Source organism: Vicia villosa, linkage group LG5, assembly GCF_029867415.1.
Source record: "Vicia villosa cultivar HV-30 ecotype Madison, WI linkage group LG5, Vvil1.0, whole genome shotgun sequence".
In the NCBI taxonomy this organism is placed as follows: Eukaryota; Viridiplantae; Streptophyta; class Magnoliopsida; order Fabales; family Fabaceae; genus Vicia; species Vicia villosa.
In genome coordinates, this window is record NC_081184.1 from 139,236,326 (window position 1) to 139,308,414 (window position 72,089).

Consider the following 72,089-nt stretch of genomic DNA (forward strand, 5'->3'; position numbering starts at 1 on the left):
AGCATAATTGTTTCATGAATATAATAATTTCCAATCTTTTTTAATTTGTTGTACATACGTACATGAAATATAATTTAATTTGACAACAAGCTATATTTTTCAATTTCTAAACTTGAAATTCAATATGATGTCAGTGGGTTTACATGGTAACCCCAAATATTTTGGTCCAAATGACCGACTACGAGACTAATCTCTGCTATGGTGTCAATATGATGTCAGTGGGTCTAATCTTAAAATGATTCATTGCTCTCAGAGAGTTTGTTTTGTAGAGATCATTCCTTACAAACTCAGCCCTACTTAACAAACGTAGCCGCACTCGTTGCTTATAAATAATTTCATTTCATCCATTATAAAAGTATATAAACATAATTGTTCATGAACATAATTATGTCCATTATTTTAAATTTGTTTATCATACATGAAATATAATTTAATTTGTAATAAACTTATACGTAACTAGTTGAGTTGACAACAAGCTATATTTACGATTTCCAAACTTGAAATTCAATATCATGTAGATTAAAGTCAAATAAAGAAAATACCTCTTCAAGCTTTTGAAATTCCTGTAGCCAACCAATCACTTCATTTGTTCTTTTCATGACTCCTGTGCGCTCAGCGCTATCAATTTCTGTTTGCACATCCTTTTTCTTATTTTGAAGATCTTCCCATTTTTCCTTCAGAGATTGGAGATTCTCCTGCAGCTTATAAACATAGGCAGCTTGTGAATTTGTGCAACTGAACAAAATTTTAGCAACTTCCCATATTACACCCAACGCTTCCATGGTTTGTATAGTTGGATTCTCAAGATATTAATTAAGGGTGCTAAGAAAAAAGAAAATCTGAATGTTAGAGTTATATATATAAATATTTGTGTTGTGAACAATAAAAAAGGTATTTAATTAAACATATAGTTGTTACCTATGATGAAACTCTTGTGATTATTTATTTTATTGGACGCCTAGGATAACCTTTATAGAACATAGATTAAGATTGTTTTGTAAAGTTTAGAAAGAATATTGGTTTTGGTTTTGGTGTGGTTAATGATATTGAATAATTCCATATTAAAGTGAAGCAAGGAATCAAAAAGTTATAGTAAGAATGAAAATTGTAATAGGGAATTAAAAAAAAAAAAAAGTGAGGAAGAAAAGGATCTGGCATTGAGACACTAACCTTTCATTTTCATTTTCATGCTTTCAAGTTCCAATTGTTTAAATAAGGTTTAATTTATGAATAAATAATTGGTTAGTTAATACAGTTATCCCAAATTCAAGAAAACCAATAGAGGAATTATAATGTACCTCGACTTTCTCTTCCGCTTCCATTTGTTACTGGGAAGAACAGTAGCATCATCCTTTTGAATAGGGTGGTGAAAATGGATTTGTTACCCTCTAGCTGAAGTGGGTTGGGGGAAATCAATGATGCTTGCTGCAGACATGTCGGAGAGACAACAGCAAAAACTACCTTAATTAGCAGACCCATAAGCAGAAGTTGCAAATAAACAGTCAGCCTGCATAAGCATTGGAAACAGAATGATTGTGATCATATGACCCAATTATTAAAATTATGATTGATTCAAATGTACTGTTCATGGTGTATGAGGAAAATAGTTCGCATTCTTACTTTATTAGAGCAAGATATTTGATTAGCTTGAATTTTTACATTTCTCCCCACAAACAAATCAAGAATAATTGACAAAATATTGACAGTGAACTCCATCAAACCTGAACTTTCTCCAAATCATCTTTTGGGAAGGGAAAGGTATATACAAAACCTGCAGCAAGAGGATTTTACTTTTGACCTATGAGGAGTAATGTCACCCTCACGTCGTAATAGGATTGAACTCCAGGCTTTGAACTTCACCTCCAATGGACCAACCCTAACTTGAGCTACCCGATTGTCCCAATTCAATATCAATAAATTAACAGGACACCAATAAATCATCTGAACTACTTGGCACTACTGTGAACAGAGCCGGAAAAAAATAATATATACTTTAGTTAAGAACCATACTTGGAAAGAAATCATCTGAACTAGGCACCAGCGGCAACATGTACACTCTGACCGAGTGACTAGGTATATTATCATCAACTTCTGTTTCTATTTTGTTTTCATACAGATTTTGCAATGCTTAAATCTGGATATAAGAATAATTTAGTTTCATGGAAAAGTTAATATTTACATACATGTAATTAGCATACATATATGAGAAAAACCTGCTTTTTACATCTTTTATGCCATTACCAGACTTCAATGCTACGTGCATTTAATTGTTATCGTTGTGCCATATCTGAAACTAATTAACCCAAACTCACATTCAGTTCATAGCCTATATCAACAAAGAAATAAACAACATCACAACCATAGCTCTCTCTGCAATAAAAACACCAAATCTTGTTAAATTTAATTGAAAAGAAATCCAATTGTGAGAACTTGAAAAGGAACAACCTTCACCAAGGGAGAACAACTAATGTGTCTAAGCCAGAACAACCTCATCATATTTACCTAATGATTTTGAATCCTAACAATGAGGAAGGAACGATGGCTCACGTGTGAAGACTCCTGGAAATCGTGACCCATACTACCAGCTTTTGGCATGCCGTCTCCATCCAAGAATGCAGTGAAGTCGACAACTATCCCCAATGGAGCAAAGACGAAGAGATAAGCCATTCTTTCCAATTTAGGGATTTTGCGAGTTAATCAAGTGAGTTTAGGGGTTTCTAGGAGTTCATTTTTGTGTATTTTGGCTTATTGGAGTTTTTTTTTCTCCATATAATGTTTAGTGCAATGTTTCAACTAGGGGAGTTTGGCGGTAAGCTTCGGCGATTTTGACGTGGAAAATCATCCGAATCGTAAGAGAAAAAAGTGTACAGTCCAGTTTAATTCGAATAGCTTTTAGAAATAAAACCAAACCAAACAAATACGGTTTGGATTGGTTCGATTTTTTATTTAAAAAAAAAATTATTGAGCCATACATACACATATACATGATAACATAACTTTGTATTTAGTCATTTATGTGTTATCAAATAACAATAAAATTCATCATATATGGACAACAACTTTGCATTTAATATACAAAACTAATATTCGATTTAAGTGGAATAAAAAATATAAAATAGTAGTATAAAACAATATCAAAAACATTATAATGCAATAGAAAAAAAAATGAAAGATTAAAGAATATGAAAAAGAAAGAGCATAAGAGAGGCGAGATTAGAGAATAATAGGAGCATTAAAAACATAATTGGAAAAGCGAATAGTATAATAAAATAATAAGATGAAAAGTAAAGAACTTAAGAAATAAGAGACTAGAGAAAAAGAGGTGATATGTGCTTCAAAAAGAAGATGAGAAGAAGACGTGATACTGCAATGAGACATTTAAGAAGACTTAAAGTGAAACCTTAACTGTGAGGAAGGTAAAATTATTTGTAATCGTAAGGCTAATACATATATAATAGTTTTAGGTTAGGGTTGGATGTGGGTTAAATGAAGTTTGAGTTATAACTTAATACGGTTTGGTTTGGTTTGTAAATTACAAACTGCAAATCGAACCGAACTGTGTGGTTTTGTTAAAAATGACTCAAACACATCTTAACCAAATACGATTTTTTGCGGTTTCGGTTTGGTTTGGTTCGATTTTGCGATTTTTTATTGAGCCGGTTTGGTTTTGAACACCCCTAGTTTCTTCAATCGGTTGTAATGAATCTGGTTTGGTCAACTTTTCAAAATAGTTAGAGGGTTAAAATTGGAGTAGAATCGGAAAAACTGGATTGAACTGTCCAAAACCAATCAAACCATAAAATCGGAGCCGGTCTTTTACAACCACCGTCCACTTAAAAAAATGCATCAAATTGACTTTTTTTATTAAAAAAGTTTAATATGTAAATATCAAAACCTAACATATATTCTCCAATCACAAAAAAGAATTCCGTGTTTTTAATACAAACATACCAATTTTTAAGTTTTGTCACTCCGTTCTAGTTTTTCTTTCAACCACACTCCATGATATGCTTGTCGTAGTTAACTTGAATTTGCTTTTTCTTGGTTAATTAATGGTATTGTATTGTTTAATTTTTGTTTTATATCTTTTAATTTAGGTATTCTTTATAAACTTTATTTTAATTATTATGTTTTATTATTTTATTTTTGGTTAGAATTAGTTTGACTTATTTTATTGTAATTCTTTAATTTATTTAAATTATTCTTAAATGAAGGTTGAAATGAAGTGTACAACTAAGTTGTGTTATTATATGTACTATCAATATTATTGTATTACGTTTGTAATTAATTTTTGAAATATTTATTTTATTAAGTTGTGAATATATGATTATGTGTGACATACTTATCAAAAATTAGTTTTATATTATTAGTTTATTTAATAAACGGTTCGATCATAAGTATAACCGGATGCTTCAACGGTTCAATCTTCGGTCCAGTTTTTAAAACATTAGTTTAGAGTTTTTATTTAGGGTGTTTCAACTACCTAACTAAGGTTAGAAACTACATATAAATTCCCTAATTTACCCTTGTCAATAATTATAATTTGCACTAAACTTTGCCAATTGTTAGACCATGTGCAATGGTGTGTTTAATTGAATTCAACATGGCAAAATCATGTGCAATGGTGTGTTTAGAGTAGTGTTGAGTGTGTGTTGGAGGAGAGAGATGTTGAGAAAACTCAACACCATGTACACTGACGCAGGGGCTGACGTGGCTGGTTTTGATTGGCTGGCCAGATTTTTATCCATTTAATACTTTAAACTCAATTATTTCGTTGCAAATTAATTTTTTTTTTTTTTTACCAAAATTCATGATTTTTTTTCTCTATAAATAGAGACTTGGTTCATTTGATTTGGACACAGAAAAAAAAACCAAGTTTTTCACTATCTTTCTCTATTATTATCTTTCTATTAGTGTTTTTTTTGAAGTTAAGTGTCTTTTGTATCGTATCCAATTATTTAAATAAATTTTGTTTTTATTACAAAAAATTAAAAAATAAATTATTAAGTATTTATTATTTTAATTTAATTTTAATCGATAATTGTAATTTTATGTAATCATAAAAATAAAATTAAAATTTAAATAAGAATATGAAAATAAAAAGTGGTGGGGTAGGGTGTTGAGTGAAAAACCATTGGAGAGGGTAAAAGTTGAATGGGTGTTGAGTTATTAGGTGGAAGAAAGAGAAAATGATGTGGAGTGTTGGGAGTTGAAAAAGTGGGTGTTGAGTGTTGAAACCATTGTAGATGGTCTTATAATTGACTAAATAGAAATTTATTGGCCAATAAGAACAAGTTATAGTGACAGGTGGCTATGCTTTTTCAATTGAATTCAAAACACACCAATATCTATTGGACAATGGTTTTATCCTAATTGTTTTCCTTCTAACTTTTTAACATGCTTTCAAACATTTCTCTTTTTCATTTCACTTTTATTTCTCAGTACATTTTTATACCTGCTGAAGCTTTCACTCTCGTCTTACTCATCTGCCTCTAGTGCATCAAAGTAGGGCCGTTTTTTAGGGCGTGCAAAGCGGACTACTGCACGGGGCCTCAAATTATTTATGATTAAATTGTAACTAAAAAGGGCCTCATAAATATGTTCCACTATTAAAATGAGGTTAATTAGGACCTCTAATTATTTTGTCATGGTTAACCCATGACCAACCTACACAGAGCCTCCAAAATATTGAGACGGCCTTGCATCAAAGTAAACTTCTTCCCTCTCATCTCATTTTCCACTTTTCGTGGCTCGCCTTGGTTGTTTATGCGTGTGACTTTTTGATGTCGTGTTCGTCTTCCTTCATGTGCAGTTTAAAATGGAGTTTCAATTTTTTATGAACACCATGTTTTCGGATGTATGCTTTCACCATATATATATATTGTGTGTTTGTTTTTCTGAGTTATGGTATGATATTATGGGTTTGAGTTTGTGCTTGTCTTCCTTCATATGCATTTTAAAATGAACTTTTGATTTTAACGAACACCATGTTTTTCGTTTCTCACTTTTGCGTGTGAATTTTTCGATGTTGTGTTCGTCTTACTTCATGTGCAGTTTAAAATGAAGTTTTAATTTTTTATAAACACCATGTTTTCGGATGTATGCTTTCACCAAACTTGGATTTTTCTGTTGTATCAATTGTGTATATATTTAGCGTGTTTTTTTTATTTATTTTTAATTATGGTATGATATAAATAAACATCTAGTTTTGATTTTTATTTACTTGCTTATAAGGGCTATGAACACCTACTTTTGTACTTGGTTAATATGACAATGAACATCAATATTGGAATGCTTTGATTTCAAGCTGAAGAAAGTGTTTCATTCTTTTAATTTCTGGTTTGATTTTCTGCTTTGATATGCTTTTTCTTTTCCTACTGTGGTATGCTTTGCTTTTTCTTTTTTCTTTTGGTTTGTGGTATGACTTTTGTTCTGTTTTTTGGTTTGATTTCAAGTCAAAGTATGTAATTCTGATTTATATGCTTGCTAAATCACTCGATAAATTGTTTTAATTTATAAATGACTATACATAAATACTAAACATTTCATATTTTAAGCTTATCATGCATTTCTGATTTCTATTGTTGCCAACTCACTTGATTAATTGTTTTCATTTCTATCTCACTATGAATCAATTCTTATCATTTCAGATTTCAAACTAACCATGTATTACTGATTTCTATTGTGGCCAACTAACTTGATAAATTGTCTGCATTTAGATCTAACTATCCATAAATTCTTACCATTTTAGATTTGATGTCGGTATAACCCCACTCCCATTGGTTCACAAGCATTATCCCTATGTTCTGGTTCTCAAGCGACTCTTGAAGAAAGAGCTTTCTCATTTACTAAAAATGTCATATCAAACGGGGAGATGATTTGTCTACATGATGTAAGATTCCTTTTTAAATGAGCAGTCTCATAATCTTTGTGTCAAATTATACCTTCTTGGTTTACTGCTTATGTATGATTTTCCTGTGTAAGAAACTTTCGTCAACACAACTGATATGACAAAATGTTTCAAGGAAAATCATTTTGGATGGTATTATGAGGTTTGTCCAACATGTAAGGTTACAAACAAATCACCTGGTAAGCCCTTTCAATGTGACTGCTATGAGCCAATGTCTCCTCTCATCACCAAGTAAACATAGTTATATTAGTTTCTGTTATTTCATTTAAAAAAATTAAAATAATACTGAACCATTCATCTATGGTACATGATAGAAATAAAGGTTGAATATGACAGCTTCATTAGTAATTTCATCTTTTGGAACAAGGAGTGTATACCTATTGTTGGTATGGCCGCTCATGTTTTGCGATAAATAATGAAGCACGTTTATTACTAACTTGTATCTTTCAAAATAACTTGTATCTTTCAAAATATATAGCAGGCCATAAAATCTCCAAATAATGTTTCATATGTTCTGAGCACTACTACATGGATCTTTTGGTCAAATTTAAATCTGTGTCAAATTTTCATAAATCATATTGGAACATATATTTATTATACCTGCACCCAATCATAACATTTTTACCATCTTTTTAATGAGGATGAGTCTTCTTTTTATGTTGTACATCAACTTAATTGATCTAGAATTACATCAATGCAGCAATATTGGACCTTATTTACATCAAGTTTATAGCAAATTCGCTCCAGTCTATTATTTACATCAAATTTTATCCTATTACAGGTTGTTGTCTTGCTCAATACTCTATATACTTCAATGATAAATCTACATACTAGAGTAGTTGTTATTTTTTTGGCAGTTTGAGTATAACGTGAACCTATTTCACAATTTTTTTACTTGCCTTATTTACATCAAAATTCCAATGCTCTCTTTAGACCAATGAGAATCATCCTCTAATGTACCCTGTTGTTGAAGTAGTAAAGCGGCAAGCAACAAAACTATTGGAAATATTTATCCAAAAAATTATCGTCTCCACAGGGATTAGTGCGAGGGAAAGTGTCATTCAATAGTCACTATGTTTTTTAGCTTAAATGTGCAAAAGTTGTTTACAAATATAAATTACAAAATATAAAAATGGAAAAGTAAAGTATTGGAGAGATAATAGTTTTTCGGGATTGAGTTTCATTCGCCCATAGAATACGTATTCTACCAATCAGTTAGTTGCAACCTAAGCATTCATCAATACCATCACGTATCGCTCACAACTGAGGATATCTCTAACGCAAAGTTGAGAGAACAACCGTATTGTCTCATCGACAATGTCTCGCGCAACTTAACAAGATGTAGCATTAAGAACCGATACTCTTGTGAATGACAAACCTAAAGCTATCTCTAACGCTTAGAATCTAACATAGGCAAAGATGTCCTCGATACTAAATTAGACAAAGACTACAAATAACCCCATGATTGATAAAAACCTATAACAATATGCATTCTCTTAATATAAACATGTGAACAAAGTTAATCATCTCTATAAACACGTATCACTCGTCAATACTATCTATGTCTAGAGCGGCATTGTAGGATTATACCGGTTGTTTAATAGCGGATGTCTCCACATCTCAAACAACAAGAAGACATGCAAATCTGATACAGAGTGAGTATCAACTCCCAAATCTATCTCTAGAGTTTGGTTATCGATAGATGAATAATCATAAATCAATAAGTTGAAATGCATTTCCTAACACAAATCAAACATATTATGAAAAAGGATTAACATCTATATTGAATCAAAACAAAGTTCACAATACAAAGATCAAAAGAAATACATACAACAATGATGAAATCACCCAAAATACCAACAAGAGAAGATATCATACAAAGAGAACAGAAAAGGTGAGCAAAACCCCAACCTTGATGTCTCAAAAATTGAAGTTAACCCAACTTCCAATCTTCAATCTTCAACCTCTCTTGTTGATTTCCAAGCTTCTTTATCAAAAGAATAGGTGGTGATGGTGTGGTGTGGGATAACCATACCCTAAAAATATGTTTTTTTCCCTATTTATACACTTTCAAAACCGCTCAGACCGCGCTTAGCGCCAAAATCCACGCTTAACCGTAACTCTGATTTGCGTCAGGTTTGAAACGTTGGAAAGCTTATTCAATTTCATATCTAAAAATGAATAAATATGAATTCTAAAATACCTATAAAAATGAGATAAAAACAATTAAACTCAATGATATTTACACGATAACACAATATATACACTATAACATAAATTATACCAAATATACACTAAAGTTGAAGTTTATTAACGAAAAGCAAATGAATTAAGCCAATAGTGCTAATTATTCACACTCAAATTCACAATAATTTAGCACTCATCAAACTCGCCCCAACTTAGACTTGTTTTCCCTAAACAAGAATTAATAAACTCAAAGAAATAAAAGCAACATCCAAGCAATTATGCAACAACAAGTTTTGAAAAACGGAAACAAATGTATGGGTCAAATGAAAAACGGTAAACACAAAGTAAATACTTATCACTAAACTACGACGACAACATAATAACGATACAAATGCTAAATACAAAGAATATGCTAAATATTCTAAAACAACACTAGTTCGCAAATGAATCACACCTAGCACACAATCATCGATAGATGAAAAAACACACAAAAGTGGGGTATTTTCACTCATCCAACAACCTTATAAACAATAGATTAAATTATTCAACAATCCAAAAATCATTTTGAAAACACAAAGCAAGAATCACAAGGATTTTTCAAGGTTGTAGCATGGTCAGATGATCAAACAAGGGGTAATTTCTAAAGGTAATTGAAACAAAAACCCGCCTAAACCTAAGGGATTGATCAATTCACAAAGACTCTAGCACCAAAATTTCAATCACACTTCTTTCGCATTTCCAAATTGTCAAACCAAAACACAATACTTAGTTGCACAATTATTCAAACTCTTTTTGTTTTTCTTTTCCAAAGCTTTTTCATTTTTTCTCTCTCTTTCTCTTTTTTTCTTTTCTTTTTCAACCTCATAGCAATCAACCCATAAGCACACAATCATTTTTCTCCCCAACTTGAATTCAACCATATCATTAAGTGAATACTTCCGACATTCTAAGGCAAGACAAAAATTCATACAACAACACAAAGTTAAGGGTTTAAAAAAAAACAATCAAAATCCATACAAAAAGTGAAATCAATACTCATAGACAAACATCAAGTTCAAACAACATGGATGATGACAAAAGGCTTAAAGTAGTTACGAATGATCACACACTCACAATGTGAAATTGACTATTTGGCTAGGTAGTTTTGCTCAAAATGAACAAAAATGCCTTGATCCTTTTCAGGCTTTCATATAATCAACACAAACAAAAGATTAAGCAGTAATAAAATTCAGTTAGAACAAGAATTGTGGTCTCCAGCATATATAAACAATGAAAAGCTTCCTCACAAGAAAGGTGGGAACTAAAGTGATTCACAAACGAACAAGTATACGAAAGAATGAATGACATAAAAGTTGTAAAAAACCTAAGTATCATGAATATGCAAAACTCTAAACAAAATCATTACCATACACTCACAAGTTGAAATGATCAAACTTGGAACAAATCACCTCAAATTTTCTCAAGTTACTCAAAACAAGCTCTTGGACAAACACAACAAAGAAAAACACATTAAACAACCATTATAAACATACTAAAAGACCGGGTCAAAGTTGATAAACAAATTTAAAAGTCAAGCTTTAGAATTTCAAAGTTGGTCCGATTTAAATTTGTTTAGTGAATTTCACCATACTACCTATACTACAACAATTCAAAACAATACAACATCCTTGTTTTACGTCGTAAGTTTGGCGCCTGTTATTTGTGCACATTCCTCCAAGTTTCCTCTTTACACAGATAGTTCCACCGACGGCGACACCTAACCAAACACTTAGCAAACATGAAGAGAAAACAAACATATACATTAAACTTACAAGTATCGGAAACATGAACACATAAATGCATAAGTATACATGTATAAGTCCGATTACATCATATAAACAATATGAACATTATGTGCAAAACTCAAAAATAAAGAAATTATCGCAATGCGATTCAATATCTAAACACTAATCTTCGGTACGACGCCATTTTGTTGAAGCGGCAAGCAACAAAATTTTTGGAAATATTTATCCGGGAAATTATCGTCTCCACAGGGATTAGTGCGAGGGAAAGAATATCGTTCAATAGTCACTATGTTTTGAGCTTAAATGTGCAAAAGTTATTTACAAGTAAAAAGTACAAAATATAAAAATGGAAAAGTAAAGTATAGGAGAGAAAATAGTTTTTCGGGATTGAGTTTCATTCGCCCATAGAATACGTATTCTACCATTCAGTTAATTACAACCTAAGCATTCATCAATACCATCACGTATCTCTCACAACTGAGGATATCTCTAACGCAAAGTTGAGAGAACAACCATGTTGTCTCATCGGCGATGTCTCGCGCAACTTTACAACACAGAGCATTAAGAACCGATACTCTTATGAATGTCAAACCTAAAGCTATCTCTAACGCTTAGAATCTAACACAGACAAATATGTCCTCGATACTAAATCAGACAAAGACTACAAATAACCCCATGATCGATAAAAACCTATAACAATATGCATTCTCTTAATATAAGCATGTGAACAAAGTTAATCATCTCTATAATCACGTATCACTCGTTTATACCGCCTATGTCTAGAGCAGCGTTGCAGGATTATACCGGTTGATTAATAGCGGATGTCTCCACACCTCAAACAACAATCAAACATGCAAATCTGATACAGAGTGAATATTAACTCCCAGATCTATCGCTAGAGTTTGGTTATCAATAGATGAATAATCATAAATCAATAATTTGAATAATCATAATTAATCAATTTGGGTCTAGTAATTTAATTGAATTGGCATACCTAGGTTAATTTAATCAAGTTAGGGTTTTTTAGGCTAATTAATAATTTAGGTTTAATACTTTAAATTAATCTTAAGTTTTAAAAGGTTTTTTAGCCATTAGGTTTTCCCCTTAGGTTTGTCATTAGGTTTTTTTAGCCGTAATAGTTAATTTAATACCATTGGGTTTTTACCCCTTAAACTTTTAAATCTTTGCTTTTATTTTTAATTTTTAAATTTGCCTTTTATTTATTATTTATTTTTGCCCTATTTGATTACGTAATTTTGCCTTGATGGCTTGTAATAATTTTATCCTGCTTTTATTTTCGTGCCTAATTCTTCCTCTATATTGTAACTGCCCCAAAGCCTTGTAATAGCTTAGTTTTGTTCCTTCTCTATTTTGCCTCTATATTTGCCTGCAGGTGTTTATTGTAATAGTTTAGTTTTGTTCCTTCTCTATTTTGCCTCTATATTTGCCTGCGGGTGTTTATTGTAATAATCTAGGTTTTTATTCATGCCCTTTATTTTTCTGCCCACAAGTGTTTTATTGTAATAGCGTACGACTTTTAAATTCTGCCTATAATTTCTGTATTTTTTAACTGCGTGGTTAGTAATCCTAGGGAGTGCAAGCCTGCTAATAAATTTAGTTTGCCTAAATTATAAGATAAATATAACTGAATCGAATCACCTGATTGCGACACACACACACCTTTAGGGTAACCTCTTTTTGTTTCCTTGTTGCCTGTTGCCTTTCGATCAAAAATAGTCAAGTCCCTCGATTCCGAGGATACCTAAAGCAAATGATGCCTCAGTTTATTATCATCATCATATGAGATCTAGTCCCTCGATGTTGTCCCGAAAATAAAGATGATTGTCCCTTTGCTAAGGTATCCTCGCATGTTGCCTAAAATGACTATTATATCCTTCCTTAGGACTACCTTCCCTCTTTATGGCAGGGACAGTCTTGTGGCGAACGATAATTCCGATGACCCTTTTCAAATTCAATGAAAGGACTACCTGCCCTCTTTATGGTATGGATAGCCCTTTCCCATTAAAGTTTAAAAGAACAATTTTTCTGAACTTTAGGGTAATTGCTTTTTAATTGCTTGCTCTATTTCAAATTCAAAATTCAAAATCTTTTCCTACTTTTTTTCAAAGAATCTTCCCAAAAAGACTACGCTTATTTACAAGTTAAAGTTCTTATTCAATTTTTTTTTTCTATTCACACACTACAAACATTTTTGAAAACAAGTGAGCTAAGCAATTACGAGCTCATGGATAACCATGGATACAAAGGGTGCTTACACCTTCCCTTTGTATAACCTACCCCCCAAACTCAAAATCTTTTTAAAAGGTATTTTTCTGTTCTTTTAGCCTTTCCAATTGGATAAAATAAAAGTCGGTGGTGACTCTTGCTATCCGCACATTTCAAAAGGTCAGTTCTCCCACCGTATTACAGTAATGTATTGTAGCTTAGCTTTTTTTTTTCTTTTCTTGTAATTGGGTTGGTGTTCCCCTAGTACATCTAATATTAATACAAGAAGTTGCTTATGAAAAAAATATTTTAAACAATTGTTTATTATTTGAGTTTCACTCTCATCGAATAATAATTACTTTATTTTTTATTTTCAGTCACACTCCACTGCACATTGAACTATTGGAAAGTTAATAAGCTTAAAACAATTTATTGGTGATAGTTAATAATCTCTTTCATCCTCATAGTTAATAATTTATTGATTCATTTACAAAAACACATAAATCTAGAATTAGAAAACACATGAAATTGTATATAAACGACAATGCATAGGCTGGATTAAGTAATAAAAAGTAGCAACATATAAAAACCAACAAAGAAAAAGGAGAAGAAAGGATAAAGCCTTGTTAATCACTAAATATGAACAATTGCTTAAATTTTGAATCCAAGCCCTCGGTATGTTGAAATATAGGACGTAGTAAGTGTTCAATAATTGTGTCATCCCACTCTAAATTGTTCCACCATTCGGTCTCTCCTTCGATTGCAACCAAGTTATCTATTGAAGTAAAACTGGAGCTGAAAGGAAGCTTCCTCAGATTGGGGCAATCAGTTACAAGAATATTTTGTAGGGAAGGAAAAGCCAAAGCTTTTTTGTGGATGCTCACTAGCTTTGGTATATTTTGAAGGCAGAGATGTTTAAGATTTGTGAAGATATTGTCATCTTCGTCATCTTTGCCTTCCTTCACCACTTGTGTAATTGAACTACAGTGAAGAACAACAAGATACTCGAGAAGCGGAGCATACCTCAACTAGGTCAAATGAGTAATTGAACTACAATAATGTATGTGCACTTGTCAATGCCTACCAAGATGGCATTTCTCAGTAACCGATGCACCATCTACGAGGCTGTCTATCACTATAAGTTGTATGAAGTCCAAATGAGTCATTTCTGACATGGATGCTAATAATGATGACATTTCAAGTGTGTCTAGCTCGTAATTAGAAAGCCTAAGACGTCGAGAGCAACTTCGTAATTTGGGGGAGTTAAATAGTCTTTGCATACTAGTGATGTTAGTTAATTGGATACTCAGTTCCTCTAGTTTTGGTAAGGATTCCAGCTTCTCTAGTAATGATATATCTTCTTCTACAGAGCCTTGGAATCTACTAAATCTAAACACTTTTAATTGTTCAAGACTTTCTATCATTGCCAATGGACTTACTTCATCATCAGAGGCTTGCATATAATCCATAAGGAATACCATCAAATTTTTCAACTTCTTGAATTCAATGGGAAATGAAGATACAAATGTTCCTGAAATGTTAAGGAACTCCAAGTTGATTAACTCACCAATTTCAGGCGAGATTAGCACAAGAGAACTATATGATAAGTCCAACACTCTCAACCTTTTTAGGAATTGGAAATTTGATAAAGTGGAAACCTGACGAGATCTAAAATGAAGAGTGATGAGATTTGGACAAACTGGTAGATAGAATTCTTTTAAATAAATTTTATCATTCATTATTGAAATCCTCTCTATAGCATTCAATCTTTTGGAATCCATTTTTGAAGTGGAAAATACTTCCCCTTGAACTAAAACTTTGTCTTTGTTTTCATCTTCATCCCGAGCTAACCATAGCGCCATATCTCTAACCACATCATGCATCTTAATTCTCCTATTATTCCACTTAAGATAACGATTAGTTCCGATATCAATACTCTCTTCTAACAGGCATGTGTAAACTCGGTTTTTTTGCGGCGAACTGACTCCTTGCTCTTTTTTGTCTTTGATATTTTTTTTATTTTTTGCAAGAGTCGCCACCGACTTTTATTTTGTCCAATATTTAGGAAAGGCATAAAAGAACAGAAAAAAGACCTTTTGACAGATTTTGGGTTCGGGGGGTTGGTTATACAAAGGGAAGGTTTTAAGCACCCTTTGTATCCATGGTTATCCATGGGCTCTTAATTGCTTAGCTCACTTTTTAAATGCTTTATTGATTTGAAAATAGAAGAAGTGAATATGGACAATATGTCACATAGGTCTCTGAAGAGTTTCACCGGAAATAATGCCCTTCAAATACCAGATGAAAGTTTTGAAAATAGATGAGAAGTTTTGAAAATACGTTGTTTGAAAATTAAAGTGTTTGAGCAAGCAATTAGGAGTTATCTACTCTCAATTTATAAGACCTTTCATATGCATTTAATACTTTTCTTAAATGATGGTATGATTAAAAAAAGTAATAAGAGGGAGAACCATAGAGGTGCAAGTGTGCAAAGTGCTTTTTTTAAAGTTTTATCTTGATTATTAATGTTTTAGCTCAAAGGTAAAAATATGGTCCAAGTGGACAAAAGGAAGATGACGGAAACATAAACAATGCGTCCAAATGGACAAAGAAAAAATAGCGGAAGCATAAATAATATGTCCAAATGGACAAAGAGAAAATAGCGGAAACATAAATAATATGTCCAAATGGACAAAGAGAAAATAGCGGAAACATAAATAATATGTCCAAATGGACAAAGAGAAAATAGCGGAAACATAAATAATATGTCCAAATGGACAAAGAAAAATAGCGGAAACATAAATAATATGTCCAAATGGACAAAGAAAAAATAGCAGAAATATAAATAATATGTCCAAATGGACAAAGAAAAAAATAGCAGAAATATAAATAATATGTCCAAATGGACAAAGAAAAAATAGCAGAAATATAAATAATATGTCCAAATGGACAAAGAAAAAATGACAGAAACATAAATAATATGTCCAAATGGACAAAGAAAAAATAGCAGAAATATAAATAATATGCCCAAATGGACAAAGAAAAAATAGCAGAAATATAAATAATATGTCCAATGGACAAAGAAAAAATAGCAGAAATATAAATAATATGTCCAAATGGACAAAGAGAAAATAACATAAACGTAAATATGATGAATGATAAAATAAAGTATAAAGCAAGAAATATAAAGAACAATATAATAAAATGCAGAATTTAAAGTTAATTGTTAGTATGTTAGCACGCGAATCATCTTGAAGCTAGTCAAGTATATCCATGATGTTAGTGAAGATCGATGGTGAGTGAATGATGATCTCGGATTTAAAGTTAATGAAAATTTATCAGAAGCTTGATAGAATCATAGCGACTACACGATAAATTTCCAAAAGTCTTAAATCAACTGCATACAATCTCTGCCATATTTGATCTTTTATTCTGATTCGGGACAAAGGAAAAAGATAAGAAATAATATCAAATAATATACAAAAATAAATATAAAACAAATTAAACTTAATTCATTCTTTTTGTGATTTTTTTTGGAATTGATTTTAAGTTAATTAACAAGCTAATTAAACAAATAATTATACAAATAATTAAACTTAACAAGAAAAATATTATTTTATATGTCAAAAATTAGATTATAAAAAATATAAACCTAAATCTAAAAGGAAAATATTTTTGGAGTTTTTTGATTGGTTGAAAATAATTAAAAAAAAGAAGCAATATTTACATAATTACTAATTAATTAAGCAAAATAAATTAATTATGAAAAGAAATAAAATATTTTTATGTTAAAAATTAAATAAACATTTTATCAACTTAAAACTAAAATTAAAACATTTTTTTTTTAGAAATTGAAAATATGCATAAATATGGGGTTTTTAATTCATGAACTCCTAACACTACTACATATTAAAAATTACATTGTACTTACTCTTTGATGTCCCAAGAGTGGAATAGAGTGATTGAAATTGATTGAAAGTGGCTATTTGAATGAGCCTTGATTTTTACAAGTTTCTTGAAACTTTTGCAAAAATATAAACTTAAGCTATGACTTTGTGGTGATTGTTGTTGTTCTTTGTGTTCCTCCCCCTTTTTTTCCTCCTCTTGAATGAAGAAAATGAAGCTCTATTTATAGGCAAAGAGATATGATCATAAAGCCTTGCAAGTGGAAATTGTCATGATTGATTTTGTGGAAAAAGAATGGAATATTCTTTTATGCTAGGTTAAAAAACTTAACCATAGTTTAATCACTCAAGTATTATTCTCTTCAATCTTGCAATAATATCTTTAAGCATCTTGAATTGGTCTTGATTGGCAACCATAAGCATCTTTGATAATATCTTTGAATTATCTCACTTTAATTAAACTTTAAATGAATAAAATTTAATTAAAATGAAATAAAAATGTCATGAATCATGGATATGTTGTGAATATCTTTAAACATATGAGAATCAAGATTGAATCACAAAAGAATTGACCTTTTTGAAAAAAAAATCAAATTTTGGTCATTACTTGTTTCATGCATTTTTCCAAAAAAGGTCAACTTCATCAAGGCATATCTCCCTCAATTTTGATCCTATGAAAGTGTTCTTTTACTTTTTGGAAAGCCCAAGATGTCCTTTACAAGCCACTTTGGAAGCGTTTTTGCATTTGGAGAAGTTATTTTGATGATATGGGCTTTGACAAAAAACTGCTTTTTGTTGACTTTGAAAATGACCTGTAATGTTTTGGCTTATATCTCTTAGGCGGAAGCATTTCTTGACCTTGGTCCCAACATCAAAGTTGTAGAGAATTGAGTTTTGTCGATTTCTGAACTTTTCTTGATGAATTATGATCAACCATTGATCACATGATGAATCTTTTGACAAAATATGGATGTTGACAAAAAATTGCATTTTTTACTGTCTGTTGACTTTTTGGTCAAACTGGTCGTCTGTTGACTGTTTAAGCTGTTGACTGTGCGTCCGAGCGAATTGAAGTTTGAAAATTTGCCTGGTGGTACTTTGAGATATATGGAGATCCATGAAATCCATTTGAGGTCTCAAAAACTCGTTCTCCTGAAAAAAAACAAAAAACCTAATTAGGGACTGTTTGTGTAGGAGACAGTTAGGCGTACCTGATTTTTATGCAGTGTTGAGTCTCTGTTGATCACGTGATTATCAGAAGACTTCTAGAACAAAATCTTTGGAAATTTGAAGTGCGAAAAATTAATTTTACTGATGGTACAAACACGGAGAATTGCGCTGATAGCGGGTTTGACAAGTAACTAGCAGTATAATCTGAAACCCGGACTCCGCGCCTACAAATTTTAATTCTGTACCAACTGCGTCAGCATTATTTATCTGAAAATAAATCTGAAATAAACAGTGTATGAAGTGATAAACAGTATTTGGCGTTTATGTAAGAATAAATTTAACAGGGAACCAAAATACTGTATAAAAAATTCTAAAAATTGAGTATTCATAAAATCAGGATATTTATGAAATGAAAATCCAAGATTGTATAAAACTCCAAATTTTTAGACAGAAGTCTGTTGACTTCTTTTTGAAAAAAAAAAGAACGCGGGCGAATTTTGGGGTATAACAATAATGATCATAACACTTAGAAAATGATGGGATCTCAGAGGTCAAAAATTGGGGTGCAACAACATGAAAGTATTAATTTTTCAATAACTGACTTCCCTTGGTTGTACATATCAAATATACTCATAATATCATCTTTATAGAAAAATCCCTCACCGATCCATCGATCAATAAGGTCATCAATTTCTATTTCAAAATCTTCTGGGTATAGCGCGCAGTACAAGAAGCAACTTTTAAGTGCCTTATCTGGAAGTTTATCGTAGCTAAACTTGAGGATACGAAAAACTTTATCCTCTAAATCGGAGGCTGTCCAATGGGAACTCCTCAAATTATTTTTTGCAACCAACCATGCTTCAAAACTTTTCACTCCAGCCATGGCACTTCCCACAGTGATTAAAGTTAGCGGCAATCCTCCGCATTCCCTAGCCATGTCATGCGCTAGCCTTGGGATCTCTGAGTGAGATTTTAAAGTCCCATCACCTACTTTCGTACAAAACAAATCAAATGCTTCTTCCTCTGATAAACATTCTACTTTGTATTTCTCTTGAGCATGCATTTTACCACACACAGCTTCTGATCGTGTTGTGATCATTACTTTTGATTTGTTATTTTTTTCCGGATCTGGAACTCCTATTGCTTCTAGTTCTAGCTTTCCCCATAAATCGTCTAACATCAATAAAAACTTTTTTCCTTTCAATCGGTCATAAATCTTTGCTACTCTTTGTTCATGAGTACTTCTATTCCAAAAACCTTCATCAATTCCTAATTTATTGCTGATGCCATTCAATATTTTATTGATATCACAATCTCTAGAAACCACCTCCCACAACACTAGATCAAAAGTGTGCTCCCTCTTTCCTAATTCATTGTAAATTCTTTTCATAAGAGTTGTTTTTCCGGCCCCACCCATTCCATATAAACCAATTACTCCAACAGTGTCATCGTCAAGAGAACTCCATACTTTGTGGACCATCAAGTCTAAGCCTATAGTCTCACTAGAAGGCATCTCAGCTATAGGTTTAGGTGGTTGCTTGAGAGAAATTTGTATATTACTAGCTCTAGCGAGAAGGCCTTCTACCTGATTGAGCCTTTTAACAATATCTTTCCCTAACTTGTAGCTTGACACACAGTTCTTTGGACAATAACCATTTAGACAATGGTTACTTTGAACTTCTTGAGAGTTGGGAATATCTTTTATTTTATGTTAGAAATACACAGTCATCAACATAAGAATGAGGTATGTTGAAAACTTTATGTTTGAAAAAATATATCACAACTAAAACTTTAGCATACCATTGGGTTTAAGTAATAATCCAACTAGCTATGAGACTAATCTCTGATATGATACTTAGGTCTCTACTTAAAATGTTTCATCCCCCTCCAAGAATGTATGTTCTGTGGGGATCAAACCACTTCCATTCTTTACAAACTTAGGCGCATTCATTTCTAGTAAAAAAATTTGTTTTATGCAATATAAAAGTATATACTCATAATTGTTTCGTAAATTTAATCATGTCTAATTTTTAAAATTTTGGTGTTCATACATGAAATATAATTTATTTTATAATCAACTACTTGAGTTGACAAGAACTAGGCTAAAGTCAAATAATGAAAAACTAGTATGAAAGATACCTCTTCAAGATTTTGAAATTCATTTAGCCAACCATTCACTTCATTTGTTCTTTGCATCACTCCAGTGCTCTCGTCTCTATCAATTTCTATTCGCACATCCTTTTCCTTGTTTTGAAGTTCTTCCCATTTTTGCTTGAGTAATTCTAGATTCTCTTGCAGCTGATAAACATAGGAAGCTTGAGATTTTATGCAACTGAACAAAGTTTTAGAAAAGTCCCAAATTACACCCAATGCTTCCATGGTTTATATAGTTGGATTCTCAAAATATTAATCGAGGCTTGCAAGAAAACAGAAAATGTGAATGTTAGACTTTTATCTATATAAATTTTTGTGTTGTGAATAATAAAAAAAAAAAACTATTTAACTAAACATAGAGTTCTTACCTTTGATGAAAGTCTTGTGCGATTATTTTATTGGACGCCTAGGACAACATTTATAAATCATAGCTTAAGATTGTTTTGTAAAGTTTAGAAAGAATATTGGTTTTGGTTTTGGTTTGGTTAATGATATTGAATATTTCCATATTCAAGGGAAGTAAGGAATCAGAAAGTTATAGTAAGAATGAAAATTGTTAAAGGAATAAAAAAAGTGAGAAAGAAAAGGATCTGGCAATTGAGAAACAAACCTTTCATGTATAGTAACAGTAACTGCTTCTTATTCACTTTTCATTTCATGCTTTTGATGACATAATGATGATACATGTGATTTTTAATATGGGATGAACACACGGAGCTTGGTGTGAGTGAGTGACCAAGAAAAAAATGATGCTATGAGTGATGAAGATGAAAAATCTATGTATCAAAATTAATTAATTTTAAAAGACCACTTTTGAACCGATTCATTGAATCTATCTAGACAGAGGTTATAATCATAGATTTCTCTTGTCATGCAATAAACTTTAATCTCATTTACAAACTGCTGCATTATATAAACATGTGCAGAATGTTCTCAAAGTTTCTTTGAATTCTTATTTTGACACAAAATAAGTTCGTATGAATTATTTGGGACTTTCCTTCTTTCTGTAAATTACACCGTCCGCCTATGTCATATAGGATGGATTATAATTATGGTTAAGGTGCTTATATGGAGGTGAGTTTAAGGGATATTAAAGAAATCATAGTGCATTCGAGGCTGTCTACAAATAGCTTCAAATATGTATTTTTATTTTGTGTGTCTATCTGATGCGTTGTGGACATTTATACAGTGCATTCGAGGAGGTCTACAAATAACTTAAAGCATTTTGCCCTTACTAGGCCTCACGCTTGGGGGCTTATGTATATCCATAATGTATATTTTGCGTAATCTACCAAGACACCCATATCCATATTGATCTGACACATCAAGATGGACCCGAGATACACAAAGCCCAGACCCATCCAAATCGCCTAATTCAAGTCGACCGTTAAAAATCTGAAACAAGAACATCAATAGCACTCAATACTTTTTATGGTCTCAAAGCGACAAGGGAACAATTACCATGGCCATGAAGACGATTTAATTAGTCCTTGAAAAACCATACACTAAATAAACAGCTCCAAGAGGACTAAGGGAAGCTATATTTAGAAAAAAAAACACTCTAATGTCACTGTGATTTCTTCCAAACAACTTCGGAAAAAAAAAATTAACATTGTTCTTCAAGAACAAACGTCGTGTCAACTTATTTGTCCTAAAGGACACAAATTACGTAAAAGTGTAGAAAAATTGTTATCGTGATTTACAAATTTAAACCTAACAACACTTCATCCAATTTGTCCCGATAACTATGCACATGAGAATGAGAGAAGAGAATAAATGATGGTTACCCACTTATTGAAAAAGGTTGAAAGAGAAGAAAGTTTCATGAATTGCAAGGTCATTTTAAAACCCCAACAAACACAATTTCACTTAGGGCTTTGTCTATCCGTACAAGGTAAATTATCTGGTGGCACCACATTATAGTGTGATGAAAAATTCCCAAATAAAAATAAATATATAATCAGATTTAGTTTCATTTGAGTCACTCCGCCATTGTCAAATAGAAATTGCTTGAATCACTCCGAAGATTGAAAGACCTGATTTTGACCCGACCGGCCACATTCTAGTAGTAACAAAGGACTTATTTTTGTCTATCCCTGCTTACAATTTACATGCTACAACATGAAATTATAGACAATAATGAATTTTTCTTCTTTATTACTTAAAAAGTGACATCTTACATATTTTGTTAATCAAAGTATCACAATCCTGTCCCATTATGGTGGATTTGAAAACAAAAAATAAAACAAAAACCAGTTTCTTATATATTTTGCTTGTCAAACAAATGATCCGGTTTCATCTTCTTTACTTATAATACTGCTGATAGGATAAATCAATGTCAACTTACTCCTTAAAATGTGTAACAAAATTTACAGTTAAATTCATATTTTTTATGTAGAATGTCGACTAAGTGCATACAAATAGAACCATAGCAAAATAAATTGACAGCAAATCATTCTCTGATCATCATTTCACATAAATCTATCAAAATATATTATTCCACAAACTTAATGACATTTATCTACACCACACCCACACATAGTTTTCTCTATAGTACACACTTGCCATTCACCTGAAACTTTTCCAAGAAAAAGACGCTGTGATTTTAATAATCTTCTCTCAAGATAGCACAAACCAGACCAACATTCTATACAGAATCTACAACCACATCGCCCTGCTGCTTAGCAAGGTATCTTTCCCTCCTCTCTTTCTGAAAAACATAACAAGGAATTATATTATAAATCGAGCATTCCAAAAGTAAGTATAGTAAAGAATACATTTATCGAAATTCAAGTATATGTACCCATTCGTCTATGACAAGCCCTTCTCCAATTATTTTAGGACCCACATCTTCTGCAGGTTTCTTCCGTGCTTCAAGAGCAGCATCGGCATCAGCCAGCTGTCGCTTCAGTTTTTCCAAAATCTTAATGAAGAAAAATAGAGCCTTATAAGTAATGCACATTCGATTAATGTGTTATATCAAAGTGCAGACAACTTAGAAACAGAAAAACAAAAATAGCTGATACTGAATGTCTCAACCACAGTAAGAATTGAGAGAGAAAATAAATCTTGTAAGAACCACAAAAATTGGCTCAAATACAAGCAAGTCTACACTGAAGATATCCGAACTCACAGGACTAGGGCGCTCTGGATCTAGAAAAACAACACGTAAAATTTGCTCAACTGCAACCTGGTCCTTCTGCTCATCAAACTGTTTCAAAGGGCAAACTGAAGACAGTTAAAGTGGCTGAATTAAAAAGTAAAAAACCAAGAATATACAACAGAAAAACAAATAAAAAAACTAACAGTGGGAATATGTTGTAATGCAAAGGATAGAGAGTATTATTAATCGTCGTAATCCAAAAGATAGCGAACCTTCTCATTGATAATCATAATAAAAAATATCCAGTTCTCACTATTGTGGATAGATATCTAACCCTCAACCTCGTTATCAATTAACTGCTAAACAACTCCACCACAACTACCACACCAACCTTAGAACCCCCTAATAGTGCATGTGTTTGTGTGTGAGAGATAGGTAACCCAAGAATATATCCAGTCACATGATTGCTGGATGCTCATGTCAAAGAGGAAGGGCAGGCAAGACAACATCATTTCATATTTTGACAACACAATTTTTTATAGCAAAATAAAATTAACTAACCAGCTCAGGGACGTAATCAATTGAACCTTTGACTTTCAAACTCATGATTTTAAATTTGAGTCCACTTTTTTCGGGCTTTTCATTATTTTCTGGTTGCTCTACAAACTTGAACACTAGTAAACAGAAGAATACAGATTAGAAAGATGATTAAACTTTGTATTTATTATACTAGCTTTGGTTGGTTACACACAAAAACGAATATGTAGAGAAATCGAATATTGCCTACCCGTTGCTATGATACTCTCGCCAGGTGCAAGGATAGCCCCAGGCGGACGCATGAAACAACTTTTCGGTGCAGTTGTTTGAAACTATGAAAATCAAAGAAAAATATCAGAACAGATGGTTAAATTTCAGACCTGATTTAGAATATAGGAAGACTCATCAAATTATACAATAATAAAGGAATAATTCTCTTCAAAACAGTGACATAGTAAAAGTAAGAATAGACAGTTGAGTTCAAGACTCTGATCAAAATACCTCAACAACAAAAATTGAAAATGAACAAAAAGGAATGTATAAAACTAGGGAATAAATGAATAGGTGACATGTTTCACTATATCTTGAATGCCCATGGGGGTAAATAAACAGGTGAATATGTTTCACTATACCTTGAAAGCTACATTAGATTTACTGGTGTTCTTAATTCTGACAGCACTCCTAACCTGTTTTCCTGGCTCATCTACACATGACAGTAAGGAAAGGGATGAATTAAGTAATACAAAGATAAAATAAATTACCAATCCTATAGAGAAGTACCAGAATAAGGAATCTAAAAAACAAAAATGAGCACACGCCCATGAGTCTGCATGTGTTTATGTCTCTCGACCTAAAAGTACAGACAATGGAAGGAACATGATCGTAAAGGGATATTTTCTATCTTATTTTCCATCTAGCACGTTTGTTTGACCATCTGCTATAAAAGTTTACAGTTTCAGCACCATTAAAACTTGAAATCCATGTAATTTATAATCGGTATCTTAGCTATGCACATATATCTTATACAAAATCTGCCACACATGCATATATCATTTTCAAGACAGACAACTGTTTAATAACTCAAAAACAATCCAAAGTAACTTCTAATTTCTATTACGTGCACGGTAAGGCATTATTGCTTCAATTCCAATTTAACAGCTTTACAGAAAGATAAAAACAAACAAACAAATAAACAAATCAAAATCTAACATAGAACTACACAATTTATATTCCATATAATATAGTTTTTGCAGAAAACCACTTATGCTTATGCAGACAGGGGGAGAATGATTCTCTGGCAATAAACGACTACAAATTGAAACAAACAAACAAAATATTTATCTGCATCATGTAGGTATGCTTTCATTATTTCAAAAAACTAAACTTGCCCCAGAACTAAAACTAAATTTTTTTTTTAAATCTTGATATACAGCTTGGGACCAACTAATCCAAGGGACTAATCTCACCGTCCGTTTAAAGCCAGAGCTGAGCTCTGAATGGACTCGGCCACACATGAATTGTTAGCATCCAACGAGATTCGAACATCATACCTTGAGAGGAGCTTACTCTCAGGACACAAGCCTTCACCACTAGGTCAACCCTGTGGTTATTGACTATTGACGGACTTATTGATTCAACTGAGAAAAACACACTGGTGCATGATGCAAAACTATTTTACTTGTGCATATTAGACAGAGCCTTGTTCTAAAAACACAATCTTATATGCCTAAAACTCAAGCTATTGAGCCTTTGGAATTTTTCCATTTTCGGAACGAAACAATTCCTGATTCGCAACACAAACAACCATTATTTTTTAAGCCATGTTGAAAGAAACAGGCAATGATTTTAAACCAAATTAAAATTTTCTAGTTTTGGATCGTTTAATAATTAACCTCATGATTAAACTGAAACTAACATCAGTTAATAGACCAAAACAGATCACGATCATATTATTAATTACTAATTATATTAAATTGCATGCAAAGGAAAACGCAAACATGAAAATAACTATATATCAATAAAAATTAAGATGAAAAAAAAAAAGGGAAAGAGAAGAGAAGAAAGAGACTCTACATACAAGGGAAGTAAAGCTTGTTCGAAGGATCAAGCTTGAGACGACGTCGTGTTGGGAGAAGCGATCTGGCAACGGAGGAAACAGAATTGGAAGATTGAGAACTGGAGCCTTCAAGCGGAGGAGGATTGTGAGTGTTACTGTTAGGGTTATGGTGATGTTGATGATGAAGAGGATGATGAAGGTTGGGAGAAGACGACGTCGTTCCGGAGGAAGAAGTGGTGCTGGAATTGCGAAAAGGAAGCTTGAAGAAATTCCAGACCTTAGGTTCGGAGTGAGGCTTGGGTTCAGCTACGGCCATTTTTTTCTTCTCTGTTGTGAGAAACTGAAAAGGGAGAGAAAGAAAAAATGAATGAAAGGAAACGAGGGACTTGACTTTTAGATTTTACGATTTCAACTTTCAAAGCAAGGGCAAGGATGGTAAACGACGTCGTTTGGATTCTAGTGTTTTTTTTAAGAAACTTTTTGAAGTTTAGAAAGTGGAGGAGACGCGGATGTGAAGAGATAATGAGTTGGAATGGAGAAGTGGTTTGAAGTCCACGGTTTGAGTAGTGTTAGTTGAGTGGGAATACGACGTCGTAGTAATGTTCGTGGAAAATGTGGTAGGGTATCCTGCAACTTCATGTAAGTAAGTAACCTGTGTTTGGATTTTGGAACACGTTAATGGGGTTGACTTTAAGAAAAGTATACTCCTACAAACCTTCTTTCAAGTTTCAACCTTCACGACAAAAGAGAGAGCAGGTATTCAAAAATGTGTCCATTAAGTTTTATTAAAATGGCATTTATATTTTTTAGTTTTAAAACATAGACTAACTTTTTATAAGATCTATAAAAATGAAATTGACACTCTTTTTAATTTTAATAACAATAAAAAATTGTTTCTATAAATGACATTTACTTATAATTTTTTTTGTTTGTTATTAAAAAAAACTTTGGTTGGTATATAAATCAACTACCTACTTAAGATTAGAACATGTTAATGATCTCCCTAATTTATCCTTCTACTCATTTTCGAAATGCACTAAGACATGTCCTCAATGGTAATTGACTAAATACATATTCCTTGACCAATCAAAACGTTTGCTTTATCTAGGTGGATGAATACACTACTCATTCTTTTCAATTCACACTATTATCTAAAAGACAATGCTTTTACCGGGTAACTTTCCCTCTTTTCATTTCAAATTATTTTGCTGCTTCTACTTACCTCACCCATTCTTTCTCGTCAGCATCTCCAACCTCCAACCTATGGCCAATTTCGCCCTCTGCTTCGTTCATCTCTGAGACATTCCCATTTCCTTAAAGGTAACTTCATCACTTAAGCTGTAATGGTGATTCATGATTTGTTTTCGTTTCCATCTGTTACATATTATTTTGTATTGAGAAGTTTTCACTGACTGAATGCTTCATGCTCATGTTCATTTTTTTATAGATTTCTACATCTTTTTGGTGTGAAGATGTTGTTTACTCGGTTTTCTTTTGTCAGATCCAGTTTTTTGGTGTTAAGATGGTGTGAAGATGTTCATGTTCAGGTTAATAAGTGTTCAATTATTGGCGTCTCTGTCTTCACAAGTGTTTGTTAGTGTTTTTGTTTCTCAGTTTGTCCCTCAGGTGCAGAGTTTGTCGGTTGCATATCGCTGGATTTTGGCACAGCTTAATCGATATGTTTAAATGGTTCAGTCAGCATAAAAGCTTTTGGGTTTTTATCTTGCTTTGTCGTTGGTTAGCCGTAGTACTGTGGCTTTGGGGTTCTTTTTATCCGGCTGAAGTCTTCCAAGCATATTAGCTGCCGTTTTTCATCATTGAACCTCCCAGGTCTGAAGGTATCTGCTTCATTTTTAGAATGGCCTGCACTTTTTAGCTTTTCTGATTCATAGTTGTTCTATTTGTAAGCTGTGTTTTTTCACTAACTTGTTTCTTAAGTGTGTATTTTGTTTAAACACATATACCTTCTATTAACTGTATTTTTTGTCGGTCAAGTGCAGTAAAAATGGTGTCTTCACGGTACAAATGCATTAAAATGAGTCTTTACATCTTTCTGTGTTTTTAGACCAACTTAGTTTTGTTCTTTTTGTTTTCACAAAGTTACTTAACTTTATTATTTACCATATATTTCATAGATGACAAGGCCTCCAATCTTTGTGAATGACTTGGAGATAGGAAACCGGGTTTGAAAAATGGCAATCTGGATTATCGATTTATGGATTGTTAAGGAGAGGAATGGACAAATTTCAGTAAATTATTATATCTTGATAGCTTTATTTGTTGGTCAAACTTCAATATACACTATTATTAATCTATCTTTCTAGATATTTTATGCAATTATTTTGCTTGTGTCTATTACCTGACTGTTTTGGCTCTTAATATTTTCTTTATATAAATTATTATTTTCTGTTTCAAAGACATCCAAAACAACATATTGCTCTTATTTTTACCTGACTGTTTGGGAAGTAAAAAACAACTTATTGCAAGAATTGTGTTGTTTTTGGTTTTAATGGGTGTGAATATGATTGCAACAGTTGTCAGGTGATCACTTTTAGCCAAAAGTTGCATTGAGATAAGTTGTTTATTTTGTCAAGATCTACAACTTTCATGTTTGGAGCTTTTTGAGTTTGTAGGCAAAATTTGAAGTTCCCAAAATTAGGTTAAAAATCACTTAAAACCCTAATTTTGACTTTTGTTGACTTTTTAATTCTCGATGAATTCTTTGAATTTTCTTTGATGAAATGTCTTCAATATCCATATGATGATGATTTGTATCCTTAAAAGTCCATAGTTGACCATTTTTCTCAAAAGTCAAAGGTTGACTTGCACAATTGACTTTTTCCAAATGAACTGCAGTTTTGTGATTTTCATATGAATCAAGGTATCTTATTCAAATGAATGATATGGATAGATTATAATGTTGATTTGGTTTCCCTTGAATCATGGTTTGAGTCTTGGAACCATGTTCTGATTAAAAGTTAACCCTCTAGTGGAATTAGGTCAAAAACGCTAATTGGAGCTTCTGATGAACTTGAAGGTGATTGATCTTGCATTGAACCATCCTTGGACCTTGATATTGATTAGAGAATCCTTTGAACCATAGAAGAATATTGAATTCCTTTGTGGGCCTCAAAACCCTAATTTGCCCAGTCTCTTATTGATCAGTCTCCTGTCTTGGGACACAAGCAACAAACAACAATTTTTTTGTATTTTTGTTAGCAAATAATGAATGCATGATGATTATGATGATTATGATGATAATGATGATTATGATGATAATGATGATCCTATTATTTAAGATATGGTGGGATCTCAGTGGTCAAAAATTAGGGTACAACATAATCAACCTTTCATTTTTGTCCAACCTATTCAATATGTAAGTGACTATTTCTCCTTTTTTTATGAAAACCTAAAATCATAGTTTTTTTTCTCATTCATAATGTTTTTCCCTTCGAAAATCATGTATGTTTTATTGACAATGATGGCTCCGACGATGGTGGTTGAGAGTATTATGATGTGTAGTTAAATATTTGCTTTGGAGTGTGCGGGTGTATTCGGGTCTTTGGGTGGTTGAGGGTAATTTATGTGTTGTAATAATTTTCACATAGTGTTATTCTCTGATTGTTATTTGACAACGGTCGTGGTTTTTCTCCGGTTTTGGAGTCTCCACATTAATCTCTTGTGTTGTTATTGTGTTCCTCTTTTTTCTCTATGCATTGTTTTTTTTCAACAATTTTTTTGTTTGGTATGTTTTTGTACAATATCTTATGATTTGAGTATTGAAAAACAATTTTTAGATGTCCAATTTAACATTGGCTGCACGCTACATAACTTATATATTGTCGATCAAGCCCACGCTACGATCACACTAGAAGTTTTATTATTTTTCATTTTTATATTAATTTTATTGATTAATTAGCTACGACTGGACCGAGGCTAATTATTTTCACTTTTTATTTATTTTTATTTGTCCATATAGCCATGGTCTAGCCGACGCTAGATATTTAATAATTAATTTATTTATTCATTTATCAACATGTTAGTGTTGGCAAGGCCCACCCTATTTTATTCATCCCAATATTTAATTTGTGCAAAAATTATTTCATTTACCTCTATGTTTTTGTTTAGCACTAATTATTTTTATTTATTAATTATTTTAATGTTTGTCTATGTTAGACCGATGCTATGTAGATTTCAATCATTTTATTTTTCTGTTATTTTAATATTTGTGTTGGTCTTGACCGACACTACGTAAAAATAAAAATTATACATTTTGCCCTGAGCAAAGATCAATCTCATGAACTTGACTTAAACTAATCCTTTGGATAATCTCGCGAACCACTACACCCCAACAATTTTTTTTTGAACTTTATTGATTAACAAATTAATATATTCAAAAATAGTTTCTTAAATTTTCATTTTCTTTCTTTCATAGAAGTTTCTCTCGCTCTCCACCGATATTTCATAGAAGTTTCTTTCATTCTCACTCGGTCGCTTATAGTTTCGGTAAGTTTTTCTTCTTATTCTATTTTGCTGAGAACAAAGCTTTTTGTTAATCCTATAAAAAAAAAGCTTTTTGTTAATCCTAAAAAAAAAGCTTTTTGTTAGTGAAAAAAGTTGAGGTAATGATGCTATATGATTCTATTTTTTGATTTTTTTTATAAAGATGTGATATATTTTTGAAAATTTCTTTAGCCACCTCCCTATGGGGGGTCACCCCCAGCGAAAATTCCAAAATACCCCTGCTTCGGAAGTTCATTTCCGAAAGCGTCTTTTTTTGAAAAAATTGACTTATTTCGGAAGTTCATTTCCGAAAACTTTATTTCAGAAGTTCACTTCCGAAATACTGCGATTTCTGCAGATTTATCAAAACACTCCCCCTCCCCCAATCATTTACCCTAAATCAAAACAAAAAGTGACAAAGGCGAAAATTTGTGCAAACAGAATTCCAAAGCTGCATCAAGGCTCCAATCACACTGCTAAACAACATTCAAAAGCCCTCAATCCTAACACTATGTAAGTTTTGAAATTTTTAGATCTATTATTCAAATGCATGTTATTTAGGGTTTTAATTGCATAAATGATATATGGTTAGGTTGTTAGTAGTATTTAGGTTGTTTAGAAGCATTTTGATTTGGTTTGAAGTTTGGTTTAGGGGTCTGCCATGGAAGTTGCAGAAAACTCCATCGCAGGGGTGTTTCGGAAGTTCATTTCCGAAAACACCTCCATCCCAGTTTTCGGAAATGAACTTTCGAAATGTATCAGAAGTTCAAATTTTTTTGTTTTTTATTTTGTCTCGCATATTAATCGATTTCAATTGTTTACAGGAACATGTCAGACAAACAACCAGCACGCAGGACTGCATCTTCTAGAGAGGGTAGGGAGTGTCCGTTTTAATTTGCAAGTACTTTATTTTTAACGCCTTTGTTTATTGTGCCTGTTTCTTTGAAGTTTGTGTCCCTTTCTTCTTTTATAAAAGGAGGTCTCATGGACCTTTCTTTCTTCATTTTTACGCAGGAATGGGTGGCGCTAAGGGAAGAAAGGGTTCTTCAAAGAAGGAGGTGAAGGAGGTGAAGGAGAAGAAGAAGGTTTTGACTGGTTCTGCTTCTCGTCCCCTGGGGGTCCATGGCTCGGACGTGCAGACTCAGTCTTCAGGCGTGATCAACGCTGATGGTTCTGATACTGAGTGGGATGAGGATTGGTATAATTATCTTCATTCGGAGGAGTTCGCTCGTCGGGAAGAATAACGTGTTTTTATTTTGTTTGATGTGTATTTTGTAACGCTCGTCGGGCAGAATAACGTGTTTTTGTTTTGTTTGACGTGTTTTGTTTTGTTCTGATTTCGGATTGTATCGCACAGTGTTTTTGTATTGGATTTATCATCTTAGTTTTTGGATTGTTCTGATTTCAATATGTAGATTCTTGGATTTCATCGCCGCGAACACTATCCATCTTCTGGATTATAAACATAGAACTTTGACTTTCCCAGCGCACCCCTTTGTTTGATTTTTTTGTAATGACGTCCCCTGATCAGGTAAGAAATGTGGACACATGTGCCTACGTAAGCCTTCTAAGACGGTTACCTTCTAAGAAATGTGGTAACACTTTCCTACTTCAAAGCCTACGTAACAAAAATTGGGAAGCTCCACAGCCACGCCCTATTTAAAAGAATAAAAAACCTTTTGAAATTTCGAAGTTCCCTTTTCCTTCTCCCCACCACTCTCAGACGGTTAACTTCTAAAACACTTTCCTATTTTAAAGCTTCTCACCCATTTTTCTTTCAAAATATCCCAAATCATTTTTGATCCTAAGTCTTCTTCTTTGCTTTAACGTTTTCTATCTCTTGTTACTGCTTTCATCACAATGTCTCGCCGCGGTGGAGGAAATCATCCCGAAAATCGCCGGAGTCAACCATCTCCTGCACATTCTCAACAATCATCCATCAATGCTGCAGGATCAGGCCGTGGTGGTGGTGGCCGTGGCTCTCGCGGTGGACGTACCTCCAATCCTTCTTCCTCCGGACATCCACCTCCTCCGTCATATGCTCCGGCCCCGGTTACCTCTCCTCCGTCTGTTGTTGCAGCTCCGGTTGTTCGTCCATCTGTTTCAGCGCCGTTTGTTCCATCTGTCGCAGCGCCGGTTGCTTCCTTGAGTTCGGCTCTGATCTCCATCGAGAGCCTGACTGTCGAAGTTAAACAGAAGGCTACTCTAGAGTCGGCTCTGTCGTCTCAGAAGGAAAATTGGGAAGGAAAATTGGGAAGGAAAATTCAAGTTCGTGCTAATCATTTTCAGTTGCGAGTGGCTGATAAGGATCTACACCACTATGATGTAAGTATAGTTTGCTCATAAGTTTTTTGTTGTTGTTTATTATGTTGGTAAGTTACAATGTGGTATGGATTTTTAGAGGATCAAGACTTTCTAACCTGTTGCAGCGTCTCCTCCATCGTCTTCATCCGATTAAATAAAGCGAATCGTTCTTGTTTGTTATTTTTTTCTGTCCAGACCTTTTTTCGGAAGTGCATTTCCGAATTCCTCCAAGGGGGTGAGTTCGGAGATGAACTTCCGAAACACCACATTTTCTGAAAATGTATTATTTCGGAGATGCATCTCCGAAATCAATATTTTATATTAAAAAAAACACGTTTTCGGAAGTTCATTTCCGAAAACACCTTTTTTTCAAAAAAAAGTACCTTTTCGGAAATGAACTTCCGAAATAAGGGGTAGTGTTATAAATTCACTAGGGGTGAGCAAGAAGGTTAGGAGGGGTAGTGTTTATGGATTTCTGGGTTGTTAATTTTGTTTAAGTTTTTGCGATGTGGTGTTTTTTAGGGTTTTCTGGGGTTTTCGTTACATAACTGTTGTAGTTCTATTATATTAGAATCTAGTTTTTCTCTATTTACGTTCTTTAATTTTCTATTCTTGATTTATAATTTTGATTTGACATTTTAGTTTTTTTTTTATAATTTAATAACCATTCAACTTTTGCTTAAATTGTTTTATGTTTTCTTGTTTTGAGCTATGTTTGAATTTCATGTAAGTGATGAATTAGAAATGAGAAGAGATACTTTTTATAGTAATATATTTTGCTTAAATTGGCTCATTTTGTATTGAAACTTCAAACATATTTGATCTTTCCTGATTACTAACTTTAACAAGATTGAAAAATAAAAAGTTTTCTTGCTTTCTATACAAATTGCAAACGTTAACCTTGAATTAGGAATTTTGGAGTCATTAAATGAAAACTTGAAAAATGAGGGATGGGTGCAAATGTGATGGAAATGTAGCTTTATGGGTAGCATTTTCCATTAGTAGTTTTATGTGTAGGCTTTCTATGTTGGTGATTTGGTGATTTATTGCTATGTAATAAATTGAAGTAGTACATTATTTTTGGGAATAGTTTGTAATAAATTAAAGTTAACACGTGAAAATTGGTTTGAAAGAGAAATATGTACAAAGAAGCCATCTATACATAATTTTGAGGTGTAATAATTGGGTGTGGTTTTGAATGGATCATATGCTTGTGTGTTTTACCTTTATGACAATATACGACTAATTTATGAAGCATTTCCTCTAGCTTTACGAGTAGGCTTTCTATATTGATGGTATAAATTATAACCTTGTTATGCCCAATATTGTCCTTATGTGTTTGTCTGTGTTAGGGTATTCAAGCATATGCTTAATGTATCAATGTTCTTGTGTTTAATTTGCATTTGAATGGAATGAGTTATTTTATTTTATTTTAATCTATATTTATGTATTGATAGATATATAGCTTAGTCATTATATTAAATGTGTGCAAATAATATTTGTTATCGGTTAGAAGTTGGTAGTGTGATTAGAATTTGATGCTCTTTGAAGATTAATCAATTAGATTCAATACATTCAGAAGGAGAACCCTACTTTTTAATATTTCTCTTTCTATCAACTCTAACTATAGATATAAAGGGAGTATTAAATTGATTAGTGATGGACAAGAATCTCCATTATTATTGGTCTCTAGAGGGAATGGGAGTTCGTATGTGTATCTAAGGAGTTAATTTTAAAGATTCTTAGATTGGGTTATCTTTTTGTGATATTTTGCTTGTATTGTGAAATTGATATAATAGTTAATCAAAAGAAACTATTCACGGTTCAATCACACCAAAAAAATTGATATGTGGGGACAAAGAATAGTAACAACCAAAATAACTTCAATGATCATATATTCATGATTTTGATTCTTGGAAGTCCACAGTTAACCAAATTTCTCAAAAGTCAAAGTTGATATTGGACAATTGACTTTTTCAGTTGAATTGTATTTCTGTAAGTATCAATTGAATCAAGACCTTCTAGCCAAATGGATGAGATGAGGGACTATAATGGAGCATTTAAAATCCTTAAATTATGTTTTGAGCCTTAAGACCACGCTTTGACCAAAAGTCAACTTTTTCAGACAATTGGGTCAAAACTATAATTGGTGTACTAAATGAATTGGAAAGTTGGGGATCTTGAATTGAAGCACAATTAGGCTTGAATATTGATGAGGTAAATCACTTGAGCATATGAGAAAGCCTGAGTCCCTTTTGAGCCTTAAAACTCTAATTTGCCTGAGCTTCTTGATCAATCACTTGTCTTGGGAAACAAGCAAACACAATCTTTTTTTGTGTATTTTTGGTTAGCAAATGATGTATGAATGATTTTATATTAAATGAATGATGATAATGATGACCACGCTCTTTTAGAAGAAGTGGGATCTTAGGGTCCAAAATTGGGGTATGATAGCGTCGAGCACGCTTAAAGTATTCAAGAAAGTTGTTGGAGACATTTTGTGCGTACGACTACAAAAATCAATTCCCTCTGGGATTATGTCCAAGACTCTTTGCATGTTCGACTATAACAATCAATTCCCCCTAGCCAAATATTACACTCATTTCTACGTAGCTGATGCACCCCCTTCAGATCTAGCCCATCCAAAGAACGTGAGAGGTGGAGTCCAAAGACGTCCACCTCGATCCGAGTTATATCTCAAAGGCAGGGACGAGGATCCACTACCTTTGGCCGAGGAATGATCCTCTATAACGGGAGCGCAGTTCAAAGCATATATGTATATAACTGGTTTCATGCCATATTATTGTAGGTGAGACTCAAAGTATAGCCGCATCTAGTCGGTCGCATGCAAAATTATTATAAGTGTGACTCAAAGTATAGTCGCATATATCTAGTCTCATGTCGTACAGTTACAAACATGATCCAGCACACGACTATATCAAGTTGGAGTAGCGTCTTACCAATAAAATGTGTACATCTTAATGCAACTTGCTCATAAATTAAAGCAACCAAACATGGACTCACAAAGTACTTAAGTTTACTTAGACTTTAAGCAAAACATTATTTAACTCCCTTCGTAGCAGAAAAACTTTATGAGTTGCAGAGATAAAATCAAACTCGGCGCTCCTCTGGCTCATAAACACCACTAAGGAGACGATTGGAAGTAATAGAACGCTTACAGTAAAATAAAATAAATGCACCTTATACAAGTAATAAGACGAACATTGCCAAAACAACAAAAAGAATAGTTACATACAAATATTTTCCCATGTCTTAATACGTTTCATGTAGAGCACAAAAAAGGGTGGGATACAAGGGCCTATTCAAGAATGCAGACGACCCACCCATCTCAAAGTATCTGATCCGGTCGGATCTGCCTCCTTGAAATAGCTAGTGAAAGGTGAAAATACACCACCTAAAGCAGCACATTCTCCAAAGACTCTGTAACTTCCCTCAAGGCTCGAAGAAATACATTCTTTCAATTTTTTAGTTAGAAGCATTTTGACTACGCAAAAATTCTAACTTCTTCTAGGCACAATCAAGAGCCTTGGTATTCCTCTCCATCATCCAACCAGGTGCATCACGTGATCGCCCGTAGTGCCGAGAAAACTAAAAAGAGCCAGAGCTTTACTTACCTCATTCAAAGAGATGGAAGTATTCTGCAGCTCTATTAAGAACATATCTCATTGAAGAGTCAAGTTGTTAACACTTCCAACCGATGTCTCTCATCACGCTTTATGTCCAAAAGAGTTTTCCAATGCTCGAACCTGCCTAGAGTTAAAGCAACTGAAGGTTGCTTAGCAGACCGCGCCAGACTATTCATCTCTTCCCCCAGAGCCTACCCGAAAAGTATGTTGGAAAAGGCCAATGATCATTAAAGACTGAATTTTAGCGCTCACGAGAAGGGTATAATATATGGTGTAGGTGTTAAATTGGGTGTCAACATAGCTTTTCTCTTATATTAATGAACCTATATTGAATCAAAAATACTAAAATAACACTTATTTTTGACATCTACACCGTATTTATATACGATACAATCCACTTTTTTCCTTATTTTATTATTATTATTCCATGTACTAAATTTGAACCACTTTCAAAAGACTGCTTCAAACTACGATGTCACGTTTACGGTGTTAAAAATAATGTATGACATGCATAAGTACAATCATCAAAAGTGAAAAGAATCTAAAAAAAACAAACAATTATAAAAAGTTGTTTCATTTTTAATAAAGCTAGCCAACCATATCTATCCATCTTTGATTATACATTTCTTAGAGTAATTTTGTATTAGTTTACTAAAGGTAAGAAAAATAAGATCTCTTTGGTCTACCAAGAAGAAAGACATTGATGTTTATTGGGGTTACGTGGCTTTGCATGGTTGCATACAGCTAATATATTTCCAGAAGATTAAGGTCACACTCACCAGAAAATGATGCTTGAATCCATGATAACTTAAAAGTTAACTTCAAGTGTAACATGATACTAAAATTTCAAAAGGATGTGAAACAAAACAACATAGATTTACACAAACAACGTAGAGAAATTTAACTAGATAATGATATGCACAAAGAAGAGGGACACGTAGCAACAGTGACAACCAAAGGACGGTACCAAATCCATTTGACTTCATCTATTTCTTACTCTTAATTTCTATTTATAGTTTACAACAACAAGAAAGTGCATTCATTCCATTGAGTTCAGTTGAGTTTAATCTCATACAATACAAAATCTAACTTTATTTCTTTCTTTCTTTTCTCACGTCTCAAAAAACTTCTCCCTCTTTTCTAACATATCATATCTTCACGCAAACTCTCATTGACCAATTACTGTACTTTATTTAGCTCAACAGTTTGCTTTAGAACTATAACACATACTGCCATGGGAAGAATACCTTGTTGTGAAAAGAATGGACTCAAGAGAGGACCATGGACACAAGAGGAAGACCAAAAACTCATTGATTACATTCACAAACATGGCTATGGAAACTGGAGATTACTCCCAAAGAATGCTGGTATACACATATACATATGCAACATGTCAATATGTCATGAATCTTCATGTTAATTATTTCTACCAAAATAGTGAACATTAATGAACTAAAGTGTTTGGTTATTTTTATTTGAACTGCAGGATTGCAAAGATGTGGGAAGAGTTGCCGTCTTCGTTGGACAAACTATCTGCGACCGGATATAAAACGAGGTCGATTCTCTTTTGACGAAGAAGAAACTATAATTCAGCTACATAGCATCCTCGGCAACAAGTAATAATCAAGTCAAATATATATATTTTTTGAAAAAACAAGTCAAATATATATTATTATTCGTTATGATTAAGATACTATATACTATACTAATGATATATATGATTTTTGTGACTAAAACTATATATTATTGGAATGTGTAGATGGTCTGCAATTGCTTCTAGGCTACCAGGAAGAACAGACAATGAAATCAAGAATTATTGGAACACTCACATTAGAAAAAGACTCATGAGGATGGGAATTGATCCAGTGACACATAGTCCAAGACTTGATCTTTTGGACCTTTCATCTATCCTAAACTCATCTTTTTATGCTTCTGCTTCAATGATGAACCCTGAGATTCTAAAGTTGGCTGCATCACTCTTCTCCTCTCAAGAGAATCACCAAATTGATCAGAATCAACAAGTTATCTCACACTTGGTTCAAACTCAAATTCAGGACTCCATTCATCAAGAAGCTTACAACAAATTAATGAATCCAAATCCACCTTTTGATAGTTCAATGCTTTTCAATCAATCACATTTTGTTGAATCCAGTGAGAATCTATATCCATCATCCTTTATACCTGAATTTGGCTTCCAACAACAGCATGAACATGCTCAATCAAGTACTATAACAGATGATTTTGTTCATCAATTACCAAGCTATGGAAATGATCTATTTATGGAACCACACATATCAGAAACCTCAACATTTCATTCCAATAACATCAACCAGAACTTCGATTTACCTTCGGTTCTATCTACGCCTTCATCAAGTCCCGCACGGTTGAATTCGAATTCGACTTATATCAACGGAACCAGCATTGAAGATGAGACAGAAAGCTATGTTAGCAACAACATGTTTGAATTTCAAATATCAGATATCTTAGGTGTGAATGAGTTCATGTAATGTGGATAACTATGGATTGATGTTGATTGATACATGTAACATTTTTCTAAAACTTTATCAGAGTTGATACTTTGACATTGTTGATTGAGGCTTTGGCTGTATTAGGAAGTATGCGAAAGTCTTCATCATTTTCAAATTATTGAAATACATTCAAAGTTTCAATTATTGCTATGTTACTGTATGCATGTCTGTTTTTTTCTTAGATTTGGAAATTGGTGTCCTTTGAATAATTAGTTTACTTAAACAAAGTAATGAACCAATTATATACATCACTTCAAAATCAGCTTATATAAAAATCCCAATCAGTAATGTCTATTTAATTCATAGGCGATTAATTTATATATCATCAATATTTTCTTATACATCAAAATTTTATTGAAATTGTATTGTGTCAGGTATTTGGGTTGTTTAATTGAATTTAAATTAGGTGCTTACAAAAATAAAAATATGGTTAACTAAATCTCATATAATTAAACTGAACTGTAATGCAACCAAAAAAACTGAACATCTTTGATAATTAATGAACTAAAATACTTATTTGAAACAATTTAGTGATAATACGCAAATGAATTAAGAAGCGGTGATGAGAATGGATCAATGCTTTTGATGCGGTGGAGTGGGAATTTGCAAAATTAACATTTTAACATTCAAGTCAGTATACGAGAAAGAAGATTGAAGTAAAATCGAATTTAAAACTTATTACCTCCATTAAATGCTTTATATATATATATATATATATATATATATATATATATATATATATATATATATATATATATATATATATATATATATATATATATATATATATATATTGTCAGCTCAATGTTCAACAAACAGTATGTCATTCAAGACCGTTTTTTGGACCTGCAAGACTGACTACCGCACAAGGCCTCAAACTTCTCATAATTAAACTATTGATAAATAAAATCTCATAAAATATTTGGCGGATTAAATCGTACCACGTAGTCTTCAAAATTTTGAGAGGTCTTGATGTCATTTATTTTTAAAAAAAAGTTGGATGTCATCTATATATTAATATAAAAAGAAAGTGTATGCCATTTTATTCTACTCTATACAATTAATATCTCTGTTTATTTTTTTCCTTTGGATGATGCTAATGTTTTAGATATTCCGACAGTAGATCCGGCTGGGAGACGGGGATAAAATGAAACGCCGGCGCGTGGAGCCATTATGTGGACACCTGTCCAAGACAGCTGTAACCGGTAACTCTCTTTTCACGTACTACTACTCCTGATACCGAATATAGTATTATTAAAGTCAACGATTTTGCATGGGAGGTTTTGACCAAAAATATATTGTGCATACGTGGCCATGCATCAATGCTGACACCGCAGTTTGTGGGGACCCTCATGAGTCATACAAACCAAGATGCTTTTCGTATTAAAAATAATGGCGTGTTTCTTGTGTGGCTTTTTGCCTTTTGTTTTTTAATTTTGCGTGTGTTGATCTGTTTCTTTTTGGGAGTTAGAATTAAATGGGTTGTGTTGTGATACCACTAATTGTGTCACCAATGAGGGCTCAATAATACAATAATAGTGGACCCCGCATGGCTTACTAAAAATCAAATACATAAAAAATATTAATAATCATATTACTCCCCCCTCCGTCCCACAATGAGTAACCCATTTGGAATAAAATGGTGTCCCAAAATAAATGACTCATTTCAATTTCCAATACACTTTTCCAATTTTACCCTCTAATTAATAAAAGTTTCATCATTTCCAAGACATAATAAGGGTAGTGTAGTAAAAATACTATTATCTCTCTTACTTTTAACCACTTTTCTTAATATGTGTGAAATGGTGGGCTGGGTCACTCATTAGGAGACGAAGGGAGTACTTTATTATAACTGGGACTGTAAAAAGATATTCTTTTCTATTTATGAAAAAATTAACTAAACTTGAGGAAAATCTTAAGAATCAGTCAATAAAATTATTTCATAATATCTAGGAGCTAGATTTTCTTACCGGAAATGGCATCCAAACCTCATTGTGTTGGAACACCCAAGAAGTTATGTGTAGGAGGAGGTTTAGAGGAACAATCCCTACTAGTAACATGTACTCCTCTTCTAATAAAAACTAGTAAAGGACCCGTGCGCCCGCACGGGTCACGTAAAGTCGGTATAAATATTAAATAAATATAATATGGTTATGGTTAAAGAATTCTATTAAAATATATATTAATTAAGCGAAATAATTTCTTCAATAATGATTATCATATCAATATTAATTTAATTTATCAATTTTTAGTTGTTTTCAATGATGATATTTATGTTGGATAAAAAATAAAATAATATTAGAGATAATTAATTATTATTGTTGATTACAATTTTAACTCTGAAAAAATATAATTCTTGATAAAAAGTAAAAAAATAAATAAAAATTGAGATAATGTAGTTATTATGTACTATCATTATCAACAATTTTTATGGCTCCCACCCCTAGTATGTCTACCCGCCTTTTTTTCCGCAGACGCACATTATCAATTTTTATGGGCTCCCACCCCTAGTATGTCTACCCGCCTTTTTATGAGCATGATTCAAATTGCAAATTTAAATTATCAAAATAAAAAATTGCAAAAAAAATTATAACATCTATATAAGTCAAGAAACAAAAAATAATGAAATGACATATTATAATTCAATGCAACACATTATGAGATTTAACTTTAAATATATATTTAATTTGATTTACCAAAGAAAAATTTGTACAAAAGATGTATATTATTAATATTAATGTTACTTATCACATATATGTCGTTAATTTCTCATATTTTTGTTAGCTACTCATACCGAATCAAAAATACTAATGTAATGGAATAAAAAAAACAAAAATATTTAATTCAAATTGCATATCCAATAACAAAAATAAATAAGTTATTAAATAAAAAATAACTTATAATTTTATTTATAATCTTAACAGAAAAAGATTTATACCAACTCTTTCTTTATATTTGATATATTTAATGAAATGAATATAAATTAGAATTAATGTCAAATATTTTTTTTATAGATATTAAAGAAATGAATATAAATTATAATTAATGTCAACTATTTTCAATAGGAAAGATACAATAATGCGTATTGAAAGGTGTTATATGCGTTTAATTTTTAATTTTTAATTCTATACAAAATCTTTTTTGTATGTTTATTTACAATTATTTTATACTGATTCCTCTATTTGAATTTGAATTATGTGAAGGTACTATATATTTGTTGATATTGTATGAAAGGTAGAGAGTTATATGAATTTCACTTTTTTATGATTAATTAACCGTAATGATTACTTTTAGATATTGGAGTTGATTGGAAAACTTGTAGCATGCAAAAGAAATAATGATTGTTTTTAGATATTGTCAAATATTAAAGGCATAAGGCATGCTAATATGAGTTGATGATGAAAAACGACAATTGAAGGCATGAAAATCGGATTAAAATATTTGTTTAAACTTGGACATGAAATTAATTTTGGTAGACATCGATTTTCTTATTATGATAGTAGTTATTATAATAGTAGATCAATTATTTCTTAAAAAATATTAATAATTGCAAATGTTAAAAAAGAAGACTAATTATTATCACCTAAAACTACATATTCCCAATGACATTTTCTTCAAACTTCTAATTAAAAAAGACTATTAATTATTAATACCTACAACTAAAACCTACTACAACTAAAATCTACCTCTATTGGGTCCTTTACTTTTTCACCATATGGATGAACGTATATCAGATCAATCTATTTTTTTGTCTAACAGGTTCAGTTTAATCAATGACAAAGGATTGCGATAAAATAAAATAAAACTATTTAATATTTTATTAAATAAATTAGGATTGGAAAACAAAACAAAAAAGTTAATTGTGTGAATTTTTTTAGCCATAAATAACTTTTAGAGATATTATTATTATTATATATTAATTTTAAAAATATTATTATTTCTATGATTAATAATTTGGGACTGTTAACTCAACATAATATTTTTATTATGTTGATTAATGTATAATTGTTATTAATAAGCTCTTAATGTTGATTATTATGAAAATTTAATGAAAAATGAGATTGTTCTCCCATCGAACCATCTCCATTTTTTTTTTTGTTAATGTCCTTGATGCAGTCAAATTTTTTACTCTTTGTCACTGGAAAAAAAATTACATTAATAAATAAAAGGCAAGTAAACCAAACGTAGAGGTTGGTGTGAATCATAAATCTACTATAAATCGAAACAAAATTTTGATGAATGAATAGAGTGGGAATTCAAAAGGTTAATTTTCTGTTTCTAATATGTTAATTTCTTTAACTGAGAAAAACTGTTGGAAGTATAATAGGATTTGGGAAAAGACTTTAGGTCAAATATGATTAAATATGATTAATATATATTTAAAGTAATAAATAACATTGTGCGGAAGAAATTAGAAAGGACTGTGGTTCAAAACCGGTGTTTGTGACTCTTCTTTTTTCACGTGCGACCTTTCTGTTAAAAAATAATGCATTTAAGACTTGTTAGATACAATTAACATTGAGAATCAAAATAATTAAATTGGAAAAAGAAAAAAGAAATGAAGCGTGCTTGAATTATTTGAAACATAAATATTTGGCACGTAAAGAGTAACATAATAAAAATGGTAATAATTTAATTGGAAGTTTATCTTGTCTAATTTATATTACATATTTTATTTTTGGTGAAATTTTTATAAGAGAGAATCGTAGTCAAACTCTCCCGTGAAATATTATGCTTCCTTTTGAAACTTTACGTGAGAAAATTGCAATCCCAATTTTAAACTCTCCCGTGAAATTCATGTATCAATTTTTTTTCAATTAAATATATTAAAAGTTTTTTTTTTAAAGAATTAAATATGAGGATGTACACTACTTATATATAATATTTTTATAAATAGTAAATAAATATATAATAGTTGATATCTTAGCCTTTTGTTTTAAATATAAAAAAGAAATAAATTTGTGTCTTTCATAAAAAAAATTGTTTATTCATCAATCATAATTTTCTCATGTTTTTTAATAAAAACAAATATATGTATCAACTTTTAGAATAAATGTTAACATCTTATCATAAATAAATGCTAACATTTTTTCATGTCAATTTTATTTTTATTTGTATCATGTAATAATAATATATATCATTTTTTATCAGGTATATGATATTTTTATTTAAATAATTTATAAAAGAAATCATACTTAATTGATTGAAACAATTTTTTATAGAAGCAAATTATTGTTGCCTATAAAATTATAATGTAATGGAATAGAATTTATATTTATTATTATATATTAAATTTAAATTTAAATTTTAGATGATCCACTCACTATAGAATCTCCATTTTAAATTTCTTCCCTTTGATTTTAATTTTTTTAAAATATATTTCATTAATAATAATAATAATATTAATTGAATGATGGACATACGATATTCACATTCTCATAGATGAACATACAATTAAAAATAGTTAATATATTATTTTTTTTAAAAGAATATCACAAATAAATCAAATTGATAGATGGTTAAAAAAATATTACTACATCCCATTAATAGAATAATTATTTTACAGAGATTCATTTCCCATTATCCCATATCCACCCATTATATATTTTTATTATAATAATGAGTCTTTAGTATTAAGGTTAGAAAAATATTACTACAATCCTTTCATAAAATCTACGTTTAGAAATTGTAATTACGTTTAAGGGTAATGAAAAAATCCCTTAAAACAATAGAATAATTATACTCAATTATGTAATAAAAAAAACATCAAAATGGTAGAGTATAGTATCAATTATTTACTTATTTATAAGGCTTATAATCTATATATAAATATGCAATACAATTAAACATATTTAAACCTCATTATTTATCTTCAATTATATATTCCATCTCATTTATATCAGGTTAGTTAAAATATTAAATATCATTTAATTGATTTAATAATTATTTTATTAGAGTAATTGGAATTTTTATTAAAAGATGTTGGTGTTTAACTTGTAGTAATGAAATATTAATAATCATATTCATAATCACATCATAGAAATCAAAAATAGCCTTCAACTTGCAAAAGATTTAAAAAGTCATCTGCATTAATTCGTATAGGCTCCACCACTATTAACAGGCCATTGAAAATCGACATAATAATGTGAATCTGTGTTGGCTATGCATAGAATCATTATCTGTATTAATTCCTATAGGCTGGAATAATGATGGATAACTTGTAATAAGAACGATCACGCTTTCCTTACAAAGCAGATTGGCATGCACTGTAGCAATCACAATGATTCAATACTTTTATCAGAAACATAAAACATCTGTAACATAAAACTAACAGTTGTGCCATTCTTTTTTTTTTGCCATTTATGAGCATATTAGTGTGACTGTATTATTCAAAATTTTGATACTGCAAAACATCTGGTACCACAATAGTAATTATAAAGTTTAATAGTAGAAAAAATAATAGAGAAGTGGAATATTTTGTGGTGATATCAAATATATTACTGGATCCAAACTCAGTTCACAAAAACTTGAGTAAATTCAACCCAACAACAAAATCAAACAAACAAATAAAGAAAAGTAAATATGTGAGAAAAAAAGATAACAAAATTCTCACGGTAACAACATCAATCACCAACTTACCAAACAAAATATTTAAGGTATCCAGATATCTATCGGTGAAATCAACAATTTTAATTTTAATGGGAATTAAGTATACTTCCAAAATCAAACACCTTAATTTCTAAAATTATCAACATTTGAGTACAACACTGATTTTTCTGTCAACATTTAACAAAAATCAAATTCCTCCAGATTTCTCAGCATAAAGACTTCATTTTCCTTATATTTAAGTCTAAACAAAACAGTAAAAAAAATCATTTTTCTCTCATTAATTCGTTAAAAATATTTTTTTAATAAAAATATATTAAAAAGACTTATCAATTCAAAAAAGTAGAAAGTAAAATCTGATCGATGAAAAGCAAAAAAAAATTAAAGAAATTACCTTTGGAGGTTTCGAAAGCATTGTTGGTTTGGGAGGAGAAAATGAAAGATTAGGGTTTCAGAAGGTTTGAATAGTTGGGGATTATGTTGTATATCTAATTTATTTTTAAAATAAATAAATCAGAATTAAGTAATTTATCTATAATATGGTTGAATATTTTATTTTTCCTGAATTATTGCCGAAAAATAATTTCCTAAAATATATGTAAATTTTGAATAAATTATATTTCGGGTTTTTTTAGCCATTTACTATTTTTCTCTTTCAAATAAATTGTGATCTAAATATTAATTATTATTAATTATGATATGCCATGTAACCGAGAATATTATTATTTGTAATAAATAAATATAATTAGATAATTTTGTATCTATTAATTTGAAATTAAAATAAATCATGCAAATTCTTACTCCAAGAAGTTAAGTATGCGATATCATTGTTTCATCAAGTTTATCACATTGTTTTAAATAAATACTATTTCATAAAAAGGATAATAACCAATTTAATGAATCAACTTTTATAGTACCAAACTTATATTGTCAAAAGTGGATAAAAAATAATCTGAGAAACAATGAGAAGTGATATATAACTTAGAATGAATAAATTAATATGCATACAGTCAGCAAATAATAACTATAACTATTTTTCTTAGAATGCATAGAGATAGTGGGTTATTGATTCAAATTATAGACATTAAGTAATTTATTTAAAAGTAAAGATATTAAATTATAGACATTAAGTAATTTATTTAAAAGTAAAGATATTCAATGAGGAGGACACAGGTTCCTATGATCCACCGGTTATTATTGGAATCATTCACAATCTCAGCCTGGCTTGTAGCATGAATAATGGACGACTTCCCAACACTAACTACATGACCTTTATACAGAGCCATCAGCAATGTTCCTGCAAATGTTATTGCGTTGCAGTACCAATCGTTTTGGCTTGACATGCTACCTCTTTTATCTTCATGTGCTCCAACCTGCACATTATAAACAATTAGTTAATTAATTTACCAAAAAATATTTTATTCAAAAATAATTTAGAACTATGATGATGTATACCTATTAAATTGGTTACTTTAAAATGACTGCAAACAGAAAAGTAATAGAGGGCACATAGTTAATCACAGCTGAAAGGAACGAAATGGACGTTAATTTCATCCTCAACAGAGCAAAACATTGATCAATAATTATTCTATAAATGTAATATAATATAATTTAGTTAATTAAGTTACTACAGAAAAATCAACATTGAAATTCATATATTATAAACTATAAAGAGTAAGAATATATAAGAATGATTACTCGAAGAAAGCCAGTAACATGATCTCTGAAAATACACAGAGACTCATCCTCAGTCTAATTTTCCTAAAAGAAAAAAAAAACAAAACAAATTTTTCAGAACATCATAATTAGAATGTTTGTTAGTGGAAATAGTAAAAATAATGAATGAATGAAAGAGGTTGAAGAGACGTTTCTAAATAAAATGCAAATGGAGCTAATGTTACATGTTCTTCATTTATGATCTCAACATCAGGAACTTTAGAAGAAACCCTAAAAAATCCATAAAAAACCAAAGAATCACAAATAGAAGAATAAGAATATTGAAAAAAATAGACATGATGGAAAAACAATACTAATAGAAATCTAACCATAGCTATAACTTGAGAGATCTATCAGTTTTCCCATAGTCAATATCATTGACCATATTTGCAAACATTTTTATTTCAATTTCTCATAGGCCCACCGTCAAGACTTCACTTTTCACTTTTTCAAAATTTCTTTGTCTTTGTCATTTACAGATTTGCAAATCTGCAAATCATATTGAAACGATTCTGAAGCAATATTGATTAACAAAATTGAAAAGGAAATAATTCATAGAGTCTAAATCCATAATTTTGAAATCTATTTTTGAAATTTTTAATCATAAAAGCAAAATCCATTTGCAAATATAAGAAATAAAAAATCTTCTCTTTTGGACTTTGAAATCGAAGCCCTGTTAATGCCACACAGATTCACTATTGGATGGATGAAAAACGATTATTAATGGAATGGTTAAAAGATTAATGTATTTCGGGTTATATTAATGAAAAATGCAGGAAGATGTTATAAAATGGATAGAAAACGAAAGCATAGAATTCAAGATGGAGGAAGATGGTATTGATTGAAAGAGAGGAAGACGGGAAAATGGGGGGAAGAGGAAGAAAATAAACCTAAGAAGTGAACAGAATAAAATGAAGAATATTGATGGCATGTTCCTTGAAGAGTATGACTTTATAGATGGAGGAAAGAAATTGAATGGGTTTAGGGTTTTTCAAAACTGAAGGTTCCAATGCATTGAGCAGACTAAAACGTGTTGCAACGTTTTTCATATTCCAATAAAAGATTTAAATTAATTAGGCTGCTGCAATTAAATAGGTTTAGGTGTGTAATTACTTTTAGGGGCATATAAAACTATCTTAAATTGATTTTCATTAGGATATTGTTTACCTTTGACCAATTCTTCGAGTTTACCGGTGCAAGTTTTTTCATATTCCAATGCAGAAGTTTTGCATTAAATAAACTTTTGGAATGTAACCATAATTAGATGTAAAATGACGCTCAGGGGTATGCAAAACCATGCTTAATTGTTTGTGATTAGGGTAATTAAGGCAATTTGGTGGTAATTCATTTTTATATATTAAAATAGATAATTGTCAACCTGTCTACGCTCCATAAATCTGAACCAAAAATAGTTGGAAATTTCTTTGTACATCCTTTAATTTTTTTATAAAATTTTCATTTTAACCCTTGAATTCAAAGATATTTCTTCAAATGTACCACATTTTATTTTGTTAGGGGTATTTTCGAAATACATCTCCGAATAAATTTATTTTTTAAAGTTTTGGAGCTTTTCGAAGATGCATCTCAGAATTAGAGTATATACAACAAACCAACGACATAAACCCTTTATTTTGTTTTGTTATAAACTCAAAAACTCAAAAACTCCACAATCTCTACTTTCAAAATTCATTTCAACTAATGTCTACTCATTTTCACTCATTGTAACTCATTTCAACTCCTTATTTCAACACATTTCAACAACTCTCAAAGCTCCAAATTTGAGTAAATTTCTCTGAATCCCTAGTTCTACTTTGTATGTGTATAATAAGTTGTTTAGAATCATTTAAATTAAATAGGGTGGAGCATAACTTGTAAAATGTGGTTGTTTTGGTGTAAAAATTACATTTTTGGGGATTTGAGTTGAAGGTCCGAAAATGGCAGTCGGTGTTTTCGGAAGTGCATAACCGAAAACACCTCTGAGGAGTTTCAGACATGAACTTCCAAAATTATACATGAATTGTTTTTTATTTATTTTTTCAAACCACTTCTTGTTTCTTCTCTTTGAGTACTGATTATTATTTTCAGAAAAATGATTGAGAACCCGAACAAAATTAGATTCTAAAGGCCAAGCCAAATTGCTTCCGCACAGCGTGAGAGAACTGAGCAGGCTACGAGAGGTTGAGGACGCGGTCGGGTACTGCGGGAGGAAGTGGAGGAAACATCCACTTCTGCTCCGAGGAGTTGTCTGTCACGTGCGACCTCGTCTAGGGATAATAAGGAGGAACCCGAGGAGGTTCATGTTCCACAATCCGAGGAGGTTCATGTTCAGAAATTCGAGGAGGTTCATGTTCCGGATTCCGATGAGGTTAACCCGGAGTATTCAGGAGGGCCCTCTGACACCTCCCTCTTGATCTATTACTCTGATCATGTCGCTCGATATGTTTGGGATGGACAATTATATTTTTGTATTACACTTTTTCATTTAAATGATTTATGCACAAATATGTTAAAATTGTTATTAATATTTATCTTTACATGAATGGATGCCACTAAAGTCCGTGAACCACATACGAAAAATATTTGATATATATCATCCTGATGGGAATTGGTTCAGGGAGGCCATTTTTGGTTCCGGACTTGCCAAACTTTGTTGTTCTGGTTACACATCCATAGCTTTATCATGGGCTTTCTGATAGTAGACACATACTCGATTAATCGTTATGGTTGGTCGCTTAGGAGGCTAGTATTTGGCTAGTACACTTACACTTTTAATTCACTCCTTTCATGTTTAATCTTTAATGTTTGTTTGTATGAACTTATAATCTTGTTTGTATGGATTTGTATGGATTTATTTACTTTCTTCCATCCTCATTTGGCAAGTTGTTTCCCCCATTCCCGAAGCCTTGTAATAATTTTACCACTTTTTTACTTTTTTAGCTTTATTTACTTGCTTTCTTTTATGCTTGAATAAAATGTTCACCCCCGCATTCTGGGTCCATTTACCGAGCCATAGCCCACTCTTTGTAAGCCGATTGCCTTGTGCATCGCCATCGGTCTTTTTTTTCAAACTTTACTCTTTTGTGCACTTGCACTCTTTTCCTTTAAAACTTTTTTCAATAAAACCTTTTTCAAAACAAACTCTTATGTTTTCTTTTTTAGTTGAACTACAAATCCTTTAACTTCTCCATTGCACGAAGAAGGTGTGTAGGCACAAGATGCGATGTCTTTCTGAGCACAATTTAAAAAATAATAAAAACATTTCTTTTCTCATTCTTTTGCAAAAAAAAAAAACTGCTTTAACTTTTAAAACACAAATTTTTAAAAGGTTCTTGTGGAGTACCAAAAATGTGAGGGATGTTAATACCTTCCCCTTGCATGACCAACCCCTTTATCCAGATTTCTCTTTGTGGGTTTTATCGATATTTTCCCCTTTCCTCCTTTGGAAACAATAAAGTTTGGCGGCGACTCTTGCTTGTGTGAGTTAAGTTAATTAATAGGTTAAACTCCTATTTTTTCGCCGCTACACAAAGTGACAAAGCAGGTCAAAGATTCTCAAATTAAACAATATCAAGGAATTTTGTAGAGATATTAGCCAATTGTTTGTCATTTAGACCATGCTCAAGGGTGATCTTATTAACTTCAACAATATTTCTGATGAAATGATGGCATATATCAATATGCTTAGTTTTGATGTGGTTGATAATATTCTTAGAGATATCGATAGCACTCATGTTGTCATAATACAATGTCATGACATCTTGTGTCATATCATACTCTTGTAGCATATGTAATAATCATTTGTAATCATACAAATCATCTGCAAGCCCATTCAGAATATGATAATTAGAGATAACCATTCTCCTAGCATAAGATGGTCTATTTCCTCAGTTGTAAACCATTTTATTTAATTTGTGCAACATATTTAGATTCTCCAGGATTAACAGTTCCATTTGAATTCAAAGATTTCTAACTATTATTTTAATTGTTCAATTCTAAAAGAATAATCAAAATGTCATCAGTCAAAATATTGGCAACCTTTTTTATGGTTAAGAAATATCACATCTTTTACCAAAGTTTGAAATGAATTTTCTCGAACTTGAACGATTTTTCATAGACGATAACAGAAGCACCAATAGTTTCTTCGGTAGCCATGGCAGTTTGAAAACGTCTTAAAATTATTTTTTTTCGAATTTGAAAATATGACACAAAAGACATTATTGGGCCGAGTCGCAAACTAGATCGTTCTCTTTAGGATGTTTTGCAACACTACCCAAAATTGTACAAGGCATATAATCATATGTGATGCCTCTAGAATAAAATAGTTCAGTTCTTTATTATACAATTAAAACTCCATAGAATGTAAATGATCGAAATACACCTTTTGATGGTACAAACACAAGTTATATATGATATGAATATCAATTGTACTCGAAAAAAACAGAGAATAAAATTATTGATGAAGCAGAGTCGAGAGAGATAGGAGAAAGATTTTAGCATAAATCTGGAGTGAAGAAAATGAGGTGCAAATGTCTATATTTATAGAGGAATTGTGAACAACAATGGATAGAATGAAGAGAGATAGGAGAAAGATTTTAGCATAAATCTGGAGTGAAGAAAATGAGGTGCAAATGTCTATATTTATAGAGGAATTGTGAACAACAATGGATAGAATGAAGGGGAAGCGAGTGGAGTTGATGAATTCTTCCCACGATCAAAGGTAGTAGTAGTTGGATGGTTGGTCAATAAAGAAAACATGGGAAGACTTAGTCAAACATGGACAATAATTAATGTACCAATTAAAAACAACACATTTAATAAAAATTAATATTAGTTAATTTCTTCATTCTGTATAAAAAAATAATGAATGACCCAAGTCTAAGCCTGAACCCGGCTCGGTTCGACCGAACATAAGTGAGTCGAGTCGATCAGTCAGATGAATTGCATCAGGTGCACATATGGTGGTTTATGGTGGTGCATTTTCTCCTTTTCACAAAATTGTGTACCCCTTGGAGCACACCCCAAGGGGTTAACCTACATTATATAAACACTACAAAAGTGTTGTATCCCTCCAATGTGGAACTTTACGGAAAATTTTCAAATTCGCATTTTCACACACTACCTCATATTCATGTTTATTTATTATCAATTTCAAGCCAACTATTACTTCCATTTCTAACAATCCCCCACTTGAATTTTAAAAAAAAAAATTTAAAAAGTAACATCAAATGTTTCTAATATTATGCATAAACAAAAGTGTCTATGACTTGAACCTTTACATGACAAGTAGGATTCTAGTTCAATAACAGTGACTCATTATCTTGAACTCTATTTGAGACATCAAATTTGCACACAACCTTTTTTATGGTGTATTCTATAAGTTTATGCTTTAATAGCCCTACAAGTCTATCCTAAGTTTCAAAATCACACATGTGAATCTATTAAGAGTACTCTTGTAACTCGGTACTCCATTCATACAAAGTATAAATCTAATTAAGAGTTTGTATTGTCTCATCCTCTTATCACTTAAGGATTCATGATTCTCTTATTTATACTGGCATGATCATCTCATATTGCTCACAACTTATCATTATCCATTGAACCTAATTCTTGAGATCTCCAGTCTTTTAGATAAGTTACTATCATGAGTAACTCACTTATCTTTAGACATTAGTCTCTTCTTATTTGATGTATTGTGGACTTTCTCTCTAACTAACCTTTTATCAAAGAATCTACTAAATTTTTATCTATGTCTACAAGATCCGCTCTTACAACTCCTTTAGAGATTTATTCTATAACAATCTTGTGATTTCTTCTTATTCGACGTCTCTTACCATTATAATAATAGTTCTCAGATTTTATAATGAGTAATGCAACAGTTATAAAAAACACTTTAATAAAAATTATTATTAAATCATTTTCATTATGAGTACTTAAAATTAATAGATCACCTAAAAGTGATCCAAACTCATATTTGATACGTATATGATGTATATTCTTTGTTTTACATTTATACTTATATTTATTTTTTATAAATTTCAAACTAATTATTCCTTCTATTTTTAACAATTAACAATTAACAATTTAAATTTCTTTTTTTTGTTAAAAAAAAACAATTAACAATTTAAAAGTTTTAAATTTGTATTAAGTCGGAGACGGACATAATTAATGATCGACACTCTTAGAGATTAAAAATAAAAGTTTATTCAGGTAATTATCTAATCACAATTATGTACCTTCAATTATCCTATGGAAGAATCTTCTGATATTTAAGCCAATCACATATGTTAACCTCATACGTGAATTAGCACATGAGTTAATTTGCTTCTCCAGTCTGCTGCTTCCAACGTTCTCAAACTTCGGCTACCGACATGCAAGTGATAAAACCCCACTTTATATTGTGCATTTAAGTTATTAGTCATTTTTTACGTCAACAAGGGAGAAAAATTTGGCATTGTGAAATTTGGTTGGTACTTGATTGTAAATAAAATTTATTTAAAATTTAGATTAAATATCCAACCTACTTGGTTCCACTTCCAATAAGATAACAACACCCAGATACATCGAACGCCATATTTATTCAAAGAGTTTAAAAGATTATACGATTACCATTCAAGAAAAAATTTAAATATTTTGGGTCCACAAATCATGTCCTATCATCTTATTAGAGTGAGGTCAGTCACTACTCGAGAAATATTATATCAGATAGAGTTAGACGTTCCAATATTGATTTTATAGGATAGATGTCAACGAAAAATGTTCTAGTACTTTACAGTCTTGAGATTGACTTGCCTTAGAAATACACTTGATTAGTATCGATAGAATCCAGAAGACAGTCAGGTTTTACCTCCAAGGTTTTTTTTTGACACATGTCCTTCAAGGAAAATGTAACAAAATAAAAGTTAAAGGTCAATCCCTGTAAACTCTATACACCACTATAACAGACGGATGATGAATTAGTCATAGGTACATATTGTAACCTAAAAATTTCATATTGTTAAAATGATTTACATGTCTTCAAGACTTGAGTGTTAGAGTGTTTATGAGTACATCTCATCGTCGAACTAGAGCAGAAGATCGTCTTCAGCTATTATTAAAGTTTGATCTAACTCATTCCTAAAAAATCAATTTGTAAGGTAAAATGAGACACTTTTTATAAACTCTTTTATGTTATATCGTCAATCAATGTAGGACTTAGGTTTTTCCCAATACACCTTTTAAATCCATCATTATTGAGTTTGATATGTAGATATAATTTGTGAGTGGTCCAAACTGTCGATGTGTGAGACTTGATTTTTCTAACACAATTTCTCACGTCCTAAACTATATTGCCTTGGTACGTGGAATAAGTGATGGGTGACTATATCAATAGGCTCATGATATCATATTAGAATTACAGTTTTTTTTTTTAATTCATTCTTACAAAATCAACTTGTAAGGTGATGAATGTCACTCTTTATAAAACAAAAATTGACTCTATTTTTAACTAACAAGAGACTTGAGTTTTTTTTTTCAATGTTAATTAGTGTTCATCATCAAGTCCTTGTTCACTAACAACAGGTGAATAAAAAATGTCCACTTTAGATCATTGAAATCGTCTATTGAAACCGTTTAGCACCTTAGCCTTAATTAGAGGGTGTTGTTCTGATGCATTAGATATTAGTTAAACTATAAAATTCTATTCTCCTCAATCCTCATCCAACATCACATTTTTTAAAGAACAAAATCATGAAGATCTCAACAAAAATCAAAGCAGACAGTACCTCACTAACATAGTGTAGACTTGAGAATGATTTTTTTTTATTTTATATTAATAATATGATTTTTTTTATAAAATTGGTTTATATTATAACTAATTACATATTTAAGCATATGATGATTACAATTGACACATTATAAAATATTTACAATAACACTAATCCTACGTATGAATTAAGTAATTCCAAAACAATCTTTAATTTAACTTTACCCTTATTAAAAATAGTGAAATAAAAAATGAAATGAGCACGTGTATATTATTATTATTATACGTTTCCTTTTCTTTCTTGACTAGCCGTGGCAGCCGACCTGAAACTGAATCACAAAATGACGAAACGAGAGAGGCATATAATATATCTATGTGACACTCACTAACCCTTGGTTTCTTTATCAACCGTCCAAAGAAAAAGCTGCGTCTTAAAAGTTGGTTTATGTCTTGTCTTCTTAGCTTCACTTTCTTCACTTGATTATCAGATTTTTTTACCAACCTGTCACTATTATGAAAACATAATACCACAATGCCATGAAATGAAAAAAAAATACCCAAATGCCACACTTTTCTTACATGTCCGTCCAGGGATTGGCCGGACCAGTGAACACTATTTTTCTTCAGTTGAGGTCCGGCCAGAGGTTGGCCGGACTCTAACTGGGCCTTTTTTATCGTTTTTTTTAAATTGATTTAATTGATTTAAATGATTTATTAATTACAATAATTGTTTTTTTATTATATTTAATGATTAAAATATAATAAAAAATTAAAATAATATTAATTACAAATAATTATTTTTTTAATTAAAATAATATTTTTTTGTAATTATTTGTAATTAATATTTTTTAACAATAATATTAATTACAAACGGAATCGAAAATAAAATGAAAACACTGGTACGACCCACACGCAACGTCGATTAGTAAAATAGTCAGTTTTAAATCAAAAGTCAAAAGATTTTGCTCGCTAATCAAACGTGAGGAAGAAATTTGACATTGATTAGAAAATGAAAGAATGAACACTTTATAAGTAAGAGAACTCAGATACCTATCATCTTAAGAGGACAAATGGTGTGTTTGTCATAAAATGTGTCTCTAGTGTAATATGCTTTCTTGTTTGAACCTCCTTAAAGTGCCTCTAACAATAGTATTATAGCAACCATGAAGCTTTTGGATCTAATTTCAATATCTGATTGTTGCTCTAACATTTTAACACAACTAGAAAAAAATCTAGAATATTCTTTCATATTATATAAATAAAAGAGTTAATACTTGTTTTGCTCATTAGACAGTTTTTAAAAATCTATAAATAAAACACACATTTTCACCATGTTATTTGAAGATTATATTTTTTTTTGTCAATATTTTAAAAATTGGACCCATTATCAAATCAGTGGAGGTATTAGGTCATTGGTTCATTGGTCAAATAACTAGGACATTTGTTGAACCATGTGACTAAATCAGATTAAATCGAATAATTTGGTTGAATAAACCAATCTTTATAACAAAAGTATATAATTATCAAACCGGTCGAACTAGATGGCTCAATCTCTAACAAAATCACGACATCTACAAAATTTCAAAATATCATAATTTTATAAGCTAATTTTTAAGTTCAAATTCTAAACATAATCATCACATAACAAAATTGTACAAAATACAAATCTAAATAAATTTTGAACAAAATTCAAGAAGGGAAAATTGTTCCAAACAAGTTTTGAACAAAGTCTACTTAAAGTTTAATTTTAATTTTTTTTAAAAAATTATCAAAACAACGTCGTTTTGTCGTAGAAAAAAAAACAAGCATTTAACCTATCGATTTTCCAAAACCATCAATTCACCAATTTTGACTTGTTCTGGCAGGTTCTCATTGATTCAATAACTTACCCGATTCAGCAATCAGACCAGACTAATAACTCCTTCGATTTGGCCGGTCGTTACGGTTTTTAAAACACTTTAGTCTCTCGAAAAATACAGTCACCAAATCCAGTGACTTAGCACTGGCAAATGGATTTTCTTCAAAGTTTTCTTTTTCTATTGTCGAGTGGCAGTCCATGAGACTTTTTAATTTTATTTTTACTATTTTAAGCTTATATATTTATTTAAATTAAATGATTAAAAATTCAAAACAAAATTTTGGCCTTGCTAAGTTTTGAACTGCATACCTTAAGCATAAGAACGAGTTACTTTACCAATTAAACTACAACTTTTTTTATCAAATATTTTCCTAAAACACCAAAACTAAATAGGAGTTTTTGGAAGGGAAAATGTTTTCGTTCAACTTTCAGCAAAAGTGGCGAAGCTGAAGGTGATTCTTGTCACTATAAGCATCTTACCTAAGAAACTCGACTAAGAGTCACAACAGATAGGCTCATTTAAGTGCCTCTCTAGGGGACTCGACTAAGAGTCTAGTAAAAAAGACTCATCTAAGCGCCTCTCCTGAGGGACTCGACTAAGAGTCTCATCAAATAATCTCATTTAAATGCCTCGCTTGAGAGACTAAGAGTCTCATCATACACGCTCATCTAAGCGCCTCACTTGAGAGACTCAACAAAGATTATCGTTAGACATCATCATCTAAACGCCTTGCCTGAGGGATTAAGAATCTCATCAGACAAAATCATCTAAGCGCCTCACCTAAAGGACTCGAATAAGAGTCTTGATATTGTGAATTGATAATGTGTTCCATTCAAGTCTTTTGTTCACCAATATGCATGTTATCCTTCCCATCAAATCTAGGCTTCCTAATGGAGTCTTTATAACAACTAATTTTTGTGTACTGTTTATTTTAATGACAAATTTTATCTCCTTGATGTGCTGCATATTCCCAATTTTTACACAAATCTTATCTTTGTTCCCAAACTTACTAAAAGTCTTGACTGTCAAATTAATTTTACTTCCACTACTTGCTTTATATAGGGGAACCATGCCCCGGTGAAAATTGGTGCAACTGATCTCCATGATGATCTTTACATTCTTAAGAATCCCTGTATTTCTAACGATTGCATGTTTAACAACTTTCCTAGTTTTAATCATCTATAAACTAAAATTGGTAATTTGTGGCATAATCCTCTTGGCCACTTTTCTAAAGACACCTAATTTGCTTTACATAGTTTTCATCATAATCCCTCTCCCTATGACACCTATTTTTTTCTAAACAAAGAAGACTCCTTTTTCATAACAGTCTTACATCTTCTTCACATTGTTTTGATATTATTCATATGGACATACGAGGTCCTTTCTTTATCCCATCTATGTATGGTCACACCTATTTTTAACTATTATTGATGACCATAGTAGATTTTGTTGGTGTATCTTATGAAATTAAAATATGAAACTTTTATGTTAGTTCAATCTTTTGTTCACTTTATACAAACTTTATTCAATAAAAAAGTTAAATTAATCAGATCTGATAATTGTCCTGACTTTACTTTAAAATATTTTTTTATCTCAAATAAGGTGTCCATCATCGCACCTCATGTAGTTACCCTCCCCGACAAGATGAGATTATAGAACGAAAACACCAACACTTCCTAAGGGTGATACATGCTCCCCTTTTTCAATCTCATTTCCCTAACATTTTTGGGCTTATGCTCTTTCTCATGCTACTTTCATCATAAATAGATTTCCTTCTAAATTGTAACATTACAAATCCCTTTTTACTTTACTTTATCACAATAGTCTTGATTATTTCCCTATGGAAGTTTTTGGATGCCTTATTTTTGCTTCAAGTCCTAAGCATAAATATGAACCTACTTCTTACACTAATGTTATAACTGACTCTAAGTGGATACAAGCTATCTCTAATGAAATTTAATCTCTGACTGATAACTACACTTGGGTTTTAACAACTTTTCCTCCCCGAGAAAGCTATAGTTTGCTAATGGATATTTAAGTTAAAGTTTCTTGCTTATGGTTCAATAGAAAGGTACAAGGCTCGCCTTGTTGCCAAATGTTATAATCAAAATTATGGCTTAGACTAACATGAAAACTTTAGTACATTTATTAAAATGACTACCATTAGACTTATTCACTATATTATTGCTTTTAAAAAGTGGTTTTTTTTAGATCAACTTGATGTTAACACTACTTTTCTTCATGGAAATTTAGAGGAGGAAGTCTATATGAAATTTCCTCCTTGATTAAAAGTGTCTTCCAAAAATATCGTTTGAAAAATAAACAAATCAATCTATTGCCTCAATCAGGCCAGCAGACAATTGGACCATAAATTAACTTCTTCACTTATTATTGGTTTTACTCAATCCAAATTTGACCATTATCTGTTTGTGAAGCACATTAATTATTATTTCACTTGTATTATAATATATGTAGATGATTTACTGCTTGCAGGAAACAACATGTCAAAACTAACATGATCAAATCATTTTAGGACCATTCATTCACAATTAAAGACCTCAAAAATCTCAAATATTTCCTTGGTTTTGAAATTATGAGATCCTCTCAGGGCATTTCATTATGCCAAATGAAATTCACTCTCGATATCTTACAAGATTATTGCCTACTTGCTTCTAAACCAGCCTCTACACCCATGGAACCAAGCTAAAACATCCACTCTACGTATGACAAATTTCTTACTGACCACTCAGTTTTTTGAAGTTTAATTGGTAATCTGCTTTACTTAACTTATTCCATACCTGATATATGTTTCGATGTCTGCATTTTAAGCTAACATTTATCTAAACCTTCTAAAGCACACCTTAAAGTAGGCTTCTGCATTCTGCAATACCTCAAAATAACTCTTGGACCGGGTTTTTTATTCAAAAAGGAATCAAATCTTACCATAATTGGCTTTACTGACTTTGATTGGGCTGTTTGCAATGAAACTAGAAGATCCAATGTTGTTCTTTTTTTATATTTAGGAACATCTCTCATAAGCTGGAAAAGAAAGAAACAACAAGTTATTTCTAAATCATCGCCCAAAGCCGAATATAGGGTTGTCGCTAGCTCTTGAAGCGAAGCATAATGGTTGTTATATTTGCTGACAGATCTCGACATTCAACATCAACATTCCATATATATTTTTGGTGATGATAAAAGTGTTATTCACATCTCAAACATTTTTGTTTTTTACGAACACACAAAACACATCGAAATGGACTCCCACCTTGTTAATTACAAGATCCAACAAATCATTTACCTCATGCCAATTAACACAAAAGAACAAGTTATAGAAATTTTCACCAAGCCTCTTCACCTTGGACCTTTCTCCTCATTGTTTTCCAAAAATGGACTGACTGATATTCACTTCAATTTGTATAAACAACATTATATAAAAAATGTTCTCGTTTCAAGTATTTTATTATGATTTGATGGCAGTCGTCATTATGTGATTTTTATGAGAAAATTCTGATGAATTCAAAAGAATAATGAGAAAAATCCATGCCAAAGTGTGAAGAAGTGAGCAAAAATATATTAAGAGAAAGAAATATGTAATTAGAATAACTATAAATAAAAAGTGAAGAAATTGTGAAGAAATGGGCATTTTTCAGTACAATTTATATCATGATGTTTGTCTAATAATTGGATCATATATGGAGTTTCGTAACTCGGATTGAGACGAGGGTTTTTGCAAAATAAATCTAAAAAGAAGAACGTTCATCCCCTAGAATTCTTGCGCTTGTGATGCATCCCATCACGGCGCGATGAGGCTTGCATCGTGGAACGATGTGAGAGTTTCGGCTGAGAGACATTTTGCTATTTAAAGGCAAATTCGACTACTTTTTAGGGAGTTCTGAATTTAAGAGAGAAAGTGACGGCTAGGGAAATTCAAGGGACGGTTTTGGATTATATTGGAGTCATTAAAGATCAATTCCTCCATAGATTTTGATAATGAAAACTTCTCAACTCATGGTATTTGTTAATTTATCAATGAGTAGTTAAGTTTCTCTATGTTAGGCCTTTTTGAGATGAATCTTGTTTTTACTCTGTTTTATCAAATGATTATTTGATATTTATTAAGTAATTTTATTATTATTATATTATTTTAATTGTTCTTGTGTTTAATTTTTTTATCGTTTACGGGCGTACGAATCGATCTAGATAATTTCTGACTTTTAGTCTATTTAACCTGTCTAGGCAATTTGTTCAACTTTGTAATTAACTAGGGACAGGTAATTAGAATTTGTTGTTTATGAATTAACACACTTAGAAATCCTAATTTAAATTTGAATTGGCCTAAGGAAATAGAAAATTATCGTATAAATTAGTGAGATGTACACCAAGGAATTGGGTGTAGTGATTTTGTTAATTCGCAGTGAGATGATAATTAATAAAGACCTAATCGCCTTTCTCATCTTGAATTTCACATTTTTAATTTCTCGTTTTAGACCCATTTTTCTAATGATAACTCCTACTTTATTTACTTACAATCGCACATAATTTTCTTGTTTGAATTATAATCCTAGTAGAGACGATCTATTTATTTTTACTTTGATGTTATCGGTACACTTGGCGAGAGACCATCGAGTTTTCGGCGTTGTTATCGGGGATTGTTTATTTCAACAAGGCAATAATTGTGTGTAGTTTGTTATTTTCAAATTTTTAGGTCTAATTTTGAATTTTAAGCCACTGGATGAAATGAATGAATCAAGAATAGAAGAAATTAAGGAGAAAAATAGCTTTGGGAAAATAACAAGAATTCAAAGGGAGGGTGATCTGGCTGTGGAAGAAGTTTCAAATGCAAGAATTTATGTAAACATAGATATACAATGTGAACATCTTCAACAGAAGAATGTCCCTTAAAAACTATTTTAGCAACAAGGTAGATGGAAGGGAAGAAATTGATAAGGTATTGGAATCTATTTATTCCTTGTTTGCTATTATCAAGCTCAAGAGGATATGGAAGCAACATCATCAATATATCAATTTCATGGGAGTTCTACAAAATAAAAGAAAGAAAAAGGATGATGTATTTTTTGTGACATATATGTCGCCCTAATAGTGAAGCAAGCAATCAAGTTCAGGTTCTTATAGAAGCGCTTAACGGGAGGCAGCCCATCATTTTCAGTTTTCAACTTTAGTTTATTTCAGTTATATATATATATATATATATATATATATATATATATATATATATATATATATATATATATATGGATAGGATCAAATGACACCAAAGTGTTAAATTTAGTAAAATGTCACCCTTCGATAACTCTTTACCGCATATCTGTATAATAAAATCTACTGTTTGATTGAAAACTAACATCATATAGATCATGTCCATAAAATTTAACATCAATTGGAAATCATTTTATATGTTAAAGAGAATGAACAAAATTAACGATTTTGTTAAAGTTTTGTAATACGTTGGTTTTTATGCATCTCGTTGACATATCAAATAATTTTTTATTGATGTTAAATTTTATGGACATGATCTATATGATGTTAGCTTTTAATCAAGAGTTGGATTTTGTTATACGGATATGCGGTAAAGAGTTATCGGAGGTGTCATATTTAACTAAATTTGATACCACCTTTAAACTAAAAAATTTATCTTTTAACATGCACGTAAATTATTAAAAAGAAGCTATTATAAAAAGCATTTAATTGATAGGAAAAAACTTATATTTTTTTCTAATAAAAATATGAAATGTATGCAATTTCTTCATATTTTTAGTGCTTAAAGGATATTTAAATATGTTTATCATATTTTTATTAAAAAAAATATGAATCACATTTATAAAATTGAATCTAAATATTTTTCTAATTAATATACACCGACAATGTAAAGAAATTTTACACTCACAATTAATCTTAACCATTAAATTTTAAAAACAAATTAAAAAAACTACTAAAACAAAAAGACAAATTAAACAAATTAAAAGAAAACAAAAAAAACAAAAATGATTAAAACAAACAAACCATTAAACAAAATAAATCAACTAAATTTTTTATGCACAAATCATTATCATTATTATATTTAAAATTCTAATCCTAATCTTAATCCACGGTCATGAAATTTACGGTTGTTTAGGGTTCGTGTTTGTTTGTGATTGCCGCTTCAATTTCAATCGCGCCAACTCTATCAGACCACACGATCCTCACATTCACATTGCAACTAACGTTCACGCATCCTACAAATTCTTCTGCCCTCCGACTTTGATCACCCAGCGACCACGGTCTTCTGCCTCTCAGGTTTTTCTATTATTCAAATTTGGTTCCATTTTCCTTGTTACATTAAGCTTATATTCCCTAATTACTAAGCTGCGATGTGTTTATTTAACTAAAGGATGAATTTTTATTGCACTTTTGGAGTAATCAGCTAATGGGTCTTTGAGGAAATTATACTTTTGCCATTTTTACTATATGAATCATCCATTTCCCTATGATTATTTAGTTTATTTTGTTGATTTTGGACTACTATGCTTTGCAACTTAGTCTCCCAGTCCCACATGAACCATGTTTGATGTTTGAGCTTGTTTGGATTTGTGTCATGGTATTCATCCTGGTGATTTTTCTAGGACTTGCTAGTTGATACAAAAGGAAAAACAATAGACATAAGAATTATCACCTTCTAACAGAAATATCATACCGAATCTATGTATGATTGTTTATTACTCCCCCTGATTCGTTTTATAAGAAAAATAGCTGATTTACCAAGATCAATGAAAAGCATTTAAAAGTTATGTTTTAAGTTTAAGTTTTACTAGTATTGAGAGCTTGTGCAATGCATGGAAAGAAAATTATCGAAAGAATATATGTTGGTTACGATTTACAATTTGTTATGTTCAGTTATTAAGCTGCATTGACGTTTAACGATACTCATTGACGGTGTTAAATTCATTCAAGATTGGATAAGATCAAAAGAATAGCCCCAATTGTGTATGAGAAAAGGATTGAAGTGCATATTATTGTTTAAAGCATGCTGTTGTATTAAAATCGTTTGAAGAAAAAAAATATCGACACATAAGGATATACACTAGCTGCTTCAAGGGTCGGCCCAACATACTCTTAGGTCTAAAAGGATGGATATTTTTTTAAGCTAATCAATTATTTTAAACGTAACAAGAGCCTGAAAAATTGAACATTTCTTATCAGAACCATTTGATTGTTAGGCAAGTTATTCACCAAAACAAATCAATTATTTTTTCAGTTTTACTTGATTAAATCACTCCATTACTTTATGCCACTTATTTTTAAAATTGAGTTCTATGCCACTTTATGCCTTTGAAAGAATTGTGACATTCATCATTTATCATATTGATACAAATTTTATTACATTTGATGTGAGCATGTGTATACCTTTTGCTGTCAGGTTTTTGATGCTGGGAAACGTTAGGAGGACCGTCCAATCTATTCGTAGGATCCATAAAAGCAGAAATCAGGGAGTGAGTAGAGATGGAGCTTTGGTCTCCGTTGCACCTAATATCAACCAATGCAGGATGTATATGCAATATAAGTTTCCAAGTGAAGGATGTAGTTCATTCATGTGGCGAGGAACTAGAGAAAACTTTCACAAAGGCCGTTCATTTTGGAACTTATCTGCCATCTCAACAAAACATATAGCAACACATAATCCTCAAACTTGGAAATTGTTGTACAAGATATATTCCTCCAATGGTTCTAATGGATTTACCTCCATAAATATGGTTGCTCAAGCAGTGAGCTTGGCTTTGTCTCGTTCTTGTTTTCTGATTCCTAGTATTTTTGCGTTTGCATGTGGAGAGCTAGCATTGGCTCAGCAAAATCAGTCAGACGCAGGGTGTTACCCTTCACAAAATGTTTTGCGTATGCGTACACAAGATGGATACAGTTACATGTTTGCATTTGTATTCAGTGTGGTAGAAAGCCTGGTCTTGTTAGCAAGAGCTATATATCTAACAATGTTATTCTCTCCAAGCATTCTAATGGCACCACTTGCTGATTATTTTGGACCAGAATTCAGGAAAATGTGGCTCCGGGTTGTTCATCGCACACTAGAAAGAGCAGGTCCAGCATTCATAAAATGGGGTCAGTGGGCTGCTACACGGCCTGATCTATTTCCTCAAGATCTATGTACTAAGCTTGCAGAACTTCATTCCAAAGCACCTGAGCACAGTTTTAGCTACACAACGAAAACTATAGAAAAAGCATTTGGCCGTAAAATTTCTGAAATTTTTGAGAATTTTGAAGAATTGCCTGTTGCATCTGGAAGTATTGCCCAAGTGTATCGTGCTTCTTTAAAATATCGTTACCCTGGTCAGCAAGCAAAGCCCATGGTAGTTGCAGTGAAGGTCAGACATCCTGGTGTGGGAGAATCTATTAGAAGAGATTTTGCTATCATCAATTTTGTGGCAAAATCTTCAACGTTCATCCCTGCACTTAATTGGTTAAGGTTGGATGAAAGTGTTCAGCAGTTTGCAGTTTTCATGATGTCTCAAGTTGACCTTGCTAGGGAAGCTGCTCATTTGAACCGCTTTATTTACAATTTCCGTCAATGGAGGGATGTGTCTTTCCCTAAGCCTGTCTATCCACTTGTGCATCCTGCAGTTTTAGTGGAAACATATGAGAATGGAGAAAGTGTCTCGCATTATGTTGATGAGCTTCAAGGACACGAACGGATTAAAAGTGCTCTTGCTCATATTGGTAGTCATGCACTTTTAAAGATGCTTCTGGTAATACATTATCCATTTACAGTTTTCTTTTCTGATTAGATATATTGTGGTTGGTGATATAACTGTTTTTTAAGGATTTTATTTTAGCATTCTGTGTTTTATATATCATCAAGGGAAAATCACTATTACTGATGTGCCTTGAAATGAAGTTATTATGGAATAGAGTGTGAGAGCTATTCTCAGTAGTGAGAGAGCCAAGACCTATGATGCATAGGTACGGGTACGGTACCCGGTGCGGGTACTGGTACTGGTACGGGATACGTCATTTAAAAAAAAAACAAAGTACGAGTACGTTAATAAAAAATAAGAGTTTTCTATAAAATGTATGAGTAAAGAACTAAATTGTTAAGCTCATAGCAACATATCACTATAAAAGTTTTAAAAGATAAAAAAATAATGTTAGGATATAATAACAAAGAAATTAAAATACATAAGTACACTATATTGATATTTGAGAAAGCCACCAATTTTACTCAAAATCGAATAATGAGAAAAAATATAGTACCACGAGTACGGTACGTGTACCCAATACGGGTGCGTACCCGGTACCGGTACTTCACCATTTTAGAAGTACCCATGCTTTAGAGCCAAGACCCTAGACTTAGAGATTCACCTATTCATTTTTTCCAACTCAATCAAGTTTGTTTGATCAACAAATGCATTGCTGAAACTTTTAAGTGATGAAAATTTAAGTACTGATTTGTAATGTCTTATATATGTTAGGTAGAAAATATAAAATACAAGGTTGTTATTACTGACAAGACTTGTGTGTTTTGTTGGCCATATACATTCTTCCATAAATTAGACTGTCAAAGGTTATTTAAGTTGTGTTATCACATGCTTGTATTTTATAAAAACATTAGACTGTTAATTCTGTCAACAATTATCAATAATGCTCTTTTGCTTATAACACATGCCTTGTACTTTAGACTTTGTGAGGATATCTTTTCATCTATTGTTGTGCTACTTGTTAGATTTAATCCTTTGTTGGCCCTAACCGAATAACTTATGTTTTCGAAAGAGTTGGTTCTTGACATGGTATTAGAGCTTTTATGACCAAGAACTTTTCAACTCCAATCTTGTAAATAAAAAATTGAACTTCAGCCTAAGGTGAAATTGGTCTATTGACTTTTCATATTTTAAGCCTAAAAAGTGCTCATGCACGAGTGAATGTCCTAGATTTAAAATCACTCACAAACATTTAAGTAACAACTTATTTCAGTAGGATTGGTTCTTGACAGTTGACAGTATTCATTTCTCTTTTATTTCATACAAAACCTTTGTGGGGACCTTTTGATGGCTTAAATAAAACTTGAATGTCATACAATTTTTTAACTTCCAAGACACTGACATGTCTTCTTTCAGGTGGACAACTTCATTCATGCAGACATGCATCCTGGAAATATCCTTGTTCGAGTGCCTCGGAGCAAGGATCGCAAACGGTTCTTCAAATCAAAGCCTCATGTAATTTTCCTTGACGTAGGTATGACTGCTGAGCTCTCTGGTAGCGATCGAGTAAATTTATTGGAATTTTTCAAAGCTGTTGCCCGCAGAGATGGTCGGACTGCTGCTGAGTGCACACTCAGGCTGTCAAAGGAACAGAACTGCCCTAATCCGAAGGCTTATGTTGAGGTAATTTTTTAGCTGCCACTGTTTGGCTATAGATTTCATTTACTAAAGATTTGCATATTTGCTTTTTCTTATTAAAGTTCATTCACTTTGAACTCGTTGGTTATGATTGCGAGTCATTTTATACATTGGATTTCCTCTTGGTTCTCTAACAGGAAGTGGAAAAGGCATTTACCTTTTGGGGCACTCGAGAAGGTGACGCGGTTCACCCTGCCGAGTGCATGGAACAATTACTTGAGAAAGTTAGACGTCATAGAGTTAATGTTGATGGCAATGTTTGTACTGTCATCGTGACCACCTTGGTTCTGGAGGTAATTCTGTTATATACCACTGTAATTGTGGACATGTTTATTTTGTGATTCACATGGATGGGAAACACTGGTGAAAGCATAAATTAGATTTTATAATGTTCTCTTTTCACATACACCGGACAATCTACATTGCTAATTATTATTTTTTGCGTCGGTGAATTTGAAATTTGAAGGGCTGGCAGCGCAAGCTGGATCCTGGGTATAATGTGATGGAGGCACTGCAGACATTGCTGATACGAGCTGATTGGGCAAAGACTTTTGCTTACACAATTGAAGGGATAATGGCTCCTTAAGGAAGATTCTTTCTTGAGATTAGTAGGCATTTCCACTAACATCCAATAAGAAGTCTCTATTTTCCTATGTTGTAATATCAATTTGTGTAGTTACAAAATAGGGTGATGTGACCAAATAGTTAAGTGTATATCTTTTACATCATTACTTCTGTATTGAGGCTCTTAATAAGCAATTTTGAAACGTAACCAAGGGCATTTGTCCCTTTTCTTGAGTTAATTAACTTCAAGCAGTTATTACTACGTGCTTGAGCATCCCAGTTTACAAGTAAAGGTTATAAAGAGATTCAATATTTGTGTCCTTATATTGTTAAGCACACAGGAAAGCTTGATAAATGTTTTATCTTAGTATATCTTGAATGTCACTCTTTTGTAATGTATATATGTGAGATATAATTGTCTCTATTTCAAAGCAAAAGAAGCCCTTAGGGGGTTATAGCTACCGAGTTGGTGATGGTAGCTCCTTATTCTGGTTTGATCCTTGGATATCCAACAATCTACTATGTCATCAAGTGGATTTTGTGGCCATTCAAGATATACGAACTACAATTCAGGATCAATCTTTATTTTGGATTTGGAAAATTCATGCCCTAAAAAAAATCTAGTTTTTCATTTGGCTTGTTTGTCATCAAGCCATTCCCGCCCTCAGTGTGCTTCATCAGAGGTATGTCAGCTATTAATATGTGTCCTCGAGGTTTGATTCAGGAAGAAACTGTCCTCCATTGTTTGAGGGATTGTCCTTTAGCTCTACTAAAATTTGGCATGCCATTGGTTTCACTAATATTAATTTCTTTTCCAATTCTAATGCTGCTATTTGGATCCAAGTTAACTACTCTAGTACCTTATCTATCCGGTTCTTAGCTGGTTTGTAGTGGAATTGGAGGGCTAGAAACATTATCTATGTTGGTAAAGAAGATGTCACCCCTGCCTCAAATCTTATCAGGAATCAGAATTCTAGAACCAGACATTGCTAAAATGTTTACTTCTATCTCAAATAATCTAGCAAAGTTAAGATAGGTTAGTTGGTATTCATCTAGGGAGGAGACTATTGTGCTCATCAATGTAGATGGAGATTCCTTGTTGAGCAAGGAAGAGCTGGTGCTGGTGGCTGTTCTCGTCAATGTAGATGGAGATTCCTTGGTGAGCAACGAAGAGCTGGTGCTGGTGGCATAATTCACTTTAGTGATGGTAGATGGGTAGTTGAATTTAGTAGCTTCATTGGGATCTCAAATATCATCCACGCTGAGTTGTTGGATTGGATTAAGGTTGGCTAGATCGAATGGCTGCAATCAAATTTAGTGTTATTTTGAAGGAGATTTCTTAAAGCACCCTATATATCCAAGAAACACCCTATACAATTTTCAAAAAGTCCTTCAATTTTTGGATATGCATCTCCAGACACACCATTTATTTGGTAAACGTAAATTTATTCAGGAGATGCATACCCGTAAATGTTTCGGAGATGCATTTTTGAAATATTATACAGACAATTCCAGTTTATTTTTTTAATGATTTTCATATAAACACTACAAAATATAAAAGGTCAGAATATTTTCAGATTTGACTATAATAACGATATGAATACAACGACATATATATATATATATATATATATATATATATATATATATATATATATATATATATATATATATATATATATATATATATATATATATATATATATATATATATATATATATATATAAGACTATAAAATGTATCAATAGTATCAAGAGTTACACCAAAGTCGATAAGAAAATATAATTCAATATATATCAAGCGTACAAATGTCAAGACTACTGCATATGTCAGACTATGAGTCGGCCCCACACTCTCCCCGTGTTGCCTCCTGTACTGCAGAGTCTCCCGAGCCTCCACCGCCATGGCATCTATAACACCTCTCGCCTCAAAGTCATCACGAAAGAGTCCACCATCAATACCCGTCTGCCCAATCTCCATGATACGACGATACATAGGCAAGACATCATAAGCATGATCACCCTAGCCTGCTCCTCCTCTAGAATCTCCCGATGAGCTAGCTTAGGTGGGTATCATGTACCAAATATGAATAGGACACCTGGAAGAACCATCAGATGTAACCGTCCACGTAGCTCTAGTCGTTCGGTGCTATGGTACTCAGTGCCTCATCTAGTAACAAATCATTAACATAATCATCAAACATAGCATCCATATCCATGTGTTTCACCAGGGGAGGAGCGGACATAGCAGGATGCCTAAGAATGTACTGCATGTAGCCGGATTAACGCATGACACGCTCAAGCAGATGAGGAACCATCTTGCGCGAACCGTAAGCCAACCATCCTAAATATAAGACAATATCGTTAAATGGAATCTTCACACGGTGGTCGACGTAAGAATGGAAGTGTATATCATCAAAGACCAAATAGTCAATATACACCCTGAACGATGTTATCGCTTGGTTTCCTTTAAGCAGGTCGAATGCAGAAGCATGCAATTTATCCTCAAGTGACCAACCGCAGATGCGTGGGAAGTGTTGTAGGATCCAAGCCTAAAAAAAACAAGAATCATTAGTTGGTAACGGCGTTGTCATAATTAACAAAATCAATATAAGACCAAGAAATGTTACCGTCAAAAGTGTGATATTGCCGGTCATCTGATTCGTCTTCCATCTACAAGTAGACCAAACAAGCAGTCCCCAGTTTTACTCATGGATTCGCTCAAAGTCCTCAAAGTACCGTATGTATATGACATCCATATAAGTTGCACCCGTGTCTAAAAAAATGGCAGTACCAACCAAATACTACAAGTATGCTTTCATAGCATATGCTATGTGCTGCTCTACCTGCTCAACATCACCATCATCCAATCGTGCTCTCACTATCTCTTTATCAAACACCTCCTGCAAATAGCTAAATCTGGCATGAGCACCACAGGTCTTGTCCATCTCCTTCATAGCATTCTGTGGGGTAACTCCTAAGTATTCTTCCATCAACTCAAGTCCCTCTTCCTTGTTACACTTCTCATGATCTAAAAACCTTCCCCTTACCGAATGATGCATCAGATACGTGACATCATCCAGTGTGATAGTCATCTCACCATGTGGTAGATGGAAGAATGATGTCTCCACATGCCATCTCGCAAAAAAGCGTTAATCATACCATGATTAACTGTAGTATAACCAGTCAGGGTCAAATCTCGCAACCCTAATAATTGCAACACTTCCCGAAACCATGGCTCATTGGGCTCTGCCTGGCGACTGATCTTCCGCATATGATTGATGTTTTTTTAACGGATCACGTTACTGCATACATGGTTTAGCAAGAATGATTCAAACAAAAAAACTTAATAATATAAAACATTTTTTAAAAATTAATAGTTCCAACCAATTTTTATCTCTATGTTTTATATATGTCTGGCAACATGGTCCGAGTAAAGAGGGAGCAGTTATAAGTGGGAAGGCCCTCCTCCAAAACTCTCAGGTGTCGCAGGTGCGGCCTCATCTGCCTGGGCCTGGGACTGGGATGCCTGTGATGCCTCAGGTGCCGTCTGGGACTGGGGTTGGGAATGCATCAGGTACCGCCGATGTGTCTTGAGACAGGGGATGGGATGCATCAGGTATCGCCAATATGGCCTAGGACCGGGGTACCTTAGGTGTGACCTGTGACTGTGATGCCTTTCCCGCCTCATGTACTTGCATAGGTGAACCCATACGTCTACGTGAAGATGACAGTGGGGAGGCATGAGCTAGAGAACTTTTCCTGGCGCGGGAGGACAAATAAGCAGGCAGAGAGACATGAACCCCAGAACCTGACGTCGCCTCCGCCACAACCTATCAAGAGGTAAAAGGAGCCTGAGATGTTTGACTTCTTCCCCTCTGAACCGAAGCATGTTGTGCAACCCTACCATATCTCAACCTAGATTGTCTGTCAGCCATAACTCCTGTAAAAGGATAAAACAAAAGTTACACAATGAGTCCTGTTCAAATAAAGGGAGTGTAATGCAGACGGACTTATTTTGGAGATGCATCTCAAGTTTTTATGTAAATATTGAAAAATTCTAGAGATGCATCTTAGAAAATTTCTACAACTCAGTTAGCATCAATGGAGGCTTGGAGGGTCTGAGGACCTCAAAAAAATGACATTGATCGTCAGAACAACCTAACTAAAATGTTATACCGTAGTT

At 32.1% G+C, this 72,089-nt stretch overlaps 4 protein-coding genes, 1 long non-coding RNA gene and 1 pseudogene across 13 annotated transcripts in view; 2 read left to right on the top strand and 4 right to left on the bottom strand.

The window, feature by feature from the left end:
• Window positions 1-2,728, bottom strand: part of LOC131602744 (probable disease resistance protein At5g63020) — a 9,737-nt gene extending 7,009 nt beyond the window's left edge. For 2 of the 9 annotated variants that reach the window (XM_058874924.1, XM_058874922.1), the window contains exon 1: window positions 543-1,289. In XM_058874924.1, coding sequence (XP_058730907.1) covers window positions 543-782 — 240 coding nt within the window. In that variant the 5' untranslated portion in view covers window positions 783-1,289. The other 7 variants (XM_058874930.1, XM_058874928.1, XM_058874929.1 and 4 more) reach the window with 7 other exon arrangements.
• A 10,994-nt stretch (window positions 2,729-13,722) lies between these two features.
• LOC131602745 (probable disease resistance protein At5g63020) lies at window positions 13,723-20,601 on the bottom strand (annotated as a pseudogene).
• A 2,150-nt stretch (window positions 20,602-22,751) lies between these two features.
• Window positions 22,752-26,558, bottom strand: LOC131602749 (vesicle-associated protein 4-2-like). The gene is made up of 7 exons (XM_058874934.1): window positions 26,054-26,558; window positions 24,609-24,679; window positions 24,227-24,308; window positions 24,001-24,113; window positions 23,470-23,547; window positions 23,140-23,259; window positions 22,752-23,046 (listed from the first exon to the last, which is right to left on the bottom strand). Exons 1-7 carry the CDS (start codon window positions 26,346-26,348, stop codon window positions 22,984-22,986), a joined length of 822 nt encoding a protein of 273 aa, XP_058730917.1. The 5' UTR covers window positions 26,349-26,558; the 3' UTR covers window positions 22,752-22,983.
• Window positions 26,559-37,378: 10,820 nt separating this feature from the next.
• LOC131607531 (transcription factor MYB102-like) lies at window positions 37,379-39,199 on the top strand. Its single transcript, XM_058879526.1, has 3 exons — window positions 37,379-37,853; window positions 37,973-38,102; window positions 38,246-39,199. The coding sequence occupies exons 1-3, from the start codon at window positions 37,721-37,723 to the stop codon at window positions 38,991-38,993; spliced, it is 1,011 nt and encodes a 336-aa protein (XP_058735509.1). The 5' UTR covers window positions 37,379-37,720; the 3' UTR covers window positions 38,994-39,199.
• Window positions 39,200-47,489: 8,290 nt separating this feature from the next.
• On the bottom strand, window positions 47,490-48,344 carry LOC131607532 (uncharacterized). The gene is made up of 3 exons (XR_009285329.1): window positions 48,227-48,344; window positions 47,666-47,825; window positions 47,490-47,567 (listed from the first exon to the last, which is right to left on the bottom strand). It is a non-coding gene; the product is annotated as an uncharacterized LOC131607532 (long non-coding RNA).
• Window positions 48,345-63,011: 14,667 nt separating this feature from the next.
• On the top strand, window positions 63,012-68,165 carry LOC131602750 (uncharacterized). Its single transcript, XM_058874935.1, has 5 exons — window positions 63,012-63,233; window positions 64,354-65,692; window positions 67,058-67,324; window positions 67,477-67,632; window positions 67,806-68,165. The coding sequence occupies exons 2-5, from the start codon at window positions 64,361-64,363 to the stop codon at window positions 67,923-67,925; spliced, it is 1,875 nt and encodes a 624-aa protein (XP_058730918.1). The 5' UTR covers window positions 63,012-63,233; window positions 64,354-64,360; the 3' UTR covers window positions 67,926-68,165.
• The last annotated feature ends 3,924 nt before the right edge of the window (window positions 68,166-72,089 follow it).

Coding starts and splice junctions, on each gene's coding strand:
- LOC131602749 (XM_058874934.1), bottom strand. CDS start 26,348: ATGGCCGTAGCTGAACCCAAGCCTCACTCCGAACCTAAGGTCTGGAAT. Junction 24,680..26,053: donor GAACAAGCTTTACTTCCCTT/GTATGTAGAGTC, acceptor TGTCATGTGTAG/ATGAGCCAGGAAAACAGGTT. Junction 23,047..23,139: donor GGCTTGTCATAGACGAATGG/GTACATATACTT, acceptor TATGTTTTTCAG/AAAGAGAGGAGGGAAAGATA.
- LOC131607531 (XM_058879526.1), top strand. CDS start 37,721: ATGGGAAGAATACCTTGTTGTGAAAAGAATGGACTCAAGAGAGGACCA. Junction 37,854..37,972: donor ATTACTCCCAAAGAATGCTG/GTATACACATAT, acceptor TTTGAACTGCAG/GATTGCAAAGATGTGGGAAG. Junction 38,103..38,245: donor CATAGCATCCTCGGCAACAA/GTAATAATCAAG, acceptor TGGAATGTGTAG/ATGGTCTGCAATTGCTTCTA.
- LOC131602750 (XM_058874935.1), top strand. CDS start 64,361: ATGCTGGGAAACGTTAGGAGGACCGTCCAATCTATTCGTAGGATCCAT. Junction 65,693..67,057: donor CACTTTTAAAGATGCTTCTG/GTAATACATTAT, acceptor GTCTTCTTTCAG/GTGGACAACTTCATTCATGC. Junction 67,325..67,476: donor ATCCGAAGGCTTATGTTGAG/GTAATTTTTTAG, acceptor GTTCTCTAACAG/GAAGTGGAAAAGGCATTTAC.